This window comes from Diabrotica virgifera, chromosome 1 (genome assembly GCF_917563875.1).
Source record: "Diabrotica virgifera virgifera chromosome 1, PGI_DIABVI_V3a".
Taxonomy (NCBI): Eukaryota; Metazoa; Arthropoda; class Insecta; order Coleoptera; family Chrysomelidae; genus Diabrotica; species Diabrotica virgifera.
In genome coordinates, this window is record NC_065443.1 from 251,332,868 (window position 1) to 251,391,701 (window position 58,834).

Below are 58,834 nucleotides of genomic sequence, written 5' to 3' on the forward strand. Positions count from 1 at the left end.
ATTCTGTGGAAAAATTGGAGGGCTGATTTTGTTTCATATTCCTTTTGTATTATGTTGGAGGTATCACTAAAGATTTATTTTTTGAAATGTCCGAATATCTCTTGTATTGTAAGAGCTGTAAATAAAACACTGTTTTGAAGGTTTATTTAATTAAAAATATCAAACGCACAAAAATTAACAAAACAAAACAAAATTAACAACAAAACAAAACAATTCAATAGCGGGTATGTCCACCTCTTGCAGCAATGACTGCTAGCAATCTGTTTGGCATCGAATAAAGATGTGTTATCCTTGCCTGGGGAATAGCCCGATATGCCTCTATCAGGGCCATAACTGTACTAAATTTTCTGCAGCGCTAAGACACAGCATAGAAAACGCAACAGCAGTGACACACTAGTAGGCGGGAAAAGTTCGCGCACTATTACTGCGCAGATCGTCGGCCATTTTGTGCGTAGTACCAGACAATGTAGAAAATCGACAGTGTTGCCGATTTGTACATAATTATCAGATTTACTCAACTTTTATGACATTCATATTTTTTAACATAATTTTATACGTATGCCTGTGGGAATTATGTCAATAATTGGGACATAACACAAAATATTGATGATGAACCAACACATCACATCGCCACTGAGATGTACTACGCGAAAAATGGCGACCCTGTACTTTTCAACTTCAAAGGCGGCATCAGGGAGTGTCCTTGCTGGTTTCGTTTATTATGCTGTGGCTAAGATGAAGGCTAAATCATCCCATAAATGCTCAATAGTATTGAGATCTGGGCTGCGTGCGGGCCATTGTAATCTTATCAGTTCAACCTCTATTTTATGAGTCAACCAGTACTTTTAATTTACACAAAATGGTATAGCTCTTACAAGAAAAGAAATATTCGGATAATTCAAAAAACAAAATTTTAGTGATGCCTCCGAGATTAAATGACAGGACTAAATCAGCTCTTCCATTTTTCCACAGAATTTTTTAAAGTTAGGAAAAAATACAACGCTTCCATTCACCCCTGTATAACGCCATGCAAGCAATTTTTGTTGTTGTCGGAATAATACCAAATGATATCAACACATGTACCTACCTACAAAGTGATGTAAGAATCTTTAAAATGCACAAATAATAAAGTTATAGATTTTCAAATTTAATCAAAAATTTTGGGTGGCGGAATTTTGTGCCGGTGAGTGTATATTTTATAATATTGTAGATGGTATGTCTCTGGCCCTATTTATCCATCAAAATTGGTATATTCTTGTTGTACGCGCCACTCACCCCTAATTTTAATTTAAGGTAGTGCGCATCATAGATGCGTACGCATTTCGCCCTGTCTGAGGGTTGAAAAATACAGTATCATAGATGATAGATAGATAAGAGAATGGGGTACAGGTACAATATTCATCCGACTTCACAATAATACACATCATACATTTTTGTCACTAGTAAATCGCAATAAAGTACATAGCATTTATAGTGTTAATTTTAATTCAGTACCTACAGAACATTTCAAGTGCAAGCTACACTTGTTGCTGACTTTTTCTTTTGATATTGGTAACCAGAGGCTGCTACACTCTTTTGATGGGTTTGTTACATTTTTGTTCATCAGGTTGGATGAGAGCAGCTTCTTTGTTTTTTCTCTTTTTCATGTCTTTATTTTAATATTATAATAATACTATTACAACGACTAGACCCCAGTCCGGAGATGGACAATTGCCCAATACGCGATTACTAACAAAGCAATTCTTCAATTCAGAATTGCTCCCCGGCTGTCTTTGGCTCACTAGGTCTCAGCCCAATTGTTTTCCAACAACTCACTAGGCTAGCTTAAGCAGGGAAGAAGTCTATTAGCTAAGGTTCGCTGCAAGACTCTGGTTGATTTCAACCCAATTCGTTGGAAACCAGGTTGGCCACCAGCTGGTAGCCAGTGAGTTCCTAGTAACTCAATACGCTAGGTGGAACTGATTTTCTATCATCTCGATCGCTGTATATCATTTCGGGCGATTTCATCTCCTAACACTCGTTCATGGTGGTGGAAGTCTAGTGGGACGGCGTGGATATCGATGCGCGTTCGGTATAGTCGAAGCGAAGTTCGGTGGGATATGTGCATTTTATCAATGAAATTCGATATTTTTAAGATATTCCAGAAGCCGCTACAGATAAAATGTTTTAATGACCTATTAATCATTCAGAATTACTCGACTGATATTAGTACAGTTACAATAATTAAGACGATAACCGGACAATAATGATTTAATGACTGAAATTTGAATTTTTTTACTTGTAATGACAAAAAGAGCAAGCCCATTAGCAGAACCCAATTAAAAATTATTTTGCACATCATATTTGAAACATTATTTGGTTGAAAAATCTCATTTTTGTTGGCAAAAACAATATATTAATTTGTTTGGACTAAATTACAGTTGTGTTTATCTTAAAAAGGATATGTTACTATCAACATTTACACAGTGTTGCCAAACTGAATTTTGTTATTTTGGGTGTAAATTTTTTCCACGGATCTCCGAGGGTACAATACCTGCCGTCGAGCTGAATGAATTGTGAAAAGCCTAATTGTTACAACCCCTTCTCTTTGGAAAAACAAAAAATGTAGCATACGTTTTTTTTGTGGCGTGTATCCTACACGGCGTGATCCCATCACCGGTGTGGTCTTTGTCGGTTCTTTGGTGCTTCGCAAACTGGTCTTGGATGACTGTCAGGAAGATGCTTTTTTCTTAGCAAGAAGAATAATTATTAAAAATTAAAAATTGTAATTATGGGCTTAATACAATAAAAAATATAATATTATTATTTGCATGTGGAAAAATTGAAAACTATCCACATAAATGTGGTATTTTTGTCACCTTTGACTCCCTTCTTTTTAGAGCTTCTGGATTGCTTGTGGTGTTTTGCTGTTTCCTTTCTTCGGTATGATGAAATTCCTTGTTTATAAATGACAATGGGTACTAATTTTCTATTAAAACCTTAGTTAGCAGGTTTTTTTTCTTTGTGAAACGTATTTTCGTTAGAGCTGGAGTTTTGAGCTGTGTATATCTAGCATAATTTATTTTCTACTAGAGAATGCTCTATAATATTTGTTATAATATGTATTTGGTCTGTTGTTGAGTCTTTATTACGGAATCCAAATTGAAGGAAAGGAATAATTTCTTTATGGTCGAGTAAGTATAGGTTGTATTCTTATTAGCAATATCTTCTCCAATAATTTGGAAATAATTGGTAGCTACAATTTTGTCTGTGCGATTCTACTTTATTTATTGGTTTCACTGGTTTGAGAATCATGGTTAGTTCAGCTCTTCTCCACATTATTCGTACACATTGTAAACTGAATACTGCATTTATAAGGTTTGTTAGTGTTTATATGACCTTTCTAGGTAATTGTTGAAGTATTTCTCCTGTAAAGTCAAATCCCGTATACACTAAACTGCAAAGATTACGGTGGGCAGGGCACGTGGTCCGCATGCATGAGAATAGAATCCCCAGAAAATTGCTAAATGCAAGAATGCAGGGAAAAAGACCTGTTGGAAGACCTAAAAAGAGATGGGAAGACGAAGTCGATGAGGGTGCCAGGAACTTTCTGGGAACGCGTTCATGGAAAAGAACAGCGGTAAATCGAAATGATTGGGGAAGCTTGTTGAAGGAGGCCAAGGCTCGATTTGGGCTGTAGTGCCATTGGATGGAAAGTCAAATCCCGTAGCCTTTTGGGATTGATATTGATATTGTTTATAATTACTTGGGTTAATTCTTTAGGGGTCGTAGGATTTATTAGTTCTTGATCAGTATTGTTCACATCGTGTTCAGTAATCTCATCATCATAGTTTTCGGCTTGTGGTTATTTTCTATTTTGCGATTTTGGAATACGTTCTCTTAATATTAATATCCCTTAATATAAGCGAATATATTTGCCTTACACCGAGAGAAAAAAATTCTTGACATAAAGAAACTTTATTTATATTTAAGAAAGTTCGACTTGGCATATTGCCTAAGAATTATATCTTTGTATGTAATAAATAATTTTCTAAAATATTTCAAATAAATTTTACTATAGCCAAAGAAATATATCTTAAACATGATTGAACTATCACTTTCTGGCAAACTTGAAACCCATTTATTAGAAAGAAATTACACTTGATGTTAATTAATTTTATTAATCATAAAAATATATTTTCTGGACATTACAAAACTATTCTTTCTGAGCAATAATGTTTCTTAGAAAGAAATATTATTATCTTACTATTAATAATTAATGTATTTAATGTTAAGAAATATATTTCGCAGATATAAACGTATACTTAGAGTTAAGGTGGTATGACACAATGTTAAAATTTATATAGTTTTTAGGTACAGTTACCGTCACTATTTCAAAACCAATCTTCAACTTAGGGGTATGTACGTGAACTGTAGACTTTCTATTTTAATAGTATCTAGTTAAAATTTCCAAAGAAAGCAGTATATTTTTTATAACTGTACATAAAGGAGTCCATGTCATAACTTACTTAGTAACTTGCTATAAAAATTCGTTTTGCATAATAATTTTTGAACTTGGGTGGAAAATAACTACCAGAAACGATTAACTATGCAAAAAGCTTTATTTTAAACAAAATTTCATTGTCCATACTGCCATAATTTTTAAATTAACTGTACCTAAAAGTAAAAATTTTAGTTAAAAGCTGCAATCTGGGGATTTTGTTGAAATTACAGCAATAAGTTGGCATTTTTCTAGTGATAAATTAGTTCCGCTGTCACTTAATAGATGAGAAGATGAGTTCACGTGTCATTTAGTAGATGGCAGCAGTGATGTATTAAATGGAGACAGATGCGCGTTTGCCGGATTTTAAGAAAATCTACAAACAATTGAAAACGAGTTTTGTAACCACGGAAATACGATGAATCACGCGGTTGTTTAGAAAAGTGGCCCCACCCCCTCCCAGTACGCATTTTGGACCTTGTTTGACTTTCACTTTCAATCATGATTGTATAACGTCACAGTGTCTTAACAATACAAATATACATTTTTTATGCTTGAATCCCTGAAGTTATACGAATGGTTGAAAGTTAAACGAGGTTCAAAATGACTCAAAGTGTTTACTGGGGGATTATACTAGTTTTGACATAATACATAAATAACATAAGTAAGCTCTAGTATGTTATGTGGGGCGGATCTAAAAACAATTTCAGTTTTATTCACTTTCTGGCAAATTTAATTTTTATAGGGCCGCAAATAATGCATTGTTCGGATACAATTAGCGTCTCTTTGTAAAGACGATGACGTCGACATTTTTACACACATTACACATGCCAATGGCCATTAGTATTTGTTGAGGCATTATCCTAATAAAAAAATTGTAGACAAAACAATATTGTATAATCATTGATTAATTTATGTCAAATATTTCCGTAAGTGAAAAAAAATATTGAAATTTACTGGAGTAATAATTAGATAAACCGATATGCAGACGATACAGTTGTGGTTGCTAGCAGTATCGACAGGCCTGTCATACCCGGGTACCTACAAAGAGCGAGTGAAAAAAGAGATTTTAACCATCAACATAAATAAAACAAAAATGGACACTGGTGAGCAAAACTCAAAAACCTGCCAGACAATTGAAAATAAAAAACCAATTCAACACGTAGAAGTATATGTATACCTTGGAACAGTCGTCAACTAGAAATGGGATCAAACAACCGAAATACGATGTAGAATTGAAAAGGCCAGAGCTACATTTAACATGAGAAATATATTCAATCATTGCGACATATCTGTCCCACTAAAAATACGGCTGCTAAAATGCTATGTATTTCCAGTCTTGTTGTATGGAGCAGAGACCTGGACAATAACGGAAACATTATCGAAAAGGCTAGAGGTATTCGAAATGTGGGTGTACCGACTTATCCTCAAAATGTCCTGGACGACTCACACTACCAACGTAGAGGTATTGCGCTGAGGAGAAAACAAAAATGAGAAATCTGTTTCACAATAGAAACGGAAACCTGAATACCTCGATCATATTATGAGACATGATAAATATCGTATACTGCCACTGACAATACAGAGTAAAATAGAGAGCAAACGTGGACCCAGAAGAAGAAGACACTCATGGCTTCAAAACTTGAAGAAGAAGAAGAATTTAAAATGAGATATTCTTCTTCTCACGGTGCTTATTCGTTCCGAATGTTGGCGATCAGCATGGCTATCCTAACTTTGCATGCTGCTATTCGGAATAGTCTGTTTGTCGATGTAGGTATTGAACCAGTTTCTCAGATATATTCTTCTTCTCCCTGGTCCTCTCTTCCCAATACCTTGCCCTGAAGAATGAGTAGCGGCAATCTCTATTCATTCCTCATAACATGGCCAAGATATTCTACTTTGCGCTCTTTGATAATAATGTGTGTTAATAATCTCGCATTCCTTGCCCATTCTACGTAAGACCTCAACATTAGTCACACGACCCATCCACGAAATTCTTAAAATGCGACTGTAATACCACATCTTGAATGCCTTGAGTTTTCTTAAAGAAGTTTCGGAAAGAGTCCAGGCTTCTACTCAGTATAATAATCTAGAAAATACATAGGATCTGATAATAGAAATTTTGGTGCCACTTCGGTATGCGGTCTACCGGCTAATATGTGGTCTACGGCAATTTAGCTGATTCGGCATGCGGTCTACGTACAAAAACAAATTAGAGAAACTATTACAAACATTACTATTTTATTATTACTAACAGCTTCCCTAACAACACACAACATTCCAGGAATGTACTACCAAAGTTCTATCAATATTTGAATGTCCTGGACATTTAGGGAACATTCGGTGAACATCTGTTTAAATTATTCCTGGAATGTTACCATAAGACATTCTGTGAACATACTACCAATGTTCCTATATTTTAAGTTGCGAAATAATACATACATGTAACAGATACAACATTACTTATATAACATACCAGACAAACTAAGTGACACTTTAGGCCTACAGTGCAATAATATGTCAAATTTAAAGAGTTTCCCAAGTTCAATTAATACAATATTATAAACATACAAATGTAATAAAAATTATTGTTCGCGAATATTCAATTTGGAATGCGATTTTGTTCATAAAAAAAATACTTATAACTTATGCAAAACCCAAGAGAGGCATTTATATTTATTTCTTTTGCGTTCATTTTCAAATTCGCCGTGCATGTAATATTTTTGTGCATGGCGCTTGAGAGGGCATCACGTGACTAAAAACGACCAACCAACGACCTCGCTTCGGCCATCTTGGCATCTTCATCTTGGACACCTTGCTTTGCCGTGGGTGGATCGTTGTTTGGTATTATTTGTGCTTTTTAAGAATATTTTTTTAATTCGGATACTTTTATAATAGCTTTAATAGTATTATTAACATAGTGAATAAAATGGTGTCCTGTTTTTAACGCAGTTGGAGTAGCAGAAACAAATGTAGATAAAAAAATCTGCAGGAATAACGTTTCAATTATGACAGAAGCTCCAAACAAATGACTGTGAATGAAAAGCCCTATTAAAAGGTTAGTATGCAAATATGTAAACGAAGGCATGCCCTGTATTTCAGAAAATAAATTAATACTATTAATACCCTAATAATACTATTCATAAAAGATCTTTTAAGTAACCTAGATATAACAAAGTGAATAAAAGGCATAAATCAGAAGAATTATTATTTTATTTTATAATTTAATAATTGGTCATATCCATTTATTATTTTAATAATAATTGTGAATAAGCCACAAACTTCGCTTATTCCTAACTAAAATAGTAAATAGAGATAATAACAATAGGATTTGTAAAACTAAAGTAATTCTTTTTGCGTTTTTGCTAATGTATGCCTTTATAAATAGGATGGTAGACCACACACTATAATATGCAGTACCAACTAATGAATACACAGAATATTATAGTCGATTTGCTAAACTCAGTCTCAGTACTACTGAGTCTCAGAGACAACTGGCTAGTGATTTTAGTAAATAATTTTGCCAATTTGGTAAAATTGGCAAAAAAAAATAATAACTAAATAGTTAATAATTACTGTAATTTTGGCAAAATTGGCCAAAAACAAAAAAAATTACCTACTAAAATCACTAGCCAGTTGTGTCAGAGTTTGGGGAACCGACTATACTAATAAACAATTTCTAAGCTGTTTTATAATATTTTGTGAGTCCATTAATCATATTTTTTATTTAAAACTAAAATTTGTTAATAATGCTTAGTAATGCATATATTTTGTATTTTTAGCTTTCCAGAAGATCCTGCGAAGAAGACATGAAGTATAGATCAGATTTGTTAATAGAGGAGTATGTTCAAAACACTTTTTAGAAAAAGATATTGACAGAACTTCACTTTCATCTGTTCGTTTAAGAGACTGTGCTGTTCCAATAGCTTATGTCACACAGGTATATGCATTTTTTTTCTTGGTTTTAGACTCGGACAAACATAAGTTTGGGAATATGATTCAAAACTCGATGATGCGCAGTGGTTCTTGTTTACTAGCGTTACCATGGAAACGGCCAGTTTGCTGATCGCCAGTGTCGTAGTTAGAAGTGCATTACGTATCGCAGAGAGTGTTTAACTTATTGGTTTGATCGTGTTGGATATTTTATTAATAGTTTTTAGCTTAGTGTTTGGTATATTAGTAGTAGTAATTAGTGTATTCAGACATTTAGTGTATCTCTAGTGCGTTAAGTTAAGTCATTAGTTATTTAACAATATGCGTCATAAAAAGATAGGAATCAAAGGGCTGGGATTGAATAGCCAAGTAAAGGCAATCATTTATAATGTTACTACATTTATGGAACAAGAGGCAGCACATTTCAAAACAACCGAAAACCTGTTAATACCTTTAAGTAAATTGACGTAAGTATTGTTAATGACATTTTATTTTCTTGATATTGAAGTTACTATTATTCTTACTTTCTTATTATAATTGTATTTATGAAGTTTCATCAGATTCTTCTTCTTCTTCTTTAGCCCATTTCTATCCACCTTTGGACATAGGCTTTCCCCAAATCTTTCAATATCTGTCTGTCCTTGGCTGCGCTTTTCCAGTGAGTTCCTGCAGCTGCGTCCACGGTCTCCTGTTTTGTATTTCAGCATTCCATCTTTTATCTTCCTGTCTCGCATTGTGGCCTGCAAATCTCCACTTTAACCCTGAATATGCTGAGTTACATTTTTTACGTTTGTTTTCTCTCTTATCCATTTGTTTGGTTTTCTGTCTTGAAGTGTTACTCCCAACATGGAATAAAACATGAATTAATACAATAGATATTTTCTGTGAGTCCTTTCTATTTTGTTTATTTTGGCCTTTGTTAATGTCCATGTTTATGAGCCATACGTCCTAACAGGAAGGATGCTCTGATCAAATACACAAGTTTTTAGGCACTGTTTCTTCTTTCACGCCAATCTTTTGAAATTGTTTTCGCAATATTTTCGTTTAGTAACATTTAACATTGGTAATTGTAGGGATAGGATTCTAGCAGCGACGGGTATAAGCAAAAACACCTTAACCAAAATAAGAAAAGAAGGTAGAGACGTAAATAAAAATGGAGCGACTAGTTTATCTTTTAAAAGCCCAAAAAGAAAACGTTGTCGTTCCAAAAAAATTGAATTGAGCAGTGGACAAGTGAAAACCATCAAAAATATTATATACGACTTCTACACCATCGAGAAAAGATCCCCTACAATTAATGGTAAATAGTATAAAAGTTAAAAAATTATTAGTTAATGGGAAATTGATACCTATATTTTTTATGGTAAATAAAAGATAGAGTAAGTAAAATTATAAAACAATTTTTTGTACCCGTTTAGAACGAAATAAAAGTTTTTTCGTAAACACACTGATATATAGATATATTTTTAACAAAAATGGTAGATAGATACAATTCTTTTACGATTTTATTTACTTAAAGTATAAAAGAAGATTTACTTTCCAAATATTTTAACGATTTCTAGTTATTTAAGATATCTATCAAAAACTAAAGAACAAACAAATGGAATTTCCAGAGTCAAAGGAAACATTAAGGAAAACGATAATTGGATTAGGCTTTATTGCTTTAGGTAACATAGTAAAAGTAATTATTCAGCTTAAAAAATAAAATTATACAGGGTGTCCCGAAAAGATTGGTCATAAATTATACCACAGATTCTGGGGTCAAAAATAGGTTGATTAAACCTCACTTACCTATATACAATAGTGCTCACAAAAAAAGTTACAGCCCTTTAAAGTTACAAAATGAAAATCGATTTTTTTTAATATATCGAAAACTTCTAGAGGTTTTTTATTGAAAATGGACATGAGGAATCTTTATGGTAGCAGCATCTTAAAAAAAAATTATAGTGAAATTTGTGTACCCCATAAAAATTTTATGGGGGTTTTGTTCCCTTAAACCCCCCCAAACTTTTATGTACGTTCCATTTAAATTATAATTGTGGCACCATTAGTTAAACACAATATTTTTAAAACTTTTTTGCCTCTTAGTACTTTTTTCATAAGGCAGTGTTTATCGAGATATTTTGAATATTTGTCGAATCCACCACCTATTTGTATATGGTTATAAGTATGATTATAGACACTTGTTAATAATCTGAAAATTTATTTATAACTTAAATTTTTTGGTATATTTTGAAAAAGAAGCCACATCTCGATAAAAGTTGACTTATCAAAAAAGACTAAGAGACAAAAAAGTTTTAAAAACACTGTGTTTAACTAATGGTACCACAATAATAGTTTAATTGGAACGTACACAAACATTTGGGGGGTTTAAAGGTACAAAACCCCCATAAATTTTTTATGTAAATATAGTAAAAAAGTAGCCGCATCTCGATAAAAACTGGCTTATCGAAAATATATTAAGAGGCAAAAAAGTTTTAAAAACGTTGTGTTCAACTAATTGTACCACAATAATGAATTAATTGGAACGTACACAAAAGTTTGGGGGGGTTCAAGGGAACAAAATCCCCATAAATTTTTTATGGGGTGGAAAAATTTCACTATAATTTGGTTTTAAGGTGGGCCTGTCATAAGAATGATACATGCCCGTTTTCAATAAAAAATCTTTGAGAGTTTTCGACATATTGAAAAAAATCAATTTTCATTTTGTAACTTCAAAGGGCTGTAACTTTTTTTATGAGCACATTTGTACTAAGGTAAGTTAAGTTCAACCGAACTATTTTTGACCCCAGGATGTGTGGTATGATTTATGACCATTCTTTTCGGGACACCCTGTATAATGGATAATGTATTTTAAATTGATATTTTGTTGACATCGTTTTAGTTCAACTTTCTACAATTTACGGTTATGAAGAATGTTTTTTCAAAAGTACCAAGTATTTATAATCGATAATTTGTTTAGATTTCGATTTCCGAAAAACTGTAAACAAAAAATAAATCTCTCCAAGGTTACATACGATTCTACATAATTTTTTATTTTTCTCAAATGAATTGTTCTCACGTCTGTATGTTTTGAAACATTTAAAATTTAAACCATCATACTTTTGAAAAGATATTTTTCAAATTATCTCGAACAAATTACAGGTGGAGAAAAACCGAAGATAATAGGAGTGTCCTAATGGAAAGTTATGACGTTCGTTTAAAACGAACATTTTGCTCATTATTTTATAAAATGCAACTGATTATAAGTTTCATAATTATTAAAAACTATGAAAATAAAAAGAAACAAATTCATTCTTCGCTTTAATTAAATATAATTTAGGTACTATTATAATTTACTTATAAAAATTTATTTCAAATCTGCCTGTTTTCGTCCGCCACTGGTAGAAATGGTTTGCTTGTCTGCGCGAAACGCTACGTCGCAATCCCAAACTTATGTTTGTCCGACTCTAACATCTTTAAACGCGAAATACGCAATAGCTTATCGAATTGATGCCATGTTATTTTTCTTTATTAAGGTCTTTGTTTATTATTGTGTATGTGTATTAACAACAGAAACATTTTTGGTTATTCTTTATTTTATTTTATATTTTGTCATCAAGTGTTCAGTCAATGTATGTAGTTTTCTTATGTACACCTTTATGGGTTTATACCTGGTGGATGTATATTTCAATAAATAAATAACCTAATTAATAATACAGTCTGTACAATATAGATACTGTTGTAATTCATTATCTACATCAGAGATCTAAGTTGACATTGTTGCCCAACTGCAAAAAATTTTTGAATTCATTTTAAGTCAAATATATCACATAATTATTGCGAAGTAGATTATACAACAAAACAGATTAATATTCAATGTAAATAAATAAAAACATCAGAAATAGAAAACAAGAATTAAGGTATAATCTTATGTTACAGTTATTAAGGTACCAAGGGTATTATAAGGATAATAACGCTTGAGGTCAATGGTGTTTTAACAAGGGCCTGAGGGATATACGTTGACCGAAAGCGTTATTATTATAATACCTGTGGTGCCTTCAACGTTTAATGTCTGACTAAATTATTCTTTATATGCGAAAAATTTGAATGAATTTTGAATTGATTAGTTTTTAAATAAGTACATTTACCAGTAACAGTAGTAACATAATTGTGGTAACCATAGTTTTACTTAGGTTGATATTTGTCAACTTGACAGTATCTAAGTCGTTATTTAAATTTAATGCCCAAGGGCGTTATATCATACTTAACAGACTTCGAAATGTCATTATTTGTCAAATAATGTACCAGTAGGACATTAAAGTAAATAATAAAAACAATAAATATAATGAATACTAAATACTTATTTGTTTGTGAAAAATCTATTTCTTTGTGGCTTTTTTGTAATTAACTATTCTAATGAGGAAATAAGCCACAATTTACTTGAAAAAATAATTTTATTAAGGTTTCTACTTCCACGTCGGATGTCGTTGTCAAAATACAAAATGTTCATTATTATTATTTTATTTATTAAATATTATTTATTATTTTTTTAAATATTATTTAATATTTATTTTTTTATTATTATTATTTATGCGTATTATTACCTGTAAATAATATTTCTTCTGATTGTTAATTGTAAAGGATAGAAAAATTACCTTTTATTTTATTTTCTTTTAGAATCAGCTGAGAGAAGTGGTCTACAAAAAACCAGAAAGGAAACGGAATATGTGGCTACGAAAAGCAAAAGAAAGGTTTACAAAGCAAATGTGACACATTTTTTTATAATATTTAGGAATGTCAGTAAATTACATTAAAAAATGTATGTAAAGATTTTTTGCAATAAAAATGTTTATATTTATCAAGGATGTATTATTTGGTATGGCCACATATCGTCAGTGATGTGACAATACCTCCTATCTGTTTTTTTTCAAGAGATTTGTAAGATAGACTAAAAACTTGTTTAGGCCACCTCCTGTTTTCATATATTTTTTGACTTGTTTTGCAGTAAATTCAACTATCTATTTACTACAAAAAAGTCAGAATACGTACGAAAACAGAAAATGACCTTAAAAAATGTTTTTCGTCTCCTGCAAACCTCATGAAAAAACATATAGGAGGTATTGTCACATTACTGACGATATATTTCAGTGAATGTCTAAAAAATATACTGTGAATGTTCAAAGAACGTTCGTAGACATTCATGGAATGTTCTAACAAGACATTCAGTCTAAAAATATACTGTGAATGTCCAAAGAACATTCATGGAATGTTCCAACAAGACATTCAGTCTAAAAAATAGACTGTGAATGTCCAAAGAACATTCGTAGACATTCATGGAATGTTCCAACAGAACATTCTAAGAATATTTAAAATGCTGACACAGCACTTTCCTGGAACTTTCCAGGGACATTCGTGTGCATTTGGGGACATTCCAGGAATGTTTTCAATGTCCTGTGTGTACATTCTAGGAACATTCATGGAATGTTTTGTGTTATTAGGGTTCACTGTTCAATTGGTAATTATACAAAGAGTCTACATTCTACCACATCCAATACTATTTTAATATTAAATATCATGCAACCGCAGTAAATATCGGTTTTTGCCTGAAAGGAGGAAGACCTAACCCTTCGGTCCAAACCCAACTTACGGGTAGTGAGAGAACCGCAGGGCAGGAGGTATTTGACCGCTGCGCGCAATCACAACCCACCCTTTTTATTATCACTAAACGGTCTTTTCAGCGTTTTAAATTAACACTCAAGGCCCATTTCGTTGATTCAAGTTTATATAGGCAACCCAAATTACACGCCGCTAATCCTCGGTTCGGGATTTAGACAGAATAACACGTGAAGTGTGAAGTAAAGCACAAGTATGACAAGTAAAGTATAAATATAAATAATAAATAAAAAGTTTGTAATAGTTTCTCTAATTTGTTTTTGTACGTAGACCGCATGCCGAATCAGCTAAACTGCCGTAGATCGCATGTCAGACGGTAGACCGCATACCAAACTAGAAACTCTGCCGTAGACCGCATACCGAAGTAGCACCGAAATTTTGTTAACAAGTGGTAAATGTGACTTCTGAAACGAGACTTCATCATTATGAACGCTGATCTCGCTTTTCCTATGCGTTGTTTTATTTCACTAGAGTGGTCTCATTGACTGTTTATGTAGGTACCAAGGTATGTGTAGCTGTCCACTCTGTCAATTGGTTGTTGGTTAACCAAAAGCCGTGTATGTAATATATTTCGCTCTTAATGACTACCATTACTTTCTTTTTTTTTCGTATTGAAATTCCATGTTCACTACTTATGTCTTAATATGCGCGACATTATTCTTTGCAAATCATCTAGGCTATCTGCAAAAACTACTGCGTCGTCGGCATATCTAATGTTGTTTAGATCTATCATCTAATCCAGTTTCCTCCAAGATAATTTATGAGTATGTGCAGCTTATCATGTTGTACTCTATCAAATGCCTTTTTGTAGTCGATAAAACAAATATATAGCACTTAGACAGTCAATAGAGCCTCTCGGGTGCCTAAGGGCAAGGCATTGCGGAATCAAATCTTTGTCCGTGATACTTGTTCTTCGCATTTTTTATATAAGTATTCTGCAGTATATTACTTTTAAAAATGTTTTAAGTAAGTGGTTCATTAGGCTAATTATTATTCTGCCTCGCATGTTGAAATGAGAAATGAAATGAAAATGTGAAATTTTCCGAGGAAAAAACTTTCCCTGTTGAAAAAACATTCAATATGAAAAAAGTTATTGTAGTGACTCTGTTTTTCAATTGACTTACGTATTTTACATTTATTAAAAATACTAATTTTATACTCGATCTTCATTCTGAGAATTAGCATAATTCTTTTTTGGTCATTTAGATAGGCACTTACTTGTATTTCAAATAATTGCAAATTTCTTTAGTTTGAAATAAATCCTTTTGAGCAGGTAAAGAATTACGAATTGCCGTATAATACAATATTAAATAATAAACTATATCCAAATGAATGAACGTTTAGTATCTATTAATGAGAATTTACCCTAGGCAGGTAAAGAAAGGATTAACAACTGTCGTCTGTAAATACAAAGTACGATTAAGATCGAGATGTGCCGAGCCTAAGTTGCAATACATGGCATCAATGCGGTGTCGTTCAGAGAACTAAATTTAATAATAAAATATATGTACGTGCTGCCATCTATTCAAAGAACTGTTAAACGTTAGTTTAAAAATTGGCCACCTATTTTGACCATAGCGTACTAATACCCCCTTAAGTTAATATTTCTTAAAAATAAAGTGATATTACATACGGTGAAATAAATCATTGTGTTAAGGTAAAATCATTATTTATTAATAAAAACAAGATATATAACGTTGTTATTACATACAAATATTTTCTCCACTCTTAAACCACTGGCTTCTACACCACAATAAAAGGATGGAGAGGCAAATCCAACTTCCTCAAATGTTCCTTCTTTTGTTAATAGCACTTTGTTTATCAGCAATTCACTAAAACAAAATGGTTATGTAGAAAGAGTAAACTTACTTTAATAAAAAAAATTTTAAAATATATAGATATTTATTTTGACAAATTTAGGAAATATAAAAAAAGACAAATACACGGCCCCACATAAGAACTATTAATACTAATAATAATCAATAGGGAGCGGATTTATATGCGATCAATTTTGATGAAATATGCGCATATATATGCGGTAAAAAATTACGAAATATGCGCAAGATATGCACAAAAATTCAAAAAATGCGCATTTCGAGATACCACAAATTTTCTGTTATATTCTATTCTAAGGGGTTCTTTTATAGGGGGGCGACAATCTTATTTATTATCTTTCAAATAAAATCATTTTTTTATAATACTTATATGCAATTTATTCACAGTTTTTACAAAAATTGCTACCAATAGTTACTTATTTAAAATAAAACAACAATATCACTATATAGTTATTTATGATATAAGTGTTAAAAGTACACGTTTAAGGCACGCATGTGAAAGTTTGCAGAATGAGCGATAGCGAGTTCTGCAATTCACATGAGTGCCTTAAAAATGTACTTTTTAACACGCATATCGTACAATATTTTTTCTACAAACGTAATTACAGGACAATATCTACAAAAACTTTTACTTGAACTTGACTCCCACATAACAATGATGTTCGCATCATGTTCTAAGCATATCCTGCCAACATTCGTCGAAGTATATCCTTTTTAGTATATGCGTAGTACAAGCATAGCATGTACCATAAAAAACATTCTAAATTTCATGTTCTTTGCATGTGCTTCGAAGAATATTCTTGCACCGAATATACTGAGCACATTCGTGTACGTAGTATCTCGGAATGTTCGTAAAAGTTTATTCTTAGAATATACCTTAATCGAATATTCTTAGTATATGCGTAAGTATATGCAAAAGTATATGCTTAACACATACTTGTATATACTTTTAAAATATCTTAAAAAGAATATACTGTATGTACCTATAAGAAGAAGAATAATGTTAGCCTATAGATTATCAACTTCGCGTTAAGAATAATTAATCAAATTTAGGTATTTTGGTAGGTACTACTGAACTATCTAATTCATCATTTTTTTAAACCGTTTTAATTGTATGGTAAAAAAGTTTAAAACTTAATTCTATTGAAGAAAAATGAGAAATTCTCGTTTCGTTTTCAATTGAAATGAATACACCATTTTGATTTGAGTTTATACCATAAAAATATTTTTACCTATAATTTTCGGGAATCCGGAAACGGCCATTCATTGTTATTCTGACCCTTGCATTGCATATTTTATACCTGCACAAGGGAAGGGGGTAGGTAACAAAAAGGCAAAATATGAAAATAGTTTCCAGTACAGTTAAGGCATTTATGTCTACGCTGTGAGGAAGAAGCGACTGTATTTCTAGCTACAAGGACTAAAACATTTTAAGAACATAAAAAGCAGCTTGAAAATAATAAATTCATATTGGTACTTCAATATTTCCTAAATACCTAGTAAGTAAAAGTATGTATAATGTATATAGATACCTATAAATTTTAGTAATTTACATACATATTATATTATATATTTGGCTATTATATAATTATATAAGCAGCATTTTTATTTTGATGTGCACATAATAACTAAATATATTACTTATATTTTATATATAGGCTACTTACCCATATAATATTTATTATACATAGGTACCTATATAACTAACTAAAGTTTATACATTTTATACTTACTTTTTACGTAATATTGTAGAATGTAATAACTATACATTCTCATATGCAATTAGAATATGTAAATATAATATATTAGTAGAACCTAGGATGAGATTGGGTGATGTTGAAAACATACTTCTGAGAAATATAGCACATCCTTGGAATATTCTTCCCATATACTAAAAATATGTGCGATAGTACATTCTAAGTATATACATAGAAGGTATATAGCACTTCCTTGGAATATTCTTCCCATATACTAAAAATATGTGCCCTAGTACATTCTAAGTATGTAACTAGAAGGTATATAGCACTTCCTTGGAATATTCTTCCCATATACTAAAAATATGTGCGATAGTACATTCTAAGTATATAAATAGAAGGTTTATAGCACCTCCTTAGAATCTTCTAAAAAGTATGTTCTTGGTATATACTGAAAAGAAGTGCGGTAGTACATTCTAAGTATATACATAGAACGTTTAAGTACTGTAATGTAGTATATACTCAGTATATGCTCTGCACATTCGCAATGGTAATTACGCATATTCTAAGTATATACTTTTTCTGAAAAGTATGTTCTATGAATCTACTAAGAACATGAAATTGTTATGTGGGCTGACATTCCAATTTTATATTTTTTTGACATTACATCAGAATTGCATATACGGTCAATACGAACTGCAGTGTCTTAAAATTTTTGAAAGCACTAGTGCCTTAAAGTAGCATTTTTAACGCTCGTATGGAGTGCTAAAAATTGCATTTTTAACACAGTTGTAGAAAAAATATATTATTATCTTCGATTATAATTCAGTACAATGTGTTTTTCCAAATTCTTTACGAGGAAACATATTCTTTGATTAGATAAAATATTTTTATAACTTGAAAAACTACTTTCAACACCAATAGAAGTAATTGGGGCGTATTTAAAATAACTTGTTAATTTCCGTTAGAAAATCGTAAAACTATGGTTAAAGGTGTAAATTCTCTTAACAATAGATGATTTAAAAGAATCACCAGAATTATAGGTACCTACTAAATATAATAGAAGTAGATAAAACATCCTACAATCATTTTATAACGGGTTACTATAAGCAATATAAGTACTTTGTGTAAAGATCGGGTATTTTCTAAGAAAAAATGAAAGGCAGTGAATGAGCCGTCCTCTTCAGGTAGTTCTCGAATTAATAGATACGACAGCCTGTGCGGGGAAATATTTTGTGTCAAATTAAAAAATTTAATAATTTTTTTGGACTTAAATGTTTGTAAATAGGCACAAAATATGCATGTTTCTTTAAAAATATGCAAAATTTAGTAAAGTTCTCAAATATGCGAAATATGCATGCAATATGCATTTAGCATAAAATCCGCTCCCTAATAATCAATCATATTTAGTTTAAACATGGCATTATTTAACTTAAACATCTTTGTTTATTTTTTTCTTTTTGTTAATGAAATATTAATTATTAATCTGTATAATATTAAGTCACACAATAAAAATTGTTTAGCTAAAACAAGAGGGAAAATACAACCAATGTAAAACATTGAAGCAGACATAATAATATGTAATTTTCTTTATTTTTATAATCTAAAAGAGACAGTATAGGTACCTCATCATTAAGAAATTTTATTACGGGAAAGTATTATTAGTTTATCTTAAGTCATTTAATACATATTAACTAATTCACGGTTTTTGGCAATAACATTTCTTAACCATAAAAATATTTCTTTTGGGCTAACTGATTTCTTTATCTCAAATAAATGAACAGAAAACATCCTCAGCGTTGCACCCGCCATGTTTGATATAGCGTTGTATTGTATATTTTTATAGAAGACGATACATTCAAGAAACCTATTATAGTTCATACATAAGTATACACATTTTTAAAAAGGTACTTACATGTATAAAGTTCTACCATTTCTGGAAGGCCCCGCAGTTGGTTAATAACTCCTTTCTTAATATTGTTCTGAAGCTATATATTATATCATTCTGTCCCAGCTTTAAATTGTGGCTTATTTCCCAGTTAGAAAAATAAGCTCCTTTATTTCAGAGTTGTCCATCATTATACCTTCTCTGGTTACACCTCATATGTAAATCATGATTTACATTTACTCTGATTGGAGTACGAAGGGAACCATTCTCGTTGGAACTTTACCGCGCTGAGCAGATGGGACGTGAATTGTAAATTGTAGAATTCCCTCATCTTCCTTAGTCTCAGCATCCGTATGGCTTGCATATTGTAGAAGCCTCGGAGGTGTAACCCGAGAAGGTTCCCATTGTTTTCATTCTGGTGGGATGTAGAATAGCATTATGTTGTTTTATATGTCACTAGAGTGAAAACTTAGTCTTGTTGTAGCAGTTGCCGCTAGGGCATCTATACCATTTCGTTCGTTGCAATCCGGGACTGCACGCTGGGGTTTGTTTTGGTTGGATCAGGGAGAGCAGCATATGTGCCTCCTGATGAGAGACTAATAAGTTTCGAAACCGGTAGAGGTGCTTGCTGCACTCTCTGATTGGACTAGAATATAATGCGGCTGTATTTTCGTTTTGCAACGAAATTGAAAATGGTTATTCATTAAAATTTTTGTGTTTGTGATACCATAGATAATCACGAAAAAAACCAAGAAACCCTTCAAGATAAGATCCCGACAGGGTAAGTATTTGGTCTTACATTTAGTTTACTCTCAAAATTAAACCAAATTAAAAATTAAAAAACTAAACATTTATATTTTAAAATAACATAAACTAAAACTATATAAAACTATATTTTAAAATAACAATAACCAAACTAAAAATTAAAAACTAAACATTTATATTTCAAAATAACATACCTACATCTAAAATCAGAGTTTAAAATTTAAATCAAACATAAAAATTTAATATAAAAGTCGTCATTTTAATTCCACCTTATTTCCTTATACGCTTCATATTGAACCAAAAGCCCCCTTCCGCAGCCAAATTGAATTGCTGCTTGCAAATTTTCACTGGTATTATTGTTTTCGCCGAAGGTTCAAGCTCATAGTTAGCCAATAAATGAAACAACACGACTTTAGTCTCCAAAAGTGCAAATCTAGATCCGATACAGTTCCTTGGACCAACCCCGAAAGGAATGTAAGAGTAAGGTTGAATCTTGGTTTTGTTTTCATCGCTAAATCTTTCAGGGTCAAACTTCTCAGGGTCTGGATAGTACTGAGGATCACGGTGCATAGCAAAGATTGGGTACCATATTATCGTGTCTTTCTTCAAGTAGACAGGTTTCTCACCTGGAGAGGTAGGTTGAATCGTGTATGGTTTGGTGCAAACTCTGTCTACTGCTACAGCTGGTGGCCATTTTCGAAGCCCCTCTAAAAAAATTAATTAAAATTTAAATAAATCAGTTTCAATTTATGAAGAACGACGAAGGTAAGAATAAGACATGGATGATGACAGAGATTCTGCAACTAACGGAGGAAAGAAGGAAAAACAAGAACGATAACTCCATGTATTAAACATTACAATGAGAGATACAGAGAAAGATCAGAGAAGTCAAACAGAAAGAACTGGAGAACAAATGCCAAGAAATCGAAATTCGACAAAGTAAATACTAGGACTTCAACGTGCATAAGAAGGTAAGAGAAATTACAGGCAAATGTAAAAATAGAAGAATAAGTAAACTTGTAAATGACAATGGAGAGATAATGGTGGATAAATAGAGTATCGATAATACCTGGAAAAATTACATACCAAATTTATTTTTTGATAAGCGGGAGAACCAGTCCCCGGTACCTACGGAAACAGGACCTCCTGTACTAGTGGCAGAAATAAGAGCAACCATAATATCACTAAAAGAAGGGAAAGCCCCAGGACCAGTCGGAGTACAATCTGAATTTCTTAACATCTTGATGATGAATTTTTAAGAATACTATGTAAAATTTTTAATAAGTAATACCTATGACACAGGCAATATCCCAAAAGATTGCCTAGTTTCAGAATTTATTACATTACCAAAGAAACGGGGAGCAAAAAGTGCGGAGAATATAGGTAGTCGAGGAAATGAAGCATTTTGGCTCGCAATTTTATCGTCCAGCATGGATTTACTGGAAATTTTCACAGAAGGTATGAAATAGTCCAAGGATCATTTTCTATATCATGCCACTGTACGTTAAAACCTTGGGGCTGGTTGCCATCCCATCTTGGGGGGTGGGAATTTTTTTATTACAGTTTAACCATGCAAATCGATGTAAAAAGTGATTCTAAAAAAAATGTTTTTAACATTTTCTTCGTAAAACTAATATTTTTCGAGTTATTCGCGCTTGAAAGTATGTTTTTCGACGATTAAATCGACTTTTTTTAGAGGGTTTTTTGAGAATAACTAGAAAAATATGGATTTAATCAAAAAAACTGCATATAACAAACTTGTATCTTTTAGTAACACAAACCAAATTCTTTTTCAATAATATCTTTAAGACTAATACAAACCGAGATACGGCATGCTAAAGGTTACCTGTTCTCGTCAAATGTGTAATTTGAAATATTCAAAGCCAAATAACGCGAAAACTTTGCATTTTTCTAGGAAAACTTAAATTATATTTTTTCAAGGATATAATTCAACCTTTCAAATAATAATAATAAAAAATTTCTAGCATGAAAATAGAATGACTTATGATCAAAAAAAAATCAGTACCTGCTTTTCTCTACGAAAAAATCAGTGAAAATAACCCCCTAACTACCACCCTAATTAATTGGTCTTCGCCTTTTTGTAATTTCTTTTATATTTGTATTGTCAATGCACCAAAGAAGTTTGACCTATTTACAAGACTTAATTTTAGAAAAATTGGAGTTTAAAGAAAATTTTTTTTTGCAATTTCGTATTTTTCATCTTTTACTTCAAAATATCTCCGAAAATACTGGAGATACGAAAAAAATTATAAATTACTAAATTGTAGGTTTTTTAACAGCTAAAATTATATTGTGCATGTATTTTCATTAGAGTGAACAGTTAGTGAGATATAGCTGTTTAAAACCTCTATTTATGAGCAAACACTCCCTTATTCGAGCCATTTAAACCCATCCCAATTAAAAACTAAGGGATCTTACGGAATTTAATTTGCACAGTCTTATATGTCTCCAAAAATCCTACAAAATTGTTTTTGAAAAAACTTTTTATCGCCAAAAATGAAGGAGCTGTGTTTATAAAACAATTTTTTTTTTCGAAATATTCGAATAGTCCGCTTATGGAACATTTTCAATGCATGTATAATACAACAGAACTGGCTCGTATACTGGATGATGACTTAAAAACTATTTGTATTTGTATTTCTACATATTTGTAAATTCATACTTTTGTGTAAATAAATGTTTTTGTATTTCTACTTTTTTTCTGTATAGATCTATTAAATTCTCCACTTATAAAAATTTTAATGTTTTTAAGGGTGGTTTTCAAGGTTTGAAATATTATGATATTATATCCTAAAGCATAAAACAATCATTATTTTTAGCCAATGGAAACCAAATTTTACCCATATTAAAGTTTACAATGTTTTTATATAATTTTTGACAATAAGGGGTAGTTTACACCCCTAAAAATAATCGACGCACTTGAGCATGGTATAGAATATGAAGTACAGGGTAAGAAGATCCTAATCCCAAATTTTTATGTAAATCGATGCAAGCCGAAATTATTTTTTTAGGATAAGTAATTTTTTATACAGGGTGATCAATTTATGTGACAAAGTCCAATATATCTGTTATTATACAATATATGAAAAAAAGTTGTTAATAAAAGTTATAGACACCTTCAATGTACACATTTTAAAATTAGTGAGAAATATACAGGGTCCTCCATAACACGGTGCAAAACCAAAGTTATGTTTTTTTAAATAGAACACCCTATATTTTATTCAAAATTTGGTTTCTCTACATTTTTCTGATTAAAAAGATATAACACTTGTCTAAGGTTATACCGAGCGTTTGAAAGTTATGAGCACTTTTATTAAAAAACCATACTGATTTGATCGCCCTGTATGTTTCTAACGGTATAATATAACCTAATGTTTTTACTGCTTTTGACTGTCAATATTAAAGTAGTTTTGCAAAAATATACAGTTTTTTTATAACTACACAAATTGTATACAGGGTAAGTCAAAATGTAAATACAAGATTTTCTTCATATTTTTAAATGGAACACCCTGTATTTTATATTACCATCGAAAAGTTCTATCAGTATACTTGCATATCTTTTAAATATTCCCTATACCTAAAGTTATTAGTTTTCGAGATATTTTAGTTTAATTGTTGATAACAACATGTATTACTTAGTCATTAATAACTAATTTATCAAGAAAACTAAATTAAATAGAAATATATTCAACGTACTTCTTATATTTCTTATAAAAGCTGTTTAAAGTGACCTCCCATAACGTCTACACAGCCTGGAGACGAGTTTCGAAAGACCTACTCGCGTTTGTAAGCATTTTTGTTATGTGACACTTTGAAAGGCGTTTTTAATCCTTATTTTTATATCGTCAACTGTTGTTGGAGGTGTCCTATACACTAAATCTTTAATACCCTGCAGCCCCTGCTCACTACAACGCACTTGTCAACGGTGAACTCGATGAATTATTTCCTGAAAGATGGATAGGAAGAGATGGGCCAGTTCATTGGCCACCTAGATCACCAGAATTGAACAAAGTTGACTTCTTTTTCTGGTGTTATATTAAAGATGTAGTGTATAGAACATCTTCAACAACAGCTGACGATGTGAAAATAAGGATTAAAAACGCCTTTCAAAGTGTCATATAACAAATGCTTACAAACGTCAGTAGGTCTTTCGAAACTCGTCTCCAGGCTGTGTAGACGTTATGGGAGGTCACTTTGAACAACTTTTATGAGAAATATAAGAAGTACGTTGAACCTTTTTTTATTTAATTTAGTTTTCTTGATAAATTAAAGTATTGTTATTAATGACTAAGTAATACATGTTGTTATCAACAATGAAACTAAAATATCTCGAAAACTAATAGCTTTAGGTATAGGGAATATTTAAAAGATATGTAAGTATATTGATAGAGCTTTTCGGTGATAATATAAAATACAGGGTGTTCCATTTAAAAATATGAAGAAAATCTTGTATTTACATTTTGACTTACCCTGTATACAATTTGTGAAATTATAAAAAAAATGTACATTGTTGCAAAACTACTTTAATATTGACAGTCAAAAGTAGTCACAACACTAGTTTATATTACACCGTTAGAAACATACAGGGCGATCAAATCAGTATGATTTTTTAATAAAAGTGCTCATAACTTTCAAACGCTCGGTATAACCCTAGACAAGTGGTATATCTTTTTAATCAGAAAAATGTAGAGAAACAAGATTTTGAATAAAATATAGGCTGTTCTATTTAAAAAAACATAACTTTGGTTTGGCACCTTGTTATGGATGACCCTGTATATTTCTGACTAATTTTAAAATGTGTACATTAAAGGTGTTTCTAACTTGTATTAACAACTTTTTTCATATATTGTATAATAACAGATATATTGGACTTTGTCACAGAAGTTGATCACCCTGTATATAGCTCCAACAAGGATGGTTTTAAGGGTTGAAATATTATGATAGTATATCTTAAAGCATAAAACAATCATTATGTAACTATAATAAGAACCAAATGTTGACAATATTAAAGTTTAAAATGTTATTTTATAATTTTTTACAAGTAGTTTAATAGAGGGTGAAAGTATTTAACTAGAGGGTGAAATGAGCCTAATCCCAAATTTTTGTACAAATCGATGCTGAACGAAAAAATTTCGAGGTTTTGCCATTTTTTCAGTTTCAATTCCTGGCCTAAGGCTAATAAGTTTAATAAGCCATACATTAAAACTTTTTCTTAAAATTATACATCGTAGAATATACAAGCTGTGCGAAGAGAGAATACAAGACACACAGTTTGGATTCATGAAAGGCGTAGGTACAAGAGATACACTGTTTAGTTTACAGGTATTATAAATAACAAATGGATATTCTAACAAAAGCCCAAATGGATGATTAAGACCGGCGTATAATACAAAATTTATACTAAAACCAATCAGCCACAATAAGAACAGATCTTGGAGATGAACCAATGGAGGCGATCCAGATTCTACGGGGCATTAGACAAGGATGTATGCTTTCACCTATATTATTTAACCTATATTCAGAGGAAATATTTAGTGAAGCCTTGGAAAATTGCGAACATGGAATACTCCTAAATGGATAACGCCTAAACAACATCCGCTATGCAGACGACACCGTTATTTTTGCAGACAATTTTGAACTGTTTACAGCAACTAATAAACAAAGTAAATGAAGTAAGTGGAAGATTTGGACTACAAGTAAATATATCAAAAACCAAATTTATGGCTATCAGCAAAATAAAATTAGAGACGCCCAACTACTTATCAATAATACACCAGTGGAACGAGTAAAACAGTATTAGGCCATTAAAATGTTACATTTTTTAGGTCATACCTTGCATTTGTTACAGGAGTCAATTTTATTTCTTTAATATGTAGGTGGTATCAGTAGAAGCTTAAGTTTAAGTTTTTGGGGTCGGGACCCTTGTCCCCCGGCCGCCATCTGGGAAATGGGGTGCAAAGGGGTTTCGCGCTATATCTCGTAAACTACCAACCCTACGGAAAATCTAATTAAACATAAAATGTAGGAAATTAAATTTTCTACAATTTTATTTCTATTACTTTTTATCATCAAGTGACCAACAAAGAAGATATAAACAAAAATAAGTAAACATTTTTTAACAAGTTTCTTTTTGGAGGTTATAACTTTTTTACAGTTCATTTTAAAATAAAATAGCAGTATATCAATTTTGTAGAGGGTTTTTCAGCGAACAATTTCCACTATAAGGTTATTTAATTCTATTTATGTGTATAGATTTTACAGCGCTCCAAACTTGACCAGATGCTCGAATGCTCACAGGGATACATTAAAAAAAGGTTAGGCTTACTATTTTATCTATATAAATTTCTTATTCATACAATTTATTATGATTTTAACATTCTTATGCTATTATTAATGTATTTTTGACCTTTCTCCCCACTATAAAACTTATAACCGTAAGCATATATAGAAAAGGCCCAAGAAGTTGTTTGAGGACAAATTCGCCGGTCCAGAAGAAGAATGACGCAACTGCAAAATACAAAATTATTAAGAAGAACAAAAAACGATTTTTGATATCAAAATTATAAAGTATGAACAAAATTAGCCATCCACCACACCGTGACCTGGACCTCGAGATATAAGCGTTTTTTGGGGTGTGCCGCTTGTCTATGAAGTAACATAACTTTTTTCCTATTGTATATTTTGACTTAAAATTTTCCAAAAAAACTTCTTCATGAATCAAATTTTATTACTGTGTTGGTAAAATTATAAACTAAAAAGTTTATCACTCAACTTTTTTAACTAAACATGAAACTAACGAAATATGGTGACAAAATGTTTAAAAATTAACAACCTCTTTTATAATGTGTTTAAACATTTTGTACAAATTTCACTGTTATACTACATTCGCTCTCGCGAGATTTTTTTTGAGACATTCGGAATAGGAAACGTACAACACAAAAATTCCTACCTCACACTATTAACTGCTAAAATCAACTCAAATCAACTTAATCTTTCATTAAAAAAAGAAGAATTATTAGAAATAGTGGGAGTGTCTACTAATCTCATAAAATTTTGTGAAGTTTATTTCTACAAAATATTTTTATTTTGTAAAATAAATACTTTTCTCATTTGCTATCAATACATTATAATGGTTTAAATAAATAAATATTGATTGGCGTAAGGTTTATGTTATTTTTATGTCTGTTTACTATTAATAATATTGGATATGAGCAGGTGCGTTGGTTTTGTAGTAATTTCCAGTCACTTCTGACAACTGAATTTTTCAAAAAAGAAATTACTAACGTCAGTGTCAAAAAAATCTGGCGAGAGCGAATGTGGTATATCTAAATACCTCAAAGATGACACAGTAAAAGTTTCAAAAGGAAATATTTACAGCGACGAATGATACAGCGAGGTAAATTTGAAAAATCATAAAAATTAATTATTGGCATTTTTGTATAAAATTTGACTTTTGAACATGTTCCACCAACTCTAGATAAAAATAAACTTCATATTCGGATTCAGCGACCTCGAAAACATAAAAAATGACCAACATTCGTAATTCACCTTAAATTTGATTTTCGTGGTCGGCATAACGTAATTTTAATTAAATATTGTTTTTATTGTAATCCTATGAAAATTAGAGAATCTGTTCAAGTTTGGAGCGCTGTAAAACCTAGATAATAAATAAAATTAAACAACTTTATAGTGAAAAATGTTCATCGAAAAATCTTCTACAAAATAGCTATTATGTTATTTTTTCTACGACCGTTTAATAACGTGCTCATTATTCGCTATTTTTTCATAGATAATAGCACCCATTACTGTACCCGTGAGTAATAATTCATTACTCACGGACTGAAGTTACTCACTGGTCATTACTCACGGGCTGAAGTTAGATTCAAGTGGCGCATACCACTTTTAATATTAATCGTATATAAACTGCAAGTAAAATTAAATACTTAAACTTGTTTATTTAATACAATAATTAACTTCGAAAAATTTTTAAAGGAATTTTAACTGTAACAATGTCAGTATATTTTTTACGTTTATATCTTGTTTACTAAAAATTTTGACGTTTATCATTTAATTTAGTGACAATGACATTAGCGAATTTTGTTTATGTTAATTGGAATTTATAACTTATAATATTGTTTTTGTTTTTCAAGTTATATTGTGTTAAATATGTTATAACATATTATGTATAGTTATATTATTATATTTTATATGGTTAAATGTAAATAGACATTATAACTAGGTATAATATATATAAAATTGGTCCACCGACAACAGCCATTTCCTATTTATTTGATTCACTGACAGTAGGTAAAAATTTAAGCTTATAATTTTTCGGAAACGAATAGAACTTATATTGACTATTTCTAGTTGTATTTTTACCATAAATGCCATAAATAAGAATTTAGTAATAGTAGGCAACCAATTATTCAGCCACGTACTAGGGGTAAATAGCATTTAGGTATTTTTGTAAATTATTATAATTTAAATCTCGAGTAGTTGATAATTAAATTTTTTACTAATTAAAATAAAAAAATGGTCGTAGAAAAAGTATAGTATTCTACTCGCATGTAATGGCTATTACTCACTCTGATGAATTACGACACTCGCCTACGGCTCGTGTCGCCAACTTCATCATCGTGAGTAATAGCCATCATTACATGCTCGTTGAATAATATACTATTATTGTGAAATGAACGGAAAAAAAGTTATAACCTCCAAAAGGAAACTTCTTACAAAATTTTCTCTTATTTTTGTTTATAACTTTTTTGTTGGTCACTTGACGATAAAAAGTAATAGATGTAAAGTTGTAGAAAATTTAATTTGCTACATTTTATGTGTAACTAAATATGTGTAGGTTTGCTAGTTTAGGAGATACAGCGCGAAAGCCCTTTGCAGCACTTTTTCCAATATGGCGGCCGAGGGACAAGGGTCCCGACCCCAAAAACTTGAAATTAAACTTCTACTGAACCCCCCTACACATTAAAAAAAATAAAATTGACTCCTCTAAGAAATGCACACTAAGTGTAACATTTCAATGGATTATATAACTATCTTGGAACAATAATAGTAAACAAACAATGGGATCACTCACAAGAAATAAAATGTAGAATAGCGAAGGCTAGGAGTGCATTCAATAACATGGCCAAACTCTTTAAAAGTCACAACCTCAATCTGGAGATAAAAGTAAGGCTCCTACGATGTTATATCTTCTCAATATTATATTACGGAGTTGAATCCTGGACACTCACTGAAGCGATGGAGAAAAAACTTAAAGCCTTCGAGATTTAGCTATACACGCGAATCCTAATATCATGGACGGACAAGACAATTAACGAGACCGTATTACGACGATTGGGGAAAGAAAGATAGGTGATATATACCATTAAAAGGAGAAAGTTAGAATATCTCGGACACATAACGAGATACGGCACTAAATACAGATTACTGAAGGTTTTCCTTCAAGGAAAAGTATTCGGAAAGCAAGGAATTGGAAGAAGAAGCACAACATCTAATCTATTTAAAGCATCAGTTAATAAAATAATTATAGCCAGAATCATCACCAATATTCGAAACGAATAGGCACCAAAAGAAGAAGACTTTCTAAATTACATTAAAATGATTCTTCCTTTACTGTTTTTACTAGCAGAAACAAAAAGAAAACGAAATCAACAAATTATTTGCACTATCCGGCTATTCTTTTTACCTGACACCACCATATCTAAATATCTCATTTTTAATATCGCTTCATATGGTACATTGCCATTATACTGCTCCACTATATCCTCTATTTCTGTTCTAAGCCTGTTCTGAATCTCAGGATTGATTGCCAACTCATAGGATATGAAACACATTAACGAAGATACCGAATCAAAACCAGCGAAGAAGAAGATCATCGCCTGAGCAGCGATGTCCAAATTGGTCATCTCTTTGATGACTCCTTTACCTAAAATCGAAATACATGTTTACGAAATGCGGATAAATCTATATCAAGATACCTAACCTAAATCTGCCTCTTCGACAACTGCGAATCCTGTATCTATAACTTTTTCTTCATGTTGATGAACTCCTTTTCTTGCTTCCATTAAAAGATGGATCATATCTGGACGTACTATTCCCTTTTCTTCTCTCACTTTGATTGTATGATCAATAAGATCAGTGAAAAACTTTCTGACACGTCGAGTGAACATACCAAGCTTTAAATACTGAAACAGAAATAAAAATATTATTATTAGCTACATACTCAATATTTATACTTACTCCAAACAATCTTGGAAAAAATATTATACCCAAAAACTTAAGATTTTTCCAAAATCCCTTGAAGCTGGTGATATCTTTACCCATGACAAAAAATTCGTTTTCTTTATTCTTCATAGAATCAACTTTAATACCAAAAGCGGTTGTAGCAATAACGTCATTGGTAAAACGCGTAAACGTGTCTTTCATTTCGATCTCGATAACATCTTGATCGAGTTCTAAAAAGTGTTGGGTCAAAGCTTGTGCTGTTTCGGATATCAAAACGAACATCGCTCTCATTTTGCTGCTGGTAAAAGATGGGCTTAGAATTGGCCTCATGTCCCGCCATTTTTGTCCTGAAAAAGCATATTTTTAGAAAATAGAAATCAAAAAGATTGAATGTTTTAAGTAACAAAGTACCTGTGAAGTATCAAAGTATCATGGTAACAAAGTATTGTAACAAATTATTAGATGTTTTTATAAAAAAGAAAAGCACATGAAGGCAAAGTATTTTAATCAAGAATATGAATACAGTAAAGTGATCTAACATAAGAGTAAAAGCAAAGAAAGAAGAACGTAAGAGTAAAGAACACAACAGCTTGGAATAAAGTAGGCTTTAAAAAATATAAATAACTTGATGTAGCACCATTTAATTTAAAGTTGTTCTGAAGCTATTTCCTTGTGGCATTTTTATGATTAACTATTTATATGGGAAATAAGCCACAATTAAATTGAAAAAATAATTGTATTAACGTTTCGAAGCCCAAATCGGGTTTCGTTGTCAAAATACAAAATACTACTAAAATAAACAAAAAATGTTGTTGCTAAGTAAAAAATTCTTCTAATAATTTATTTAATCTGATAAATATATAAACGCAACTCATAAATATTCGCGATATCATTTTAAAGTCTTCTACTTTAAAATGTATAATATACGTCTGAATTGCCAATATAAATGAGTCAAGATTAAATAAATTATTAGGAGAATTTTTTTACTTGGCACCAACATTTTTGTTTATTTTAGTATTATTTTGTATTTTGACAACGAAACCCGATTTGAGCTTGGAAACGTTAATAAAACTATTTTTTCAATTTAATTGTGGCTTATTTCGTTATTTCCCATATTAATAGTTCAATTTAAGAACATACCTGTTAAGGCAAACAGATTTTTTGCCCATAGTGGATCAGCATCTTCAGATATGACTGTTCTGTGGTCGGTAAAGTGATCAAAGTCTTTGACGCCGGTCTGCTTGATCAATTCTAGATCTTTTATAACGAGAGTTGGTGCAGTAAATTGGTATGCTCCAGAATATCTAAAAAAAACCTTTATGCAGTACTCTTAAGAAAATATTAATTAGAAATAGGTTAATAGAAGCCCCATTAATTATTAAATATTGACTAATAACAGATTTATTAATTTATAGCTTAGATAAGAGAGCATTTTCTAGATTTCTCTTATTCTTCTTTTAGAGCAAATTCTCATTTACTTTTTTAGGTAAAGTTAAACTAGAAATAATATAGACCGGTTCGCATTCAAACCAGTGGCAGATCTACGATGAGGGAAAATGAGGATCCCCCCTAACAAGATCTAAAATTTAAAAAAATGTTTGAAACATAAAAATATGTCAGCTGATAAGAAACTTAAATCACTGACAGACAAATCCAATCCAATAAAACCGCTAAGTAGAAACATTAAGGGAATTTAACGCATGTGAGTTATTATTTATATCTTTTATGTAGTTTAGGTTTATATTTTTTATGTTTTTTTGGTTGCCGTTTCAATGGAAGTTCCCCCCTAAGGCAAAGTTCTCCTCCCAAGCCAAATGTCTAGATCCGCCACTGATTCGAACGAATATGTTTTGACAAGTTTAGTGCGAAATAACCATGATCAAAGCTTTTTTCAGAGGTCATGGACAAATCTGTTAAATTATAATTTAGTCAATAAATATATACTATACATTCATTAACCAAATCTAAATTATATAATTTCCTATATACTTAGCTCATGCTTTTTTAGTCGAATATTCTGGGTTACAAAACATAAACAATCCGTGGTACTGCAACTTGAAAAATTCTAATAATGACCATGGTTCAAATAATATTAAGTATGTATTCCAACTAAAAAAACTTAAAACGTAAAATAATATTATAATACCTTAAATTTTCAACACACAGGTTCACAGATACTTATGAAAAAAATAATGTATACAGTGGAACCCCGTTAACTCGGATTAATCGGGACCGCGGCCGATCCGGGTTATCGAAAATCCGGGTTAGCCGGAGAAAATGGTAAAAATTAATAAAATATGGTATACTTCAGATAAACTCCGTTATAACTGGCACACAGACACTGGTAAACCACGTTCGCGCTTCGCACAAAACCACACATACAAAGCGTCGCGTCGTCGAGAGTCTCATTTTTAGCTTTATTAGCTTTGCACCGATTATCCAAACTGTCTTTTGATATCATTTTGAAACAAAAACAACATTTTTACGTTTTATTGCCATTACGTAGACAAAAATCTGAATAGATTTACAAACGATTACAGAACGGAAGCGAACAATGCGACTTTACTACACACAATACCGTCTCAATCGCAAGGAAGTTATGTTATTTAATAACAGTGAAGACTAAGACCATTGTTTGAAAAAGAATTGTAATACTCTTTTAATCTTTTCTAAACAATGCTAAGACAGTTTCAAATAAATAAAGGATACTTACAGGTGCCTGTTGTTTTCGATAACACGACAATGAACGTTGTGTGCCATGAGTCATTTTTACTATGGTATATTATGTAGTTCAAATTACACAAATACGTATTATCTCTCAAATATTATATTACATACATTTTTATTGCTGAAATGTTTGTCTGATAATTAACTATGTATTTTGATGGGAAATAAGCCACAATTAAATTGAAAAATAATTTTATTAACATTTCGACGCACAGATCGGCTGTCGTTGTCTTCTTCTTCTTCTTCTCGTTGTCCTTATGCCCTATAAGAGCGTCGGACTTTGGTATCACCTATCCATCTTTTACCCATTTCTTCCACGCCTTCCGGTCTCCTGCCATTTCCTTCATCTGTTGCACTGTTTTCCCTCTCTTTGTCCCGATTTCCTCGATTTGCTCCATCCACCCCTTTCTAGGTCTGCCCCTTCTTCTTTTCCCCTGTCTTTTGGCATCTGTCACCTTCTTTACTAGTCTGTTCTCGTTCATCCTAGTTATATGTCCAAACCAATTCAGTTTTCTTTTTTCAATTTTTTTTCTATTGGTTCCTGGCTTAGCACGTTTCTGATGTTTTCGTTCCTTTCCCTGTCCATCTTCGTCTTTCCAGCTATTTTTCTCAGATGCTTCATTTCTGCTGCATTTATGGCACTTTCATGTCTCTTATTTGTGACCCATGTCTCGCTTGCATATAGAAGAGTTGGTGCTGTGATTGTATTATATACATGTATTTTTGTTTCCTGGCTGATTTCCCGTTTTCCCAGTATCGTATTATTAATCGCATAGTATATTTTCGTAGCTTTCTTTGTCCTATTTGCAATTTCTAGGTCTAGCTTTCCGTCATTTGATATTATCGTTCCCAGGTACTCGTAGGCCGTCACCCTCTCCAATTCTTGTCCTCTACAGAACACTCGTGTTTCACCTCCAATCTCATGCTCCTGCTGACCTATTTTCATCGTCTTGCATTTGCTGATGTTTATTTCTAATTTCATTTTCTCTATTTCCTCAGTCCATACATCAATTAGTCGTTGCATCTTTCTCGGGTTGTCTGCTATGAGAACGACGTCGTCCGCATACAGTAATCCTTCTATCATAACTGGTGTTAGGTGTGTGTAGCCTATTATTGTTTTTAATTGATTAGTCCTTATTTTCACATTTTTAAATAATTGATCCATAATTATGACGAATAGGAGTGGGCTTAGGCTATCTCCCTGTTTTATTCCCTTGTTCATCCTAAATTCTAGTGATCTGCTACCTCCCATTTGTACTTTTCCCACCACTCTACTGTACGTACTTTTAATTATCTCTAATAGTTTCCTCGGTATTCCCAGCTCCTCCATAGTATTCCACAATACTTTCCGGTCTACTGAGTCGAACGCTGCTTTAAGGTCTATGAAGGTTATATATATGTTTGTTCCCCGATCATTATTTTTTTCTATTATATTTCGTAGTATGCTTATGTTGTCAACTGTTTGTCTTTGGGCTCTGAATGCTGTTTGTTCGTCTTCAAGTTTTTCTTCTACCTCTGTTCTTAATCTGCTTTCTATTATTCTAGTATATAGCTTGAACACTGCTGATGAGAGGCATATATCTCTATAGTTGTCACAATTGGATTCTTCTCCTTTCTTGTGAATTGGGATCAGTATGTTTTCTTCCCACTCTTTCGGCATTTTGTTTGTTCTCCATGCTTCTCTCATTATTTCCAGCAACCACTTCTTTCCTTCTTTCCCTATCCATTTTATCATTTCGGGATCAATTTTATCTGCTCCGCTCGCTTTTCCTATTTTTATTCTACTTATCGCTTCTTCCAATTCTTCTGTACTTATTTCTTCCATTTGGTTTTCGTCCTCTGCTGTCTGTTCTATGGTTCCCTCTGTCTCTATTTCTTCACTTTCCTCGCCCATATATTTCTCTTCATAATATTCTCTCCACACCTCTAGTATTTCTGTTGTATTTGTCTTTAGTTTGTTGTGTTTGTCTTTTACACCTCTGAGTTCTTTTCTGTTCTTTCCTCTTAGACTCCTTACTTTATTCCAGAAGCATCTGTTGTTGTCTCTGTAATTTTGGTTTAGGGATTCACCAAACTTCTTCCAACTCTCTTTTTTTCCCTTTCTTATTAGTTCTTTCACTATGTTTCTGTGTTTTTGGTATTCTTTTTTATCTTGATCCTCTCTTGTGCGATTGTATTTTTTCCATGCCTTTTTCTTTTTCCTGACTCCTTCCTGTATATCTGCATTCCACCATTCCGTCTTTTTCTTTAACTTTCCGACTGTTAGATTTCCGCATATCTCCTCTGCCTTATTTATTATTACTTCTTTGAATTTTTTCCATTTTTCCTCCATATCCATTTCTATTTTCTTTCTCTCCTCCATTTTGAACTCCTTATCAGTTTCTTCTTGGTATCTCCTTTTCTTTTGTTCATCTTTTAGCTTTTTTATTGCTATTCTGCTGTATTCTATCTGTTCTTGTTGTACCGGTTTTCGCCATGTCATCTCTGCCATTACCAGTCTGTGATCAGTTCCGATCTCTGCTCTCTGTTCTGTCCAGACTTGTTTTATATTTTGTTTCATTTCTTGGGTGTAGACTACGTAATCTATTATGCTTTTTGCATCTCTGCCTTCTGCTACAAATGTATATTTATCTTGTAGTAATTGCTGTGTAAACGAGTTTCCTATTAATAGGTCGTTTGTCTGGCAGAATCTGATCATTTTAATTCCATTTCTGTTTAGGATCTCTTCACCATGTCTTCCCATGCACCCAAGTCCTTTGTTTTCATCTTTTCCTATCCTTGCATTCCAATCTCCCATTAACACTATTCTTTCACATTTTTCTCGTATCTCATCTAGGGTATTCTGTAGTTCATTGTAGAAATCTTCCATTTTTTCTTCTTCCGTTCCTTCTGTTGGTGCATATATTTGCACTATGTACCATTCCTCTTCCATTTCTATTTTTATATACATGATTCTCGAGGATATAGGTTTGAAATCTGATATTCTTTTTTCTATTGTCTCTGTGACTAATATGCCTACTCCTTCTTTCGCTCTAAGTTCTTTGTCTACCCCGGAGTAATATATGGTGTAATTTTCTGATATTTTTTCTTTTCCTCTTCCACATTCCGTTATAACTGGCACACAGACACTGGTAAACCACGTTCGCGCTTTGCACAAAACCACGCATACAAAGCGTCGCGTCGTCGAGAGTCTCATTTTTAGCTTTATTAGCTTTGCACCGATTATCCAAACTGTCTTTTGATATCATTTTGAAACAAAAACAACATTTTTACGTTTTATTGCCATTACGTAGACAAAAATCTGAATAGATTTACGAACGATTACAGAACGGAAGCGAACAATGCGACTTTACTACACACAATACCGTCTCAATCGCAAGGAAGTTATGTTATTTAATAACAGTGAAGACTAAGACCATTGTTTGAAAAAGAATTTTAATAGTCTTTTAATATTTTCTAAACAATGCTAAGACAGTTTCAAATAAATAAAGGATACTTACAGGTGCCTGTTGTTTTCGATAACACGACAATGAACGTTGTGTGCCATGAGTCATTTTTACTATGGTATATTATGTAGTTCAAATTACACAAATACGTATTATTTCTCAAATATTATATTACATACATTTTTATTGTTGAAATGTTTGTCTGATAACTAACTATGTATTTTGATGGGAAATAAGCCACAATTAAATTGAAAAATAATTTTATTAGCATTTCGACGCCCAGATCGGCTGTCGTTGTCAAAATACAAAATATGTAATGAAAATCAAAATGTTTATCTGATGAAAATCGGTCCGGGTTAGCCGGACTTCCGGGTTATCGGGGGCCGACTTATCGGGGTTCCACTGTATTAGAATTATATCAATTTATGATTTGTTAAAATCAACACATTAATGGTATGAATCATTATAATTGAATCATTATAATTTTTTATGAATAAAGTTAATAACAATAATAACTGATCTTATCAATTTTATTCAAATTCAACTTTATTTTTTAATTATTTTTAAAAAACAAGATTTTGGAGTAGCCGTGATCATGATCTCTCTTATTAGCAAATATTTTCATGAAGAAATTTGTGCAAAGCATTGTGCACAAATATGACCAAACTCATGATAAGGTCTCATAGGTAGATTACAAGTTCTTTATTTATCCTCATGGACCAGAAGTACTGAATATTTCTTTGCTGGACATTCACAAAAAAGGAAAATTAAACAAATTCATCATGGAAAAAGAAAACAACAATTTATTACTCTTTCGTGGATGTATTAATCACAAAGGAGGATACAGGATATGTACCCAAAGTTTATGATTTATGCCAAATAATCCGGTCAACTTAGACATCAAAATGCTTGGCAAATATCAAAAATTGCCGGAGAGCCAAATTTTGGTGGAGAGCTAGGGTATACCATAACAAATAAAGTTTAAAAAGTCCCCATCGATCCCATGTGTGCGTCAAAAGTTATTCGGGGTCAAAGGTCAAAATTTGAGATTTTTTGGATTTTTTTCGAAAACGGTAAGTTTTATCAAAAAAAAACCTCAAACCAAAGTTGTAGATCTTAACATTCTCTACAAAAATTGTCCTTACAATTTTTTTCCTAAGAGTTACCATTCCTGAGATATCGCGATTTTAAAAGTTACTTAATACATTATATGCACATATAAGCCACGTATATACATATGTGCCCTTAAGACAAGTATAAATGCCTATTTGTGTCTCTTTTATATAGTATATTATACTATTCTGAAAATATTTCTTCAAAAGGTAATCAGTCCCAAACTGAATTTCCTCTATCCACGTGGCCTTGAAAAACATTTGGCTATACCATTGTTTAAAAAAGAACAGATTGTCTATTATAGGCAATGGCTATTGAGTATGAATTAGCTCCTTACCCCTTATCACTTTTCGATGCAGCTGGAATACGTAAAACAACAAAGTCAGCAATTTATGATTGCTTTGAATCAGTCAATACTGAGGTTGATCGTAGAAACGCTACTTACATTATTGATTGAGGGTACCTACTACATCACGTTGTGTGGGATCGAAAAGAAACCTTTAGCGTTATTTTTGATAAATATGTTCAGTATCTACGCAGACATTACGGGCTTACAGTGACAGTGGTATTTGACGGCTACAATGACTCGACAAAGAATATTAAAGCTGCAGAACAACGTCGTGGAACTACATAAACATCATCGGGTTCCGAGATTATCTTCGATGAAAATATAACAGTTCCAGCGAATCAACAACAATTTTTCGCCAATATTAATAATAAATCTCGTTTCATTTCCATGTTAACTGACAAACTAACAGCTGCGAATATTGAAGTGAAACAAGCTAAAAATGACGCAGATGTCCTTATAATTGAGACAGCAATTGAAAAATTTAAGGCAACAAACACAACAATTGTAGTTGGTGAAGATGTTGATTTGTTGGTACTGATTACTGCAAGGACTCCAGTAGATAAAGTTATTTATTTTCTGAAACCTGGAAGGGCTCAACAGCGAATAGAGATATATTCTTCGAATAGTTTATCGGCTTATCCCAAATGCCAAAAGTACATTTTATTTTTACATGCGATAACCGGCTGCGACACTACGTCCGCAATGTACAGAAGGGGCAAAACGTCAGTACTTAAATTATTCGAAAAAAAAAGATTTGACTGACTGCTGTAAAGTTTTTACAGAACTTGATTCTACACCGCAAACAATAATTACGGAATGAATTCGCTTTCTTCTTGCGGTTTATGGAACTCAAAAAAAATTATTTGTCTTGATAAATACCGATACTTAACTTTTGTAAAAAATACGCGAAACAAGAAACAAGTACAATTATCATGTCTTCCTCCAACATCAGCATCTGCTTTTCAACATTTGTATCGAGTATATTATCAAGTTCAAACATGGCTAGGCAATGAACTGAATCCAGAAGACTGGGGTTGGAAATTAATAGATAATACTCTGGAACCGATCAAAACCTTACTCCCACCTGCTCCAGAAAAACTCCTTAACACTATTTTTTGCAATTGCAAAAAAGGTTGTAGCGCCAAATGTGGATGTAAAAAAGACGGGTTGCTGTGTTCTCTAGTGTGTACCAACTGCCAAGGTCAGTCTTGCTCAAATGTCCAGTTTAGTACAACAGAGGAAGACTCCTGTGATTTTAATGAAGAGACCAATGACTCAGTCACATTTGAACAATTTTTGAACATCCAGCAAGAGGAAGAGGAAGAAGATGAAATCGAAGAAGACTTGACTGTTGAAGTAGACTTTCAAGAATATGAATCTGATTAAAATATCTAAAGAAATCAAAACAATATTTAACCTAATAATCAATAGCAATATCAATAATCAATATCAATAATAAGGTAATATCTAGAACTTGACCGGTATTGTTTCCTTAAATTATCCTAAAATTGTCAAAACAGTTAGTGGAGTAGGCCTACAGGGGAAACCACGGTAAAAAAACGCGCCGAGTACACTACCTCACAGGTGGTGTGGAAACGTGTGCATATCATGTATAATGTGACTCTTTGAATCGCGATATCTCAGGAATGGCAACTATTAGGAAAAAAATAGTAAGGACTATTTTTGTAGAGAATTTTAAGATCTACAACTTTGGTTAAATGTTTTTTTTGATAAAACTTACCGTTTTCGAAAAAAATCCAAAAAATCTCAAATTTTGACCTTTGACCCCGAATAACTTTTGACGCACACATGGGATCGAAGGGGACTTTTTAAACTTTATTTGTTATGGTATACCCTAGCTCTCCACCAAAATTTGGCTCTCCGGCAATTTTTGTTATTTGAAATGTCTATATAGACCGGGTTAAAAGTACCCAGCTGGAAGTAATATTTTCAGACCCTACTTGGCATGGAAGATGAAGTGGGTATGAACTACGTATTATAGCCCGATCAAAGAGCACACAACTTTACGAAAACCTCCAAAAAAATAAAGGAAGGATGAAAGTTTGGAAATAGGTAGTTGAAATTGTCTAATATGATATAAGCAAACGTGTACAATTCTACATCCCCTCCATTTTACAAAAATGGAGGAGAAATCCGTCTTCTCGGGGGTGAAAAATATACATTCAAAATAAGTCCAGAATTGGATAAAATGACTAATTCTAAGCAACTTTTGTTCCATAGAGTTTTTTCACCAAGTCAATACTTTTCGAGTTAACCCCCTCTGTGGCTCAGTGGTAAGAGCGCCTACCTTTGGATCGAAAGGTCCGAATGGTCGTGAGTTCGAATCTCACCAGGGTCAGAAATTTTTCGTTTATTATAAATTAATAAATGAAGATAGTCTTTGTCCTTGTGGGATCGGTATTCACCGGAAGGACCGCAGACGTTCGGATACAATTAGTGTCTCTTTGCAAAGACAATGACGTCGACTTTGCTAAGTAACAAGACACTTACTCAACACACACACTACACATTACTCCCCTGAGTTGGTGATAAGTTATGTTATAGTACCTATAAAAAATCATTATGAAATTGACTGTCCAGTTGGTTGTGAAAACCAGTGCCAATAAAACACAAAACACACACAATACTTTTCGAGTTATTTGCGAGTGAATATGTTCATTTAAAAAAAAACATGTTTTTGGACGGTTTTTCGCAAATAACCTAAAAAGTAAGTATTTTATGGAAAAAAATATTCTTAGCAAAATTATAGCATATAAAAAAATGAAACAAGTGGTGTATGTATGAAGTCCGTAGACCCACTAAAAGCAGAGTTGTAGCTAATCAAATGTAGGTTTTTCTTCGTCAAATTCTAAGTCGAATATTTCAACCTGAAACAACCAAAAAACAGAGCACTTTTCGGGAAAAACTCATTACAACTTTTTTAAAGGGTTTAAAAAAGGTTTATTTTTGATTTTTAAAAAGACTTTGAACATTAAAAGTAAGTGAGTTACGCTCAAAATTTTGTTGGTCCCTTTTATTTTTTAATAAAAAAATTGCGAAAATTACCCCCTAATTAGCTTCCTAAATAAAATGAATCGTTACCGCTTCACAAGTTACTGTACTTATGTATTGTTTATATGATCTATAAGTTCCATTGGTTCAATGTGTTCATTTTTGACAAAAATTTGATTTTAAAATAATTTTTTTTTATTTTAGAAAAACTAAATCAAATGAAGTATTAATAAGAGTAAATGATTGGATGAATAAAATAAAATTAACAATATCAGATTCAAAAACAACATATAGTTTAATAAAAGGAAATTTAGAAAGAGATCCAATTATAAAAATTAGAGGGGAAACAATAAAAAGAAAAAAGGAAACAAGATATTTAGGTATTATAATAAACGAACAAAAATTATTTACAAAACACATGAGTTGTGTCTGTGAAAGGCAACAAAGATCATGCATAGCATTGCTAGTCTAGCACAGAAAGAATATAGGATTTCGTTTCGACAGATGAGAATATACCTAAGTACAATACTTGCATCAATTGTAGGGTACGGTTCAAGTGTATGGGCACAAAGCATTCCAAATTATTTTAATCCAAAACAAGGTTTAGTACACTTTTTAACAGGACATGGTCCGTACCCAACATATTTGGAAAGATTTAACTTAAAAGATGATGCATATTGTGAATGTGGAGAACTAGGTACACCAGAACATATAGTGTTACATTGTGAAAATACTATAGAAAATGAAGAGCATAGAGAAATGAGAAGAAGATTAAAAAGAATTGAAATAAGAGATATATTACAAAATGAAGAATATTTTGGAATATTAAACAATCTAACAGAAATAATATCTAAAAAACAACAAGAAATTTATAATAATAGAAGAAGACAAAAAATAATCCAACCCTGATGAAGTTGAGTAAGATAAAGTTAAAATAAATAAAATAAAATATAAATTCAAAAATAGATATTTAAAATTATAATAATAATAATTCAATATAAAATAAATAAATAAAAATAATAATTCAATAAATAATTCATTAAATTAAAAAAAAACACTACCAACTCTCTTCTGAAAATAGAGGGACTCTCTTTATAACTTAGAAGGGAGTTGATAGTACCAAAAATATTTTAACAAATATATATTGTTTCTTTAAATTTGTTAAATGTATTTGTTAAATGTAATTAATAGATTATGGCAAATTATTAATTGTAAAAATAGATTTAGTAGTTTAGTAAAAAATGTAAAAATATATAAAAAAAAAATTTCTGTAATCCCATCAGGAAAAAACGACCTGGATTAGTCACTAGAGGCCAGGTCATATGTATGAACAATAAATAAATAAAAAAATATAGTATGCCCGATCTATAAAAAAGGAGATAAACTCCAGTGCATAAACTACCGTATAATTTCTCTACTATGTACAGCATAAAGTCCTCACGTATATTACAAACCAGCGGCTCCAACCATTAGAAGAAAATATTATTGGAGAGTATCAGACGGGCTTCCGACGGGGAAGGTCGACACTGGATCAAATATTTACAGTCAAGCAGATCTTGAGCAAACCATGGGAACACGACATTGATGTTCACAACGTGTTTGTAGACTTCAAACAGGCATACGACTTAGTCAAAAGGAACAAACTATACTACGTATTGGCTGAATTGGCAATACCACACAAGCTAATTAGACTCATTAAAATCATAATGGATGAAACTCAGGCATGTGTATGAATAGAAAACCACAGGACAGACTTTTTTTAAATTTCACAGGGACTAAAGCAGGGAGATGGGCTGGCCTCAACATTATTTAACCTGGCACTAGAGTGTGCAGTTAGACTAATGCAAACACAGGAAACATACGCATAGTTAAAAACGCAAACAAAAAGGCTAGGTCTGGAAATTAACACAGCAAAAACAAAAATATTGACGCAGAAGAGAAGAAATATAGCCCCACAAAACATTATACATGAAGATGACATTGAAACGGTTGGAAAGTATACATACCTGGGAGTAGAAATATATGCCGACGGATCAGAAGATGGAGAAATACGGAAGAGAATAATGCAGGCAAACGGAGCTTATTTTGCCTTCACCCATATATTTCGGTCTAAAAGTGTACAACGAAATACAAAGATGAGAATTTATTAAACCTTAATTCGACCAATAGCATACTATGGTAGTGAAGTATGGGTCTTGAAAGAAATATCTAAAAACAAACTCAACACATTCGAAAGGAAAGTACTGAGGAGAATACTAGAACCTGGGAGGGAAAACGGAATTTTCAGAAGTCGATCGAATAGAACAATGAGCTCTATCAACTTTATAAGGACCCCTGTCAGACTTCAATAGAATACAAAGATTGCAATGGGCCGGACATGTGACAAGAATTCGAGACGATAGGCTACCAAAAAGAGCACTAAATGTTAGAATGCATGGAAAGAGACCGATTGTGAAGCCAAGAAAGCGCTGGGAAGACACAGTCAACAGCGACGTACAAGCCATCTTAAGAGTCCGTGTATGGAGAAAAGCAGCCACAGACAAATAGGGGTGTGGGCAAAAAATAAAGGAGTTAAAGGCTCAATTTTTGCTGTAGTGCCGTAGAAGAAGAAGACAAATTTTATAAAAATCTAGACCTCACCAATAGGTATTTAAATTATCACTCAAACCACAATATAAATATCAAAACAGGAATTATCAAATCATTATGTGACTGAGCCCAAAACGCCTGTTTTAATAAAAATACATTTGGGGAATCGAAAAAAACCTGTATAACAAAGGTATAAAAAGGTCATTTACAAACAGAGGAATTTCAGAAGATTGAAGAAAGGAAACACCATGAAATGCTCAGAACGAGGGATTTCCAATACAAAACAATACCATGTGTAAGGGCTTACCGAAAAAAATAAAAAGGATGTGAAATAAATACATCACAACATTTAAAACCAATACATTGAGTTCTATTTTTTGTCAAAAACCAAACCAAACAACACCCAAGAATTTTTATGTAGGAGAAACCGCAAAACCACTAAGTGTCAGAATAAACGAGCATGAATTAATAATATATCAAAAACAAGGACTTCTACAGATCCCAGATACGTAATCATGCATGGGACACTGAGCACAAAGTATAATGGAACGGTGCACCAAAAGTCATGAAAGAAACAGACAGATCAAAAAGAGAAAAATCAAAGAAGTTACCCTCATATTGCATAAAAATGTGTGGCAAACCCATCAACCCATTGTAACAAGATTTGGTTGCCAATACCAAAAAAGGAATCAGCAAGGTTGAGGATGTGGTAGGAGGTCTGAGGTTTGTTATTTTCGTCACTGCAAGGGTAAGCTATTTGTATTTGTTACTGTTAGGTATGCGTTTAGTCTATGAAGACAAAGTATTCTCTTCATGTCCTAGTATTTCTTTTTCTTTTTGTTTCAATCTCTTCACGAATTAACAAAATCTTCCAAATGGAATGTTTCATATTTTATATTGTGTTTATTCAATATAATGACTTAACCAATACCTACAGAATATGATTATATCTTATCTTACCGTACTCCTGGTACTGCGTTATATACTTTGACTACCATATCAGCAAAACTTTCCGTTTTTAATGTCATACCGAGGTTATCGCCAAAAAACCAGGCTGGTTTCCCTTGTTTTATTCCTCGATCCTTCCAATACTGCATAGGTTTGTATCCCACATAATACATTAGAACCGCCAAGGCGGTCACAATCAAAACTATTTCTATCATGTCAACTAACCTGTAATAAAACAATAGTACATTGTTTACCGGGTAGGAAAAGCTTAACATTCCTGGACGACTGTGAAGATTGCTAAGTCGAGGCGCAAGCCGAGACTTAGCAACACAGAGTCCAGGAATGTGGCTTTTCCTACGAGGTAAACATACTATTTTTCCGCAAATCGTTTAAAATTCGACAGATATTGATTGATTTAAAAAAAAGGGGTTAATTTTATTCCCAAATAAATGGTGCTTTGAAATTCCTAATAAAATTACTTGGGTTACTATGGAAACGTATTGAGGTTGAATTGTCAAACTTGACGCTTATAAATTTAATTGCTGGTGTTCTCGAAAGTAAAATGATAAGTGATGATGAAATTTCCATTCCTGGGACTCCTCCAGAGCTGGTTGAGGCAGTGAATACTGCTTCATTAGAATTATTGCCAAAGAAATCAAGAGAAAAGTACGAAAATGCATACAGACGTTTTATGGATTATCGCATGAGTAAAAATACGAGTTCTTTCTCAGAAAATGTTGTAATGGCATACTTCCTAGACCTTTGTTTAAAGATGAAATCTTCAACATTATGGGCCAATTATTCAATGCTGAAGTCAACCCTTGCACTTAAACACAATGTAGATATATCTACATACTCAAAACTTCGTTCTTTATTGAAACGGCAAGCTCAAGGTTATAGGGCAAAGAAATCTAAGATTTTAACGAAGGAAGAAATTGAAAAATTTATCCAGGAAGCTCCAGATAAAGAAAATTTAATGATTAAGGTAATTTACAAGGTTTTAATAGCAATGTGTTTTCTATCATTTATGTAGAACACTAACAACTGTACGGAAATATCATTTCCTTACAGTAAGGAAATGACATTTCCTTACAGTAAGGAAGTCCTGACTTTTTCTTCAAGAAATTTTGACAGGAATGTCAAAATTTCCTGGCGATTTGCGGAAAACAAATTAATAAACCACAAACCAAAAAACATAAAATTTAAGAAGCATATCGATATTCTCTGCTTATTTATCACTTTAAATAAGAGAAACTGTTCGACCTCCATTATGTTGTTTGTTGTTATATTTTATTCTTCTAGTAAATTTCTTAAAAATGTTTTGGCTAGAGTTATAAGGAATACAATAATTAACCAATGGAATTGGTTTAAAATAATCCTAGTTTGTTTTTTCTATATTTTACTATATTTTTTAAATTTTAATCCAATTCCTCCGGGTAACCTAAAGTTCTTTTATGTTGGTTAGTGTGAATGAAATTTTACTACAGTCGAACCAGTTTATTAGAATACCGATTATAGGAATATCCTGGGTTTAGCAATGGAAATGTGAGATACCGGAACGTGTCCATTTACTCCTTAATAAATTTATTCGTTTACACAAATACGTTTTAATAAAATAATACCGCTTAATTGAATATTTTTCAGGTAAACGAATAACTTTTTATGTACAATTTCATACAAATTTAAATAATGTCTGGTTTATTAGGGTCTGCCAAGTAATAAATACTATATTACTTTGTTGTAGACTTTTCCTGAACAGAATGCAAAAAGTTGCAAGTCTCTAGATACTGTGTTTAAAAATCGATTTATTCCGGACTTTTTAGTGCTAAGTGCCCTGGTCTATATGCCAAGATTGCGTCTATAAACAGATATCTTAAATTCATTATAGTACGACGTTTTCAAAAAGATTCATCAAAATTTTATGTGGATATGATTTAGTAAATAAGTTGAGCCATCAACTGACAGAAAAAATGGATACTCAACATCGAACCAGAAAATTCGAATGAATTGCAAGATTAAAACACGTCTGAGGAGTATATCAAAAAGACCTTTTTTCTAGTCCAAAAGGCTTAAAAAGAACAGAACACATCAACCTCATTCAAAGTCATGATTCTATACTCACAAATAGGTTCTTCAGGACGATCAACATAGCAAAAAGCAGAAAAACAAAGACAAAACTAAATATGACTTTGAAAGAAGGGAATAATGATGATGAAAGTTGTATGAATGGTGAAAATAATGATCATTCAATCTGCACAATGCACATGCTGTATCAATCTATATGCGACGTGTAAAGCATAGTTCAAATGACGGGCTGAAAATTATGGGGGACAAAATAAAAATGTATATGCATATGCATTGAAATTTACTTGCAGAAGCATCCAGTTTCTATCTATTAGCCTAGCACTTAAATTGTTAAGAAGAAAGATATTAAGTTAAGTTCAGCAAGCCTAGTATATGATGCTGTTCAAGAAAATTTCTAGAAAAAACTAACGAAAGTAGGACAATTTTATTTATTTTATTCTATTTTTATGCGATAGAAACAGTAGAAACAATCATCTAAAATTAAGTAATTGAATCGGAATTGATTATAATAAAGGTTCGGCATCCCACTCACATGTAACGGCAAGTATTCATTTTGAAACGCAATATTAGTTATTGTATGTAAATTATATACAATAATAACGCAAGCTACAGGAACCCCTGTAGGAAGAAGAAGCAGAGGCCGACTGCGAATTAGGTGGTTGCTTGGAAGAATGAAAAATTAATACCTTATAAATTCAACCATCACATTTGTTTGTTAACTATGTAGATTACTGACTTTCCTTATACTTATAGGTGTAAACCTTGTAAAAAATTTCAGATTCAAACCAAGACAATTTTATAATAATAAAACGAAACAAACCTGAGAGGTGGTATTATTTCATGTCATTTAATATATCACTTCCTTCAAAAACAAAAACCAATTGATTGTAAACTACTTTGGAGATGTGGCTATGGTCTGCTTGTTCGCAGTTAAACGTTTAAAGATTCACTACTAAAATTAGCCAATATACCAATTGCAAATATAAAGCGTACCTATAACTATACAGTCACAGATAAAAATATTGCATATTTTATTTTCAGTCGGTTTTTGAAATATGTTGTATGTATTTTTTATTGCTAAATAAGTTGCACTTAAGTAAGAATACCCAGGACGGACCAGACTACCATTCAAGGCGACCAAACTGCACAAGAATGCTACATCTATTAACATCCTATAATATATCTCTCTACTGATCATAAGCTAACAGAACTGGAAATCGAATTAAAAACAATAAAATGGGATATAAGGGGATTTGGTGAAATCAGAAGGAGAGGAAAAGAACAACAAATATTGAAATCAGGACACCTGTTCAACTACAGAGGAGAGAAACATTCATCCAGCGGTGGAATTAGTATCATTTACATAAATAATTACACTTTTATAAAAAAGAACTTTTTTATAATAAAACCTTTTTATTATTTATAGGAAAGAATATAAAATAATTTAACGATAAACGATTTAACGATAAAATGCTTAAAATTCCAAAAATTACACTCTAATAAAAATAGTTATTTATGAAACAGTTCGTGAAGTATGCTTTTTGCGAACGCACGCAATTTTTAGAGCACTAGCGACATCGGAGCGAGTGCTATAAATCGCGTAAGTTCGCAAAAAGTACTTCACGCACAATTTCATACAATATTTTATCTACGATAAATAAATAAAAAAGCTGTAACTCTTCGTCACTGGAATTCATTTAATTTTGACATTTAAAAATTCTAACTACTTTCAAACCACAAAACTGTCAAAACTTTTGTTGTAATTCATTGCTCATATTGTCATCACCATGGCATCGCGAAAGTTAAGGATTGTCACCATGACAACGCGAAAGTTAAAAACAGTGCGAAAAAGTAAATCCCATTTAAAATACATTGTTACTTCACGCACACTTTAAATCCTTCACGCACTACTATCTATAATGACAGTTTTCACAAACTAAAAATTTATACATAATATGACAGAGTAGAAAAAGTACTTTTGATAATGTCACGGTTTTGTTATTGTACATGTACATATGTAGGACACAACATATTTGGAAAGAATAATTAACTTATTAAATATGAATTTTTGGTATGTGTATTAACTGTTATTTATAATTATGATTCCAAAAATTACACTAGTATAAAATAGTATTTTTTAAAATACCACTGTTGTTTAAAATGGTATATATAATTTTAAGTATATAAAGTTTTAATTATTTATTAAAACAATTAAAAAAGATACGCAACGGATGGGTTCCAACTGGGGACCTCTCGATCTGCAGTCTAATGCCACTCAGGCACCATCAATTTGTAGATATCGATTTATTAACGTAATTTAAAATATCATTGCATTAGTCACATTTTTAAAGTAGTTTGAAATAAAAAAAAATATCGATTTATCCATACAGTGTGATTGGTCAGTAAAGCTTTGTAGATCCGTTATAAGTAATAGATAGTAATAAAAGTTAATAACAAAAATTGTTCCAACTCTGATTACATATTGATAATCAGTAATCGTAATTTGTAAGTAGGGGCCGGTTGTTCGAAGGCTAATCAAAAATGATCATTATTAAATATTTAATTACTGTCACAACTGCCAATGTCAACTTTGATTTTGTTGCTGAAAACATAATTATTGAGTACAATTATGAAATTAGTTAATCAATTATGTTAATAATTGTTATGTTAATTAATTAACTAATCTCATAATTATAATCAATTATGTTTTCAGCAACCCAACCAAAGTTGAAACTGACAGTTGTGACAGTAATTTAATATTTGATAGTGATCATTGTTGATTAGCGTTCGAACAACCCGCCCTTAGACAATTATTCAGTAATGGCTTAATTAAAATTTGGATAGATTTAGACCCGTAATTATTAATAATTTTGCTCTGAAAAATGAAAATATCTCGAAAACTAATAAATTTACACATAGGGAATGTTATACAAAAATTATAGTACGGTAATGGTACTTTCCGATAATGATATAAAATACAGGGTGTTCTATTTAAAATTACTGAGAAAATAATGTACTTGCGTTTTGACTCACCCTGTAAGGGAAAGTGGGGGAATGGTGCGCGGCGGGTAATCGTGCGCTGCATTGTATTTCAAATTCCGTGGAAGATTTTACGAACTCAACCAGTCCTACACCTTTCCACCGATCTCATGAACGGTTTACGCCATTATCTCCAGTCGCCCATTGCACGTGGACTAAGTCAGATCAGATTATTGAAAATTGCAAGAATTCTTCTAGTCTTTCTGCTCCAAAAAATAGGACGGTAAATCCTTAGGCTTTATTCAATTGCTTTGGACTTATTATTGATTTAAATCATGTTGTTTAACGTGTATTTTGGTGCATCTGTTGGTTGATATGGTTCAGTAGTTTTCCGTTTGTGATGATGATTATTATTTAGGGCACAAAGGGGTAATAGTGCGCAGGAGTGCGCACGATTACCCCACAAACAATGAAATGGTAAATATAAAAATTAAAATTTTTACTGCCAGATGCCATGAACCTACTCTAGAAAATCTACGATTCTTAAAAATATATTGACGAAGATTTAAAAATGAATGTAATCAGAAATGATGGCAGAAAATACAAGAAACAAGAGGGTTTTCAATAATCCTGAATCGATTTAAAAAAGATCAACAGGTTTGCACACGCCACCCCGTTTAGGCCGCACAGCTGTGCAGCTGTTTTTCAGGTGAAGTAGAAAAATAATTAAGAGAATGTTGTGTTAATGCTTACTAAATTATTCTATGGCTTAACATAAAGAACTTAGATGATTGGTATTCAGGTATGCTGACGAAAATCCTAACTAAAATCCTAAAAATCTAATATCCTAAATAATTTTAATAAAGATAAGAAGTTAGCTAGGAAAGATTCTCTTTATGGGTTTACAAAAAGGAGTCATGATATAACATTAAGACAACAATTACAAGCACACCAATGAAGACAAAATTGGAGGAAGCCCATGAAAAGAGATGATTAATGGACGAGAATCTTAAGAGAAACGAGGAACACAAAGCAGCAAGAAAGGCAACTGCTGAAGATGTTTTGATAAAGAATCGCCAGATATCTCGCCAGACAGAGAAAAGAAAAAAACAAAAAAAGCAAACAAAAAAAGAAGACAGTGCAGAAAGAGCTAACACCTGAGTCGTCTGATGTAACAGACGGTTATTTGTCAGATATTATCGATGAAGACGAATTAGATGATGTTGAATGAAGCTTCATTCCGCCACCATTAGAAAAACCAGCTGTACGTAACGAGACATACTCTATTTGTGGGGAGAGAGGGAAAAAAAGGATTATGATATACATGTCTGTTACGTGCCTCGGGGAATCACGCAGAATATACAGCTGTAAATACCCCAGAAAATTATAAATGCAACTTTTGTTTACGTTAAAAATATGACATTTAAGTATACCATACAATTCTTATTTCTTCATAATATTTTTATACTTTTGAAAGAAGTGTTTTTATTACATTAATTTTAAATTAATGTTTTTTTCTAACATTAATTTAGTACGCACCATTTCCCAATCTATGCGCATGATTACCCTCATGGGTGGGCAATCGTGCGCAAAGGCACTTCTTTTCTTTTTTTAATATTATACTTTTGCACTTTGTATTTCGCTAAAACTTATTTTACATATGCAAAGTAGAATAGTCAAGGCTTACTCTAACGTACTGGATGTTATAATAGGTTGAAAGAATTTACAACAGAATCGATTTCTGCTTAAGTGCGCACCATTCCCCCACTTTCCCTTATTCTATATAAAGAAAATTAGCAAAACAAACATTTACGAAAATTTTGACAATAATTAAAAAAATATGACGTCAATAAACCATTGACCTTTTGCTTGCTTTTATTTATACAGGTAGTTAAACTTGTTACGATTTTCATATAAAATTGGTTATAACTTTGTAAATACCCCGTATAATATACCAAAACTTTATATTTTTGTAATCGAAAAGTTACGAAGATTTCGAATATAAAATAAAATACAGGGTGTTCTATTTAAAAAAACATAAGTTTGGTCTGCCACTATGTTATCGAACACCCTGTAACATTCTAACTAATTTTGTAATATAAAGCTCAAAGTTCGCTATAATTTTTGTTATTAAGTTTTATCGGTATACATTACTATAATGGATCTACGGAGCTTCACCCCACTAATAATTAATCGCCCTGTATAATAGCAGTTAAATATTGCATTGTTAGCTAGTTCTAAGCTATCCTGAAAATTTCAGGTGTCTAGGCAGCCTAGAACTATTTTTAAAATGGATTACAAAATTTGCGGAGTCCGTGACACTAACCATGCCAAGTATATAAAAATATTTTAAAAACAACGTGACCAAACATCTCGTAACACGACAATTCGTAACCGGACAAGTGGTAACGGACAACTCGTAACGGTGACAGGTCGTAACAGCGACACTTCGTAACGGCGACAGTTTGTAACTATACAAATTCGTAACGGACAATTCGTAACGTCAAAATGGAATTATTCTGTTTATTTTTGTTAACGGGGAAACTAACTGTTATTGCAGTTATAATTAAAGTTATGTTTATCAATTTAACGAAACAGTACCGGGATAAACATGTTTAAGACATTTTATATTTCGTGTTTCAGAATATTTAAATTAGACTATTAAAAATCTTTTTCTACAACCGTGTTAAATATGCAATTTTTATCACTCCATAGGAGCGTTAAAAATGCTACTTTAAAGCACTAGTGCTTTGAAAATTTTAAGGCACTGCAGTTAAAAGTGAATTGTCAAATTGTGAAACGTCAAAATATTTATTAACATTAATATTAATAGTACAACTTGCGCAATTTGAAAAAGGTTGTTTAAAAGGTTTTTTAAAATTTAATTTAAACTGTATTATTGCATTTTTAACACGTTTGTAGAAAAAACAAGTTTATGTAACGGTATAATATTTTCGCTAAGAATTTTTAGACATTCCCCTCAAGTGTAGACAACCAGTTCTACCTTTTACGGGTCATAGGATTCATGGTTTCAGCAATTAAAAAAATATTGTATTTTATAAATTTATAACGTTTGTAGAAAAAATATTGTGTAATATACGTGTTAAAAAGTACATTTTTAAGGTACTCATGTGAATTTCAGAATTCGCTTCGCTCAAAACTTTCACATGCGTGCCTTAAAATTGTACTTTTAACACTTATATCATAAATAACTATTAAACACATACAAATATTTAAATACATATAAACTTTTAACAATATTTTTAAAAGTTTATCCCTCTTATTGTTCCTTAAATTTGCATATACCTAGACAAAGGAATAATGAAGTAGTTCGTGAAATCTTTAAGCGGAAAACCGTCTATAAACATTCCCAACTTTCTAAGTATACATTTTGTAAATGAAAGATTATAATTTTAAAAATGTCTATCCCGGTACTGATTCGTTATTGATAAACATAATTTCATTTTTAACTGAAATAACAGTTAGTTTCCACGTTAACAAAAATAAACAGAATAATTCAATTTGGAAGTTACGAATTTGTACAGTTACGAACTGTCGCCGTTACGAAGTGTCGCCGTTACGAACTGTCGCTGTTACGAATTGTCCGTTACCATTTGTCCCGTTAAGAACTGTCGTGTTACGAGATGTCATGGAACCAAAAAACAAATACCCAGAACAACGAAAATCAAGACTATAAGTACGAGAATCATCCTATTGATATTAAAACTAAACTCTCGCCAGCGGCGGCCGGCCAGGTGAAGTAGGTGAAGGTGATCTTCACCAAAAAATATAATCAAATTGAGATAAAAAAAATAAAAAAAAAGTAGCATTATTATATCTAAATACTGAAATTAATTATAAACCTATTTTTTTAATTAATCCAAAAATTAAAAAAGAATTTTAATATGTAATTCAAAAATTAAAAAAGAATTTCAATATGTAATCCAAAAATTAAAACTGTAGGTCCTTGACGGTCAGATACTGACCTGTGTCATTTGACTTCTATGACTCGAGCAGAGTTAGATGAAGACGTAGATGAAATTTCGGCTCTCGGCTGCACAAGCGTCAACGGTTGTCATGGCAACGTGACGTCATCATATCGGCACTGGTAGTACCCAAATTAGCAAGTGCAGATGAATTTAAAAATAAGTCCGCCGTATTCACCTAGTAAAATTTTAGTTGGATGCCTGCTACGATGGGCAGTATTCGTTTTTTTTTTCGGAAGATGGAAGACCGCAAATCAGTTCAGCTGGCTAAAGGCTTTTTATGAGATTTAAATGATTTTGAGTTTACATTTTTAGCAGTTTTTATCGACATGTTTCATATTATAACAGATATTTTATATGACGTTCTTAAAAAAAACGTCCCTAGATATTCATTTTTGTTTTAACTAGATAAAAAGGACTCGTCAATTAATACGTGATAAAAGAAGTGAATAATTTTTTAATTCTGTTTTTGACAAAGCAAGCACAATGACGATTATTAATACTTTGAAAAGATCTATAGGTGTGATGATGGTATGAGCATGAATGCAAATTCTACCCAATTTTTTTATTTAATATATATATTTTAATGCAAATGGATTACATTTTCAGGATTGTGATGAACTAAAATTCTTTGTGAATTGTGATTGTGATGAATAAGCTTAGCAGATACAACAAAGTTTGGGTCATACAGTTTGATCATTCCTTCCGACGCTTTTCAAAATTTATTTTGAGTTTTTGGCAAATATTTACTAAAACTCAAAGACTTAAAAGAGAGCTCTGTTTCATCCTCGTCTCTAATGTAAGTGCCATAAAAAAGTTTTCAAGTTGTTAGGGCCCTAAACTCTAAACATTTTTTAAAGAATTTTTAATGAGATTTGGGCGCGTCATAGGTATAAGTATACCGAAATTTCTTTTGGGTCCGGCAGACTTTTCTCATCTTCACCACTTTTTTAGGCCACGGGCCGCCGCTGACTCTCGCTACAGTTTAAAAATTATACAGGTCTACGTCCCGACAACTGGACCCACAGATGAAGAAGTTGAAAAATTCTACGAGTATGTAGCGGAGGCAAAACAAAGCACACTATCACACATTATACATCAACACAGCCTGCTGTTCTCATGGACGACTTCAACGCAAAACTTGGGATTCAAACAAGATGAAGCAGAGATCGCGTTAGGAAAATACGGCTACGGGATAAGAAACGCAAGAGGGGACTTCCCTCTAAACTTTCTACATCATCAAGGCATGTTTCAAATGAATTCTTTCTTTAAAAAGAAACCCCTGAAAAAGAAAAGAAACAAATGGACTTAAATAAGCACTGATGGTACCGTCAAAAAAGAAATCGACTTTATAATTACAGATAAAAAATATATAATACAAGACAAGGAAGTACTCAACAAGTTCTATGCTGGCAGCGACCATAGGATGATAAGAACAACAGTACCTAATCCAGAGGCGTGCGGTCCATGGAAGCGGTGGAAGCACCGCTTCCCTATACTTCCATATAAGAAAATACATATATTATTAATTAGTATTTAATTATCAACAATGTTTCCCTATTCTAAGTAATCTATTATGTAACTAATAGGCATTGAAACATTAAAATTTGATCGCATACGAACGGTCTCAAATAAGTAAACAATTCAACGATTCAGTCCGGTCCTGACGGAAGTGCATCTCAAAATCGCTGCTTGTCATGCATTTGTCCCGTTCAAAAATTGGTCAGGGTTTAATAACCTCACTCGCTAGTCATGTTCCTTTCACGCGAATTTTGATACGCCTGGAAGCGCTCGTCCGACCGCTTCCGATTCGAAACCGAGATGCGGAGTCTGTTACTGCTGCTATAAGGGGTAGGTATTTAGGTACAAATGGCTCGATTTCAATTTTTTGCTTAATATTTTTACTAATATTTTATTTGACATTTTGAGATTTTTCCTTTTACTGATATTTTATAGTACCTACGACATTTTACAGACGAAGTCAAGTGACATTGCATTTTGTATAAGACAATTTGATGACTTATGATGATTAAAAAAATGAGCTGTTTAAAAATATTTGGGATAAAGCTGAAAATATGGGCTTCGAACCTAAAAGAAAAATAATGATGATTGATATTGTCGGCGAAAGAGAGACCTATCGACGATTATACATCGAAATTTTTGATAATATTCTACAACAAATGAATTATCACTTTGAAAATTTTAAAGAAATAAAATATGTAGAATTACGTAATTTTAATATGTCTAATTATAATTCATTAAAATCTCCCACAGAGGTATGTACCTATTTAATTTAGTACGATTAAATTATGATTTTTTTTTGATAATCTAGCTTTGCATTCTCAGTTAAATGTCATTTATAAATCACCTGAAATTAGTGATAAAGAAATACTTAGGAATCGGTTGAATTTTTTGAATACTACTGGTTTAAATCAGTCTCTGTGTGAAGTGGGCAAGTTGTGTGAATTAATTAGTAGGTACTAACTATCCCAGCTACAAGTGCATCAGTTGAACGAAGTTTTTCAGTATTAAAACGCATCAAAAGTTTTACAATAAATTTTACAAGTGAAGATAGACTTTCCAAGTTAGCCCTATTATCCATTGAAGAAGAGTGCATTTATTAAACAATTATCCAAACAATAAAATCCAAAATTTTACGACGATGTTATCGACAAAAAATTTGCATTGGTTGATAAGAGAATAGGACTCAAGTATAAGTAAATAAATGTCATATTGTTGAAAGTTGTGTGTTATGGAAGGTGATTCGAAATCGGAATATAAAAACAACTCTTCTTTTTAAGTTTAAAGAAACCAAGCCTGGAGCAGGGACTCGACCCTGAGCAAGCAGTACAGATCGATGATAAGTCACTAGATATACGATATACTAAGTCATTAGAGTCACTAACCTGCATTGATCGGGGTAGGATTTCGTTTGTGAGTCCTTGTATCCAGGACTCCCACATAATAAGCAATTTGCTGATAGAGAGCCCATATAGCGCATCAGAGTGCTATCGGAGGGGAAGTGGATAGTATGAAGCATTGGGGCGGGATGGAGTGACGCCCGCTTATAAGAGTAAATCCTCAATGAATTTGTATCACCCGAATCTCATTCTCAAGGCGTGTGCATGTCTCTCAGACTTGGTTATTTATTTTTTTTTTTTTTTGTTAAACCCTTATTGAATCTCTTCCTCTTCCGAAAATGTCACCACACGCCACTGAATAATCCGTAACGCTAAAAAAGAAAACAAATCATGTGAGCAGGTTAGATTCAGGTCAGACTTCGTCACAAATGACCATTAGACCAGGGCGCATCTGTAAAAATATTAGTACATTTGGACGTTGAGAGGTGACTCATATTTTTTTACAGAAATTGCTTGGAAATAACTCATCTAATAATAATTGAGTTATCGTCCCACTCAAAAAGTTCCGGAACATTGTTTAAATAATCAAAATGTCAAAAAATTAAGGAGAAATTCGATTTTTTGCTTGATTTTTTGATTATAACTTAAAAAGTATTCATTTCCGAGAAAAGTTGCACTGACATAAAAGTTGTGCAATTAAATTTCCTATAATATAGCTTTAGTCAAAAATTTTAAAAATTGTAACCCTTGTTGCAAAATAGCAATAATTGCGAAAAAAAAAACATAAAAAACAAGTATTCGCATTTTACGGTTTTCAACCATTTATGCTACACTTATCACCTTCATATTTCACCCAAAAAATTTATATGACACAATAAAACAATACTGTGAATTCCATTAAGATCGGTTCAATAGATTTTGCAAAATAAATTTTGCAATCCAGGTTTCGCAAAAAAATTCATTTTTTCAAAATGTTGCAGGACTGAAAATAAAACAGACAGCAAGTTGAATTTTTTTTTACATATAGAAGAATATTGTTCCTTTCATTCGTAAGTTGCAAAATTAAAATCGGTTAACTATCACGGCGTCAGGAATTTTTTTAAATAAACATTAGTTTTTGGTGCTACGTGCAGGATAGCGGATAATTTGCTCTGAGTGAGCATTCGAATGACCTTTGATAATTATTGATAAATTTTAATTTTTAGTACATTTCGATATAAATAAATAAATTTGTTTATTGCAAAATAAAAACACATAATCTGTCCTTTGAAATACCACTTTTTAGCAAACAATTTCGTTGTTCCTATATTTTAACTTAGATAATAAAAGTTTATTATTTTTAAATATATGCAATTGTTTAAACAATATTTCACAAACAATAATCAAATTAGTTTGATTTTTGTGGAATTAAAATAACAAAATACAACAAAATATAGAGTAAGAATATATTAGATAAAGATTGGAAGAAATTTTGGTGGAAATCAACTTGTGTGAATCGAACACCGCTGTCCTGCGCGTAGCGCCAAAAATTAATGTTTATTTAAAAAAATCCTGGCTATCTGCTTTAGTTTTAGTCCTGCAACATTTTGAAAATATTATTTTTTTTGGCGAAAGCTGAATTGCAAAATTTATTTTGCAAAATCTATTGAATAGATCTTAACACTGGCGAAGCGTCCATGTAACCACTGTTACCACTGGTAACAGTTAAAAAATTTTGCAAATAAAAATTTTATGACTATTATGAAATAATTCCATTTATATTTTTTACCAACAGAAATATTTGTTAATACGTAGTACCTACCTAATTCAGTAAAGAGCCAACTAGACGCACGAAAATATTGGCGAGATTACATCTGAATACATTTGAATCCGTTGCACGTTATTATACTCAGTTACCACTTCTAGTTCTGGTAACGAAAGATGATTCTCGCTATCGCTCGGGACTGAAAATTTTGAAGGAATGACGGCTCCAGAGACGGCGCGGGCACGCTGTGTATATCAGTATTGTAACTATTTTACAATGTGGTAACGTTAGTTTAGTAGCTATTCGTGCATTTGAACATGGAAGAATGTTGCTGCGTAATCGATCAACTACTTGAAAAGTCATTATCCTTGTATATTTTTTTTATATACAATTTTGAAGAAGAAAAATGAAATTATTGAAAATAGAAGATTTAAAATAATATAAACACTAGTTTTCAAAATATGTTCTGTTTCCTACTTGTT

At 32.0% G+C, this 58,834-nt stretch overlaps 2 protein-coding genes across 2 annotated transcripts; one reads left to right on the plus strand and one right to left on the minus strand.

Annotated features, from left to right (window-relative positions):
- The first annotated feature begins 6,738 nt into the window (after positions 1 to 6,738).
- LOC126879087 (uncharacterized) lies at positions 6,739 to 13,253 on the plus strand. Its single transcript, XM_050642003.1, has 4 exons — positions 6,739 to 7,538; positions 8,263 to 8,880; positions 9,487 to 9,713; positions 13,073 to 13,253. The coding sequence occupies exons 2-4, from the start codon at positions 8,735 to 8,737 to the stop codon at positions 13,207 to 13,209; spliced, it is 510 nt and encodes a 169-aa protein (XP_050497960.1). The 5' UTR covers positions 6,739 to 7,538; positions 8,263 to 8,734; the 3' UTR covers positions 13,210 to 13,253.
- Positions 13,254 to 20,320: 7,067 nt separating this feature from the next.
- LOC126879082 (cytochrome P450 9e2-like) lies at positions 20,321 to 58,522 on the minus strand. The gene is made up of 8 exons (XM_050641998.1): positions 58,410 to 58,522; positions 56,654 to 56,979; positions 44,710 to 44,922; positions 31,654 to 31,817; positions 30,529 to 30,860; positions 30,272 to 30,473; positions 29,975 to 30,214; positions 20,321 to 20,957 (listed from the first exon to the last, which is right to left on the minus strand). Exons 2-8 carry the CDS (start codon positions 56,785 to 56,787, stop codon positions 20,521 to 20,523), a joined length of 1,722 nt encoding a protein of 573 aa, XP_050497955.1. The 5' UTR covers positions 56,788 to 56,979; positions 58,410 to 58,522; the 3' UTR covers positions 20,321 to 20,520.
- Positions 58,523 to 58,834: the final 312 nt, after the last annotated feature.

Bases quoted from the DNA above. Each gene is read 5' to 3' on its own strand.
- LOC126879087 (XM_050642003.1), top strand. From the start codon at position 8,735: ATGCGTCATAAAAAGATAGGAATCAAAGGGCTGGGATTGAATAGCCAA. The intron at 8,881-9,486 runs GTAAGTATTGTT...TGGTAATTGTAG, and splicing joins ATACCTTTAAGTAAATTGAC to GGATAGGATTCTAGCAGCGA. The intron at 9,714-13,072 runs GTAAATAGTATA...ATTTTCTTTTAG, and splicing joins AAGATCCCCTACAATTAATG to AATCAGCTGAGAGAAGTGGT.
- LOC126879082 (XM_050641998.1), bottom strand. From the start codon at position 56,787: ATGCTTCATACTATCCACTTCCCCTCCGATAGCACTCTGATGCGCTAT. The intron at 44,923-56,653 runs GTTAGTGACTCT...GTTTTATTACAG, and splicing joins TCCTACCCCGATCAATGCAG to GTTAGTTGACATGATAGAAA. The intron at 30,861-31,653 runs GTATGTTCTTAA...ATGCTTTTTCAG, and splicing joins AAATCTGTTTGCCTTAACAG to GACAAAAATGGCGGGACATG.